This window comes from Siphateles boraxobius, unplaced genomic scaffold, assembly GCF_051911475.1.
Source record: "Siphateles boraxobius isolate OS27281-9 unplaced genomic scaffold, OSU_SipBor_1 7, whole genome shotgun sequence".
NCBI lineage: Eukaryota > Metazoa > Chordata > Actinopteri > Cypriniformes > Leuciscidae > Siphateles > Siphateles boraxobius.
The window spans coordinates 20,488,233-20,560,321 of NW_027509197.1; positions in this window are offsets into that span (position 1 = coordinate 20,488,233).

The window sequence follows — 72,089 nt, forward strand, 5'->3', positions numbered from 1 at the left end:
GCAGATAAATAGAAAGTTTTGGATTTTGACATTTAAAACAAAGCAATGAATGTAAAATCAATAAAAAAAGACTAGACTAGATATGATTTATATAAACAGTACATATCCTTAAGAAGATGCTTCTTAAGCTGTCAAATAAAAGTTCATCTACTGGATTGTTATGTAGATTGAACATATACCTGTGCTGATGTTTTTATTCAGTGCTCTTTTCAGAAATCACAATGATAAAAAGAAAATGTAAAATTTGTGGCGGAGAGGGTACATACATATATGATATATAAATATGACATATAGTCTGCTGTTGTGCTTACAGGGACCTGGGTTTGAACTCAGTCTGGTTCATGTCCCAATCCCACTCCCCCTTTCTCACCCTCCACTTTCCTGTCAGTTCTCAACTGCCATGTAAAAAATACATATATATATATGCTCATCATTCATTACCTGATCGATACTCACAAATATATATATATATATATATATATATATATATATATATATATATATATATATATATATATAAATTAAAATGTAATAAATTTATAATAAAAGACATAAATTTGTTAAAAATAATGCCATAAACCAAATTTAATTAGTCTTAGTTTTGACAGCACTAGAACTAGCACTTTTTTGAAGGAAATTATTACTTTTATGCAAAAAGGATGCATTAAATTAATCAAAAGTGTCAGTAAGGCATTTACAATGTTACACAATATTTCTATTTCAAATAAATGCTGTTCTTTTGAAATTGTAATTCAACAAAGAATCCTGAAAAAAAGTATAACAGTTTCCACAAAAATATTAAGCAGCACATCTGTTTTCAACATTGATAATACAACAAATTACACCACAATATTAGGTTGATTCGAAGAAACATGTGACACTGAAGATTGAAGAATAATCTAAAATGTAAAATATGTTAAAATAGTAAACAGTTACCGGTTTCACATAATTACTGTTTTACTGTATTTTTGATCAAATAAATGCGGCCTTGGTGAGCAAGAGACTTCTTTAAAAAACATAAAAAAACGACCCCAAACTTTTGAATGGCAGTTTCCATTCATTTAATATTTCAGGGTAAAGTTTGACGCAGTGCTAGTACACACACTGTTATCAACCAATTCAAGGTACATAATGGCAGGATTTAAATAATCGGATGTTTTCAGTTTTTGAACATGACTGCATGGCTCATGTGGAAATGTAGTGTGACTGCTCTTCCTGGGACGTATAGTGACCCAGATAAAGTGTATGCAGTATTGATGCACATCGAGGGGCCTTTTTATCCGTGCAATCAATTTAGTGCATTCACTCAGGGTCCGTCTCTACAGTGCTACAGGACACCTGCTGAAGCTTTAATATCTGAGCAGTCAATATCTGTAGCCCTTCACACCACAGAGAGAGGGACAACACCACAGTCAACCTCTGCCAGCTCTCAAACAATGGCCCAGTAACACTGCACACTCTTTGAAAGATGTGGACATAGGGAATGTCATCTCTGTGTTGTTTGTAAGAAAGTAGTTATATTATGCATGCCTTTTTATTATACATACATGATGAATTGCACGTGCACGCTACACTCATCTGCAGATAATGAGGTAAATAAACTGAAACTGAATTCATTGGTTAAAAATACTTTATCGAAAACAGTTTGAGGACAAATACATTTGAATTCATTATGCCAAGAAAAATTGAATTTTTCCTTCCCTTGATGTATCATCATGGCCTAAAAATGGAATCTTCAAAATGCTTGATCACAAATGAAATATCCTTACTTTTTTGATACTAAAATGTTTTTAAATATTTTACTAAAAGATTAAAAAAACACATCTGAAATAGATTAATATAAATGCAGTAATCTTACATTATATTGTATGCATCCGATCAACCACAACCACCCCCCACCCACACAACCCCCCCCCCCCCAAACACACACACACACACACACACACACACACACACACACACACACACACACACACACACACACACACACACACACACACACACACACATTTACTTTTCATGGCACGTGATTTAAAAACAACCTAGCCATATTCTTTAAAAAGGCAGTGACAAAGAACTTTGGCTAAAGGTACTATCAGCTTTCAAGACAGAAATAAAAAAAGCTCCCACGAGCTGTACATTTTCACAAATGTTCTCCCGCGGGACAGGTTAAAGTGAAACGGCAAACTAAACAAACACGGCAGTGCAGGCTTACACATTCTCCTGTCTGAATGAGTCAGCTGACAGGACGTGGAGAAAGGTTGCAGGTCTCAGATGAGTTGCATAATGCGGCCCTCTTTCACTTCTTTCATTGAAGCTCAGGCTTCACAATGTTATTCTTACATATATGAATTCATATATGAATCGCTCTATACTAATGTTCCAATCTAAGATGGGCTTGAAGCCCTTGAACTTTTTCTTGATCAACGTTCTGATAGAACTCCCAGCACTGGATGCTTATAAGAACCGACCAAATTGGTATTGTCATTTAACTATTTTTTATTTGGATCTGATTTTCATTTACAGATCTCTGGCGTCAGTATGTGTTCGAAAATGGCCCCTAGCTATTGCATCCCTGTTTTGCGGTATGTTTGAACAACATTTGTGTATCACCCTCATTGTAACCCTTTCCTAAAACACATTGTGCTATGGAAACGTTACATTTACGATGTCTTTTTGCTATGGAATGGTACTGTGTCTGAGTTGTTAGATTTTCACAAACTGGTTAATAATAACTCCAGTGCACTGAAATTTACCATTGAATTCCATCGAGAGAAAATGAACTTTTTAGATGTGTTCGTTATCAAGTCTGTATCTGGTCTCGAGACAAGCTTCTATTGAAAACCTACTGATCACACATTGCTGCATGGTACATCTTACCATCCTGAGTCATTAAAACGTTCTTTACCTATTTCTCAATTTGGTCGCATACGTTGTATGGAGGATGATTATAGAGGATGTAAAGAGGATGATTTTCAACATCAAGCGTCTATTTTATCAGACTGGTTTAGAGCAAGAGCATATAAGGAGGAATGGATTCAGTCAGCTGGGAATTGCTTTTCAAACATTTCTCAACGTGAGTGCCTTGTAAAAAGACAGAAGACCTATGGATATCGAGTATATTGTTATATTTAATACTCTCCGTTGGCAAGGGACATAGAAGGCCTTTTACTTCAGCATTGGCATATAGTGGATAGTGACCCTAATCACAAAAAATGTTTTGAAAAGCCACCACGTGTAGTATACAACAGACCACCTAACCTTTGTAATATTCTACTCTGAGCTGATGTTACTCCTCCTTCACATTCATTAGACAAGGTGCTCTTTGGTAACTACAGATGTGGTAATTGTCAACAATGTAATTTCACTTACAAAACTAAAACATTCAAACATCCTCACACTGCAAAAATGTTCAACATAAGAGGCACAATTTCGTGCAAAACGGCTAATGTAATTTACATGTTGCGCTGCCCTTGCGGCCTTTGCTATGTGGGCTAAACTGGTAGATCTTTAAACAACCGCATTTCAGAACATCGTTGCGCTATCAGATATCCAGATTTTAAAAGTCCGGTCGCCCAGCATTTTGCTACTTTTAGACATTCTGTTTCTACTTTACAATACTTAGAAATAGAACTGGTGAAGCCTACGTGCTCAAAACATTACCTCCTGTGTGTGAGCCTACCATTGAATTGTTCACATTTTTAGAGCCATTGTGTGCCGACTTTTTTCCCCTTTCTTATACTTATATAAAATAGCCAAATAGCAAGAGGAATGCCTAATAATAATTATCATTCCTTTTATTTGTTGAATGGCAATTAAATATGTACCAAGTCCCCCTCCCCCCTTTTTTCTGTCTGTTCTTACATGGTAATATTGATGTGGCCACTAACTCATTGCTTACTATGAGCATATTGTAATGATGTATTGGTGACATCAAACAGAAGATACACTCTAAGAACTCTATTTATAACCATTAGCAGCGGCAGTGCCTAACCTAGGCGTGACCTTTGTCAATTAACTACTGTGCAGCGATTATAGCTGATTAGCCTGACAGTAAGCGTCTATGAGTCTCCGTAGTCATTAAACAGTGGCGTTTCTCCCAGCAGCATGAGACCCGGCACTCCGGGCTAGAAGTGACGGATGACATGGTTCAGGGCTTCAGGGGGGTTTTGTGCGACCTTCGAAATAGTAAAGGGGGCAGTGTGGACGGTGTCTCTGTGTAAGTTAACAGTGCGAGTGATTCATGCGCTTTCTCCAAAGAGGCATTCTACGAGCGACACAAATCTAAGGGCACTTGTAGATAACAACCTGAGCGTTGTCAGAGAGCGCCATTGTTGGGGATTTTGACTGAAATTACCCAGGAACTTCTGGTCATGTGAACATACCGCAACTGCCAAAAAAAGGTCTGAGTGTTTAGCGCTTGAATGTGTTTAATATGCAACGCTACAGAGTAGACGAGAAGTTTTATCCTGCCATGACAAATTGCAATCGGGTTAATAAAATAGATGATGCAATTAATCTCAAAAAAGCTGCAATTTGAGCCTTTACATTGGAAACAGGTAAATTAAATGTTGCAGAACATGATTTCTTGTGCCATTTCAGATGGATACAAGAAACAAATCGGAATCAAAAGATTCTGAAACGCGAGCAAAAATTCCATCGCATCTTTCAGCCCAACAAAGCGATAAGCGCAGAAGCAAAGTGCACAGCCAAACACTGTCATGAGTAGAGTGAATAGGATTGCTCTTCTTTTGCCTCTCTTTTCCCAAAACTGAGCTGACAACCTCCGGCGACGCTTTCCATTCAAGCTTAGCGGGAACACGTTTTCATTTCAATATCACTGAGTGGGCTGGGACGGCCTTTGATGTCTACCTAGCCGGTACCTTGTGGGTAATCTAGCCCTTGGATTAAACCATTTCTAAAACGTTTTTCCCCTCCTCTCTTCCACAGCCAAGATTGCCATCACTGCCTCCGTAATCTTTTGTAACAGAAGCTAATGCAGAAACACCTGCCACACAAGCCGGGCACATCCAGTCCTGTCGTCGTAAGCAGATTACATTCTGCAATGCCAGGTATTTGAGGAATATTCATGTCGCTAAGTGCTTATGTAATGAGTCATAAAGCGCTATAGCACCCCCCCCCCCCCCCCCCACACACACACACACTCTCCCTTACTTGTTTTTGAGTTGATCTCATCCCCATAAATGAGTGAGCCTTTGGGGCATTGTTTGGGTTGAAATCCCAGGCCCATGCCAAGAAGTGAAATTGCTGCGCCTTGGGGGTCTTGGAGACAAACTAAAGAGCCAATCCTCTGACTTGCTGTTGTTTCACTGGTAGTCTTGTGATATGATGCTTATTAAGAGCATGATGTTTTGATAACAACTCCACATGTTATTAATCATACTAACAGGACACCGAAGACTAAGAAGAGGTTAACAATTCAAGAAAGAAAGTACATGTTTTTAGTCAGTATCTAGAACTAACATTGGTTTGTCTCTTTAAAGAAGAATAATCCTTATTGTTATTAGTAATGTGACTAATAATAATTATGTATATACAGTCCACTACCGATTAAACGTTTTTTTTTAACATTAAACATTAACAGTTTAATGCTTTTGAAAGAAGTCTCGATGTTCACAAAAGCTGTAATTATTTGATCAAAAATAGTAATAGATAAAAAAAAACAGAAATAATAACAGTAATAACAACAGTAAATAAAAACAGTAATAACTGTTTTCTATTGGGATATATTTCAAAATATTACGGAAATCATTGTAAAATGCTGATTTGGTGCTCAAGAACCATTTCTTATTATTATCAATTAATATTTTAGCCTAATATTTTGGGATTTTTTTTCTCAGGATTCTTTGAAAAATAGAAAGTTCAGAATAACAGCATTTATTTTAAATAGCCAACTTTTACCCATTTAATGCATCCTTGCTGAATAAAATTAACTAAAAAATAAAAAAAAATCCTACTGCTCCCACACTTTTGAACAGTGATAAAACATCATATATATTACATGAACATCACACAAGTTATCAGTCATTAGTCAGGGTAAAATACATTTATTAAACTTATTCAGTAAAATTCTTATTTTAATCAAAACTGAGCACAGCAAACATCAACTACTGTGTTTCGGACTGATTTATCTTACTAAAATCTTTATTTTATTTATGGTTAACGAAGAGCGAAGTTCTGGTTATTAAAAAAAATGTTACACCATGTTATAACTCGAGCTCTGAGCTGTAGCCTAAATCTCACGACATATCTCTTCTGCAAATCTGACACAGGAGGAGACAGAAATGAAGCAAAAGCAAAATCTGGAACAAAAGCGAAGCCATCTTTTCAAACAACAGCCTGTGGCTCCTTTCACTTGGCATCTTCAAGACGCATCTGATCCTTTGCTTTGTTTAAAGCCAGAGCGTCTTTAAAAGTGGATTTATTTGTTTGAGGTTGTTTCTCTATTTATTTCTGTATTTACCAAGATCATCCAGTTCTGGGAGCAAAAGGGACGGTGGGTTTTGTCAAATCCTAGAAGGTTTCTTGGCATGGGCACAAACACAACTTGATGACTTACAGAAGACAAAGATGGTTAGTTATCGACTGTCTGCTCAGGGGTTATTGTGATGGATCCACTTCTCCGATAAAACCTACTTCAAAAGTTCACAGTGAATACAGGCCTGTAACTGAGGGAATGGCGCAAATAAATACTTAGCTGCGACAAGAAACAATAACAGGATCTCCTTCATTTTGCTTTCAAGATTTATAAAAACAACAAGGTAGATAAGCTGAAGGATCAAGGGAATAAACAATTGTGCAATGGAGCTGAGAGCCATTAGATCAAATAGCTTTAATTACCTGATTACGGTGAGCTAGTGCTGACTCGCTTTCTCTGGAACGCTGGCTGCATGACTAAATTAGCGGAAGAGATAAGGTACAGCCCTAGATCTGCTCCACCTTACCTAATCTCGATCAGGTTTACCATCAACACTGCCTGTGACTCAGTTACTGTTGAATAAGAGTGGTGGAAATGCTGTTTTTCAGCTATTTCTGGACTGATCAAACCCCATTTAGATAAGGAGGGCTGTTACATGACCTTTTAATGTTCAGGACAGCCTTTGAGAACAAAACGGGTTGTTTAATAGAGATAATTGCTCATTTATACTTTCCCATGATAAAGACTGGCAGATCCCATCAGGTCAACAGTAACTGGCAGTGATAGATCAAGGGTTTTTTGAAAAGTATCATTGTTTCATTTGGACACATTCAGATTAATCCACTTGAAGTAGCTTTCAGATGTGTAATGTTCATGGTAGAAAAGGTAACAACAATAGCAGCAGCATCAAATATTAACCATATAAACAAAAAGGACTAACAGGGTTTCATTACTCAACTAAGCATGAGTTATTTAGTAATTTCATCTATTCTTTTATTTTTTTATTTTAGGACTATCAAACTAATGGCAAGTTTGAGGAAGGTGTGTGCTATCATGTTTTGCATTCTTTGCAAACGACCTTTTGACCTCAAAATTAAGCCACCCAAAGGCCCTGCAACGTACAGACATTAAATATTTTCTTTGTCTTACTTTTGCTCACAATTGTTTTCCAGTGGTTATTGGATGTTCTGTCATCCTGTGTTGTGATCTTTGTTGGATAAAGTCCTCGAGTCCCAACAAAAGCATCTTGGAGATACGTGAGGATTTGGGCGTCCTGTAACTATGTTTGTTTGACTGATGGGTGTTGTCCGAATGATCTAAACTCTTGTGGCTTATAGTCTGTTTTTCATTTTTGCTGAGTCTGATTTAGTCTGTGGTATGTGACATTAGTTCATGACATAACTTTTTTTTAAACCTGCATCACATGTTTTTCTAATCTTGACATACACAAAATCGCAACTAACACTGACAGTGGAGCTGAGGAGACAAACCATAGTCTGTGCTGTGCTGTTCTCTGCCCTCACTCGACACTGTCAATATTCGATCCCCAAATACTGTACATTTCTTTTGAGGGCAGTATTTGCATCAATGATTTTGCCCCATGTCAGTTTCTCACAGCTGACAGCGGTGACTGCTGAGGAGTTTGACATCAGCCCTGTGGATTTACTCCTGACAGAGGTCAGACCCTGGTGTGACAGTCAGATTTACAGTCTGGTGACAGCTTCCCTGTGGACCAGATCACCAGGGATTGATTGTGAGTTCACTTCTGGATGACAGTCATTTCACTGGCTTAACTATTTCTGTGTGCATGTGCATTGTACTTTAGTTACAAGCCAAATATCTATTGAATTTTGGCAATTTGAAAATAGCTTAAATAAATTTACACATTTAGCTAATGGTCAATTTGAAGATGTTCAATGTTAAAAAGGGATTCTTAAGAAAATTTAGAGTAACAGATGCAAATTCTTTCATTATTTACTCGCCCTCAAATTGTTCTAAACCCGAATAAGTTTCTTTGTTTTGTTGAACACAAAAGAAGATATTTTGAAAAATGTTGGAAACCAAACCGCTCCTGGTCCCAATTGCCTTCCATAGTATTTCTTCCCCCTTATATTTTTTAACCATGAAAAGAGTTCTCATTCAGCTGGCCCTGAGGCTTCACAAACAGAATAATCGGACTAACATGACTAACAATAATCAGCCTCAGTGCACTGACGACGTCATCCACACAATCCAGCACAACCAAATAATTAATTCACAAAAAGCAAACTGTCACGGAACAGGTAAGGAAAAAAGTGTGAGGACTCAAGTGCATTAGAAATTATTAGTGCTGTCAAACGATTAAAATATTTAATCGCGATTAATCGCATTAATGCCATAGTTAACTCGCGATTAATCGCACATTTTTATCTATTCTAAATGTCCCTTGATTTCTATTTGTCTCATTATTTTTTCTAATTTTAATTCTCTTATCAACATGGAAAAGTGGATCAGCATTAAGTTTTTTCTTAGCTGTGGTATCCATGTGCTTCTGTCTGAAGTCATCCATTGTAGAGCTTAGATCGGGCCAAAAAAAATCAAGCCCGACCCGAGCCCGTGCGCATTGTGTCCGAGCCCGGCCCGACACATTAACTGTAATTATGAGCCCAAGCCTGATTTAAACCCGTCAATTTTTTTCATACGTGGGTCGTTATAACTGACGTTCTCAACTATTTTCCATGTTACTTTCTCCCGCCCGCAACATTTTTGTCCCGCTCCCGCCCGCAAATACACTCTTTTTTTTGTAGGCTACCTCCAAATACTTTCGCCTACGTGTCGCCACCATACACATCAGCATAAATGCTCCTGATAAATTATTTGTTATTAAAGCATTAACACACAAACCACTGTTATAACATAAAAGCAAGCAGACTACTGAGTGCATGGTTTGGCATGACTGAATGCGCGCAAAGTGCGCTCCCTTAATAATTCCTAAAAAGCTGACATCAGTTCATCGCAATCTCACACATCTGTTATTATCAGTGAAGCTGACTGCACAATGCATCTTTCATAATATATACACTTTGTTTGTTATAATTTGAGGATTTGCCAGCTTACAGAATTCAGCACTGAACAAAAAGTCTGTTTTGAGCGGTGAGGGGAGTCTATTTTAAATGCTTCTGATGCTTCTTCATATGTCTGTGATTGGCTACATCCCTCAACGCTGCAAACATGTTATAAAAAGAAACTCTGGCCTGTAAATCGTTTCTATTTTGTTTTAGTTGTTCTTGTTGCTTTTCTGCAACATATGAATAAAAATGTATTAGTTTTTATGTTTTATTCATAGATATTTCTAGTTTGCGGGAGTCCCGCGAATCGTTTTATTCTCCCGTATCCGCACACAGAGTGAGTGCATTACCGCTCGAGCCCGCCCTCGCACTCGACCATCAAATTTAGTCCCGCGCCGCACTCTATTGCGTTGAGAGTGCACGTCTCTAGATCGGCGTCTCGCGCTCGCGCCATCCACTCAAAGCGTACCGTTAGCCTACTACTATTTGGCCGGCGCGCAAGCCCAAACAAGTACGTGCGCCGTGCCTGTTGTTTTGTTTCCAGTCTAGCTATCCGGTGTGGTGTTGTTTGCTAGGCCAAAAAGAGCGTTAATCTCGCGATAAAAAAATTGACGCCGTTAAAATGTGTTTGCGTTAACGCCGTTAATAACGCGTTTAACGCACAGCACTAGAAATTATATTTATTTACAAAAGAAAACATAAACACAAAACAAAACCCACGAGGGGGAAAACATAACTAATACATATAAAACAAAAACAGAACATGAAACTTACAGGAGGATCACAGGGAACAGGAAACATTAGACAACGATCCGACAAAGACTGCAAACAAGAGGAGACTTAAGAAGGGAACAAATCAAGAGGGGACAGGTGGAAGAACTCAAACAATAATCAGGTAATGAGGGGGAGGGATCAGACAAGGACAAGAGCACATGGCCCACAATAACAAAACACCCATGTGAAACACAAGACAGGACAGGCATGTGACATTACCCCCTCCCTACGGAGCGGCTACCAGACGCTCCATAAGACCCGGGCGGGACGGGAGGGACGGGAGGCACAGACCAGGGCGGGACCGGAGGGACAGACCAGGGCGGGACGGGAGGGACAGACCAGGGCGGCGGGACGGGAGGGACAGAACGCTTAGTCCTGGGAGGCCAGGGCGAAGCAGACAGTCCATCGGGTGGCCAGGGCGAAGCAGACAGTCCATCGGGCGGCCAGGGCGAAGCAGACAGTCCATCGGGCGGCCAGGGCGAAGCAGACAGTCCATCGAGCAGCCAGGGCGAAGCAGACGACCCATCGGGCGGTCCAGGGCGGTGAAGACCCCTCGGGCGGCCACGACGTTGGCTCAGGCTCAGGAACAGCAGACACCGGCTCAGGAACAGCAGACACCGGCTCAGGTACAGCAGACACCGGCTCAGGTACAGCAGACACCGGCTCAGGTACAGCAGACACCGGCTCAGGTACAGCAGACACCGGTTTCAGGTACAGCAGACACCGGCTCAGGTACAGCAGACACCGGCTCAGGTACAGCAGACACCGGCTCAGGTACAACAGACACCGGCTCAGGAACAACAGACACCGGCTCAGGAACAACAGACACCGGCTCAGGAACAGACACAAGAACTGTAACAGTCACAAGAACAAACACAAATACAGAAACAAACACTGGCTCTGGCGCTGGAACCGGCGCTGGCTCTGGAACAGACATTGGCTCCAGCTCTGGAACAGGCCTTGGCTCTGCCTCCGGCTCAGGAACAACAGACACCGGCTCAGGAACAGACACAAGAACTGTAACAGTCACAAGAACAAACACAAACACAGAAACAAACACTGGCTCTGGCGCTGGAACAGGCGCTGGCTCTGGAACAGACATTGGCTCCAGCTCTGGAACAGGCCTTGGCTCTGGAACAGGCACTGGCTCTGCCTCCGGCTCTGGAACAGCAGACACTGGCTCCGGCTCTGGAACAGACACTGGCTCTGCCTCCGTCTCTGGAACGGGCACTGGCTCGGTCTCCGGCTCCAGAACAGGCATTGGCTCTGCCTCTGGCTCCGGAACAGGCATTGGCTCTGCCTCCGGCCCTGGAACGGGCACTGGCTCTGTCTCCGGCTCCAGAACAGGCATTGGCTCTGCCTCCGGCTCTGGAACAGCAGACACTGGCTCCGGCTCTGAAACAGGAGACACTGGCTCCGGCTCTGAAACAGCAGACACGGGCATTTCCAGGATCCGAGCCAGACGCTCCAGATAGTCCGTAAGTGCCTTGGCGGCCACACAAATGGGCATTTCCGGATCTGTCTCTCGCTGGGCAGACGTGACATGAACAGTCTCTCGCTGGGCAGACGTGACGTGAACAGTCTCTCGCTGGGCAGACGTGACATGAACAGTCTCTCGCTGGGCAGACGTGACGTGAACAGTCTCTCGCTGGGCAGACGGGACGTGAACAGTCTCTCACTGGGCAAACGGAGCGTGAACAGTCCCTGGCATGGCCCCTCTTCTCCGCTGAGTCCTCATTAGATCGGATCGTTATGTCACGGAACAGGTAAGGAAAAAAGTGTGAGGACTCAAGTGCAGGAGAAATTATATTTATTTACAAAAGAAAACATAAACACAAAACAAAACCCACGAGGGGGAAAACATAACTAATACATATAAAACAAAAACAGAACATGAAACTTACAGGAGGATCACAGGGAACAGGAAGCATTAGACAACGATCCGACAAAGACTGCAAACAAGAGGAGACTTAAGAAGGGAACAAATCAAGAGGGGACAGGTGGAAGAACTCAAACAATAATCAGGTAATGAGGGGGACGGATCAGACAAGGACAAGAGCACATGGCCCACAATAACAAAACCCCCATGTGCAACACAAGACAGGACAGGCATGTGACAGAAAACTACCTTATCTGAATGAAACAAAGACTCAGTGACCACAGCCTGGCTATAGAGACAGAGCTGGCTATACAGAGAGAGAGCAGGTTATGCTTACACTCTCTAGCTAAGGAGTAATAGAAACAAAACTACACTTCTTAACCACCTGCCCTACCTATAATTAAATTCGAAAACACTTCTTTTCCAAATTTGAATTTATTTGTCCCAACTTCAAAAAGCTGGAGAATGATGCACAAGCTCAATATTTACTAGGTGAAAAAAGAGACCCCATTTCACGATCTGCAAATCAATTCCTGCCAAAAAAGAGGGGAGACTCGACCAAACAGTGATGCGCCCGTACACAAACACACATATGCAAAAACACACACAAAGTAGATACACTGTACTTTTTTTCTACACTTGTTCATCACACAATTCATTCTACTCTGTTATTTTTCCTGTACATACACATGCTTTGGCAATACAATTCATAATATGTCAAGCTAATAAAACCTCATTTGAATAGTGTGTGTGAGAGAGAGAGAGAGAGAGAGAGAGAGAGAGAGAGAGAGAGAGAGAGAGAGAGAGAGAGAAAGAGAGAGAGAGAGAGAGAGAGAGAGAGAGAGAGAGAGAGAGAGTTCAGTCAATTGTTCAGTCCCAGGAGACACAAAATTCATGAGAAGCCATCTATGCAGCTGCTAAAAGGACATGAGAACACACAACACGCTACGGCACACACAACACGCTACGGCACACACACACACACACACACACACACACACACACACACACACACACACACACACACACACACACACACACACACACACACACACACACACACATTTTAGAAAGGTCATTTACCTTGATAGTTCTAGCCTTCAGTCTACATTAAATTACACAATGATAACGAGCAAACTCCCAATCATGTCCTCAGGTTCAAGTTAAAAGGCCTGTGTGTGTGGTGCAATGTAAGCAAAAGACTGAAGTTCTGCCTTGAGATAGGAAAGACCCAGGCAATTAGGCTGTTTCATGTCACTGGACTGTGTCTGTTTCCCCCTCTGGACACTTCTGAGCACTGCTTAAGACACCTAAACGCCGTGGAGTAGGGAGCAGAGCACGGATAATGCCATTTAGATTGAGGAACCGTGACTGGGAGTAGTTTTGGATCAGATAATAGTCTCCGTAAAGGAACATTATTCCACATCAGCATGAGTCAAGCTCTTGTCTGATGTTAGCTGACCTGATATCTCTTTTAAAACATAGGATAGAAATATATTCTACTTTTGTCAAAAGATGTTAAAATGGTTAATTCAAAAATGAAGATGAAAATGTAACTGATTTCAGGTTAAATTGTAGTTCAATTATATTCCACAAATAGTTTCAGCTTAAAACACAAACGCACGCACGCACACACACACGCATGCACACACAGAGTATCTGGAGAATTTCCTGTGCCTACCCACCCACCTTAAACTGTCTCGTGGGACAGAGGAACAGAAGATGAGCGAGGATTTGACACAAATCCTAAAGAATTCTCAGGAAATGCTGTCAAGCTCAAGTTCTCTGTCTGTGTACCTTATTCAACAACTAAGTAAACAGATGATGATAAAAGCTTTGATTGTTCAGTTTGATATTTAGCCATTAAATCTGATATTCAGCTATATTTTTGGGTTCTACACAAAGAAAAGTTTCTTCAACAATGGGCAGTTTTGACCCTATCGAAATTATGGTAATTGGGAATACTTTTTAAAATGGTTTTGGAATGAAATGGCAAATTCATTTGTTTTGAAAAAACAAAACAAAAAAAACATACTTTTTGGATAATTAAAACAAATTGCAGCTTGATTGGAAGTGATGCACAATAAATAAATAAAAATCAGTGCCATTTTATATTATTATTATTGTATTACATTATTATATTATAACTGTGGGATAGCCATATTTATATTTAAATAGTTTACATAAATAAATGCAATGATTTGTTTATTTCATAAAAGTGCCTGAAGTTGAAGAAACACCCTACTATTATTACAATTTCTTATAAATATCATGAATAGTAAATAGTAAATGGTTTCTAAAGGTGGTGTGCTGAACTTGACTATTGTCATATTCAAGTAACAATGTATCATGGCCATATATCATGGTAACCTGGTCATTCTGTTCTTCACCAAAACCGATAAGCTCTTGAATGTTACATTCCCTCTTTGACAAAATAAAGTTTGCTAACAATCACAATTTGGACCTGTAACGATTTCATTAGAAAATCCAATCTCAGGTATTAGAACAAAACCATTATTCATTTGGATATAACAGTCTGTGAACGGTTCTTCTCATTTGACGAAACATGCCCGATAACTGCTTAATTCTGCTGTCCCCTTGTTTTACACTTTACATTAACATTGTTGTTCATGTTGTGCATTGCACATGAATATGACACATAAACACTGTATGTAAAGTTTGACCTTTTTTATGTTTCCAAATCCATGATGTATCACAACTGGCTATATAGATGTAGTTCCTGATGGGGTGAAGAGAGAGTTGTAGGGCCATTCAACACCACTTGCACTTAAAAAGAAATACAAGCCGACAGTAACATTCCCCTCGTAAACATTTATGAAAGTAGAGCGTTTGTCTTGAGAAGGCCAGGTCACAGACATTTTCACAGAAATATAATATCCGTTATCAGAGTTTCCTATTTGTCCCACATTATTTTGGTGGAAGGTTGTGGCACAGGTGATTTTTCTTTCCTGTGTGAGATAAAACAGGACTCGAGAAAAGAGAGTAAGTCTTAAGTGGGACTATGAATCCTTATCTGATGTTACAAGTACTTGAAATATGAGATCATATCCAGACCCAACAAGTATGGAGAAGTGGAACAAAATAGGGAATGCATATCTGCGATTATGGCATTGGTTTGCTTTGTGTCAAGGCTCCTTATATTTACTGATTTAGCTGTACATGACGGTAACTTTAGCCACGTTATTGTAGACTGTTGGTGACCATGTATGTATTGAAATGAATGTGGGGGAAAAAAGGATATTAAAATGAGTGTCCATGACTTCAACCTTGAACAAATATCTCATAAATTGTGAATGTAGCAAAGTGGTTTCATTAAAAGGTGACCTATAGTGTAAAACAAATTTAAGGCAAACGTTGACCGCCTTTCACTCCACAGATAAGTGTCTACGTAACATTCACGTTGTAAGATCAAATGAATGTCAAGAGTCCAAATGGCAAAGCTGGAAGAGTGAAAAAAGCCTATTAGGACAGGGAATATTTTTATCTATCATATTGCATGGAGGACAAACAATGGTAAACATGCAGACACATCTGTCGCCAGCTTATCTGTGTATTATGACGCACTTAACCAACACGCCTAATGCACACTTCACCGGTGCCTGTTAAAGCCTTCTGTAGCTGGACTTAACGATACTTAGCAAAGGTCCTCACCACAAGCATTTACTGTAAGCTTTATGGATTGACAGGTCATGGATTGGTGGTCACTAATGGTTGACAGTGTTTTAGTTGTGTGAATTAAAACATATGGGTTAAATGGTAATTTTACAGATTTTTTGGTTGTTTGTTTTTTTACAATATTATATTGGGATACTCAAAGTAAGTTAGAGATACAGAGCGAATTCCAAACAGGGGTTGTTTAGTTTCGTAGGGTTAGTAAATAGTTTCATAGTTAAGAAATGAGTTTAATATTGTAGATACTGAATGTTAGTTAACCACTTGTAGTGTCCAAACAAGAGATGGCAAGTTTTAAGCAGAGACGTTAAGCAGAGACGTTACACACAATATAAAGAAACTTCATTATTTAGAAACTTCATTATAAAATGTATTTCAGTCATGACAACTTTCAGAGTAGATTATTTCAACCAGCATTTATTGGCCTGGGGCATGGAATATACTGTACATAGCTTGCATTTAAAAGGCTATAAACAATTAATTAAACGCCATCACTGCATGTTTCAAGTAAAGACGCAGTGCTGTTGCACGTTCTATGTGCTAGTGCTTTTAGAGCAGTTTGCTATCACCAAATAGCCCACATTTATGCCAAGTGATTAATTTGATCTATGATGGATAATACATATTTTGAATGATTTATGTTATTTATATCATGGAGCTGTACCTGTAAACTTGCATTTTGGCCAGACAAGTTTTGATGGCATATTCTTTTCATATTACCTCCGTATATAGCAATAAGGTACGAGAGGCTGTGCTGTATCGTGAATAAGTCACGGCTGAAGGGGTTGACTTATTCACAATACAGCACTAGCCTCGAGTACCTTCTTGCTTTTACAAGACGGTTACCACACAATACAAATATTAAAGACGAAAAATATGTATCTATGCTTCTTTCATGAAGAAAAATTAATAAAAGCCTTCCTTCCGCTGGAAAAAATTGTCCACATTAGATGGCGGCAAAAACTGTCTTTATGAGTGAGTCTGTCAGTAGTGAAGATTTTTACATTGAAAGGACTCAAACTTGTGAACACGGAAAAGCAAGACACAACTGACAAATGACTAGGGGACGGGAAAACCCCTTAACTGTTAAAAGGACAAGATATCGCAGCGGACATTCAAACAGATTTTTTTATTATGAATATAGGACTGACCTGAAGGAAAATGCTATGCCTACTGTAAATGCAGGTACACTTACTTACTCGATCTCTCACAATACTCTACTCTAGCTTCAATGAACATTATCAATGAGATCAAACATATGTTTAAGTTGCTAAGAGTGGTTGCTAGGAGTTTTGTGTTGTGATACATAGAACCGTTGGGTGAAGCGGTCATAGCTGTGTTTTTAATTGTGAATAAAACACAGCTATTGACCAATCAGAATCAAGGATAGGAACAAACCATTTTATAAAATGCCAATAATAGTCTAATGCAGTGTTAAAACAATATGTAAAACTAAATGCTACAAATAAGAATATATCATCGCTGATGGGCTGCAATTTTGTGTCAAATATGGACATACTCAAACAATGGGTTAAAACTGTAATTTAAAAATTTGACAAAATGGCTGGGTTTTTCCATATTTGACCCAAAATTGGGTTAAAACAACCCAGCATTTTTCAGAGTGTGACTTAATCCATTGGTTCCTCAAACTGTCAGTCAAACCTCATTACTCCACGCCGCCTCCATTTAGAATGAAGTGCCACGCACAGTTTGGAGATCTCTGCTTGCTTGTAATGCAATCATGATTTATCAAAACTGTGCTGTGAAAAAAAAAAAAAAAAAGTTTGGGCTAATCCTGAAGCCCAGGGGCCTTTGGTTATCTTAAGGCACCCCTGCCTGTAGCAGATCTCTACAGGTGGCGTTGGGGAGGAGGAGGGATAACAGAAGCTTTCATAATCACGCAACGTGCCGAAAGCAGGCTATGCTACGATATGGTTACTTGGATTTGGAAGCTCTTCTGATTGGCTGGTGCCACGGCGTTGGAAGAACCAATCAGCGTTCAGTTAATTTCATTCCTGAACTATGTATATTTTTCATTCCTGAAGTATGTACTGTATATTTATTTGCAAGAATTATATTAACATCAATAATAAGACATTTCTCTTCTAGGAACAGGAAATGGACTGATGGACAACCCACCTCATTTTATTAGGGCTGCACAATATTAAAGAAAAATGTGATATGCGATAACTCAGTAAATAATGTGATATTCAATATGCGATATACGCTAATGCTTTAAGTGTGTAAAATAAATTTAAACTATATTTTAATATATTTGAATACTGAAAATGATATAAACAACATACATGTTTCACATTGTTTTTGTGAGAAGAAAGCATTTTTTACAACTTCTGAAAGTGAACAGCAATGTATCACTGTAGCATTACATAAAAAGTGTCATTTTAACATCAGTATAAACCAGGGGGTTTAGGGTTTCAGGTAGGCCTACATTAGGTTTATTTAACAACAGAAATGTAATAATCAAATGTAAAAATAAAACACTGCTTAGTCTTAGTGCATGAATTAAATATATACTGATTGTTATTAAATCTACAAAAGTTATTCAGTCAAGAACAGTGAGTAATTTTTTCTTTGCCTTTTGTTGTTTGATTAACATTAAGCACACAGATGGAAGCATGCTTATTAGGATGCTGTCACTTTAAGAGCTCCACAGATCCAATATATTATTTACACTTTCTTTCTCTACCGTTTAGTCCACTTAAGACATAACTGACTGTATTTACGTGAATACTCACTAAGACAGGCATTTTGACATCAATTTGTGTATTTGGCCATATAAGCTGCGGAAGGGAATTGAATTTGGGATCACCTGCGGCTTTCTGTCCACATGGGTACTTCGCCTATTTCATTTAATAACATTAAGCATGTGACACGTATGTAACAGTTATGTGTCCAGTCTACTCTCTGCTGTCTGCGTCGACCTAAAACGTGGACTTTTTATAATCTTTTTGAGTATTAAAATCATGCAGTTATCGCAAGCTGTTGTGATATGCATCTCGATATGTACAATTGCAATATTTTGATCATTTTGATACATTATGCAGCCCTAGTTATGGTTACATTCCAGGTGAGGATAATGAAGAAATTAAGTTGTCTATCATAGCTATCTTCACCAAATCCATTCCAAATGGCTGCATTATGGCATGTAAGTGCTCTGCTCCCTCCAAAGTCCCCACTTTAAAGGCCTCTGCCTGTCGGAGTGAGTAGGGCATAGGAATGCTCACTTCCAATAGGAATTTTTTTAAATCTATAGCCTGTTAGATAGAACAATAGATAGAACTGTGCAACGATAGAAAGACAGATATATATATGAATAGAATAATAGGCAGTCAAACTTCAAGACTTAGTAATGTTTTCCAGACCTTTAAAAAAAAATCAAACATTCAAAGTCTGTCTCAACAAACTTTGCGTTTCTGTTAAAATTACAGAAAATATATTTGAATTTCAATTTTTTTTTAAATATACTTCCTTATATTCAAATTTGAAAACTGCAGTTCTATATGCTGCCTCAATTCATGTTTAATTTAAATTCAATTATTTAACTGGAACTTAAAATGCATTGTCAATTCAATTCTAAATGACCAATAACTTTGTCTTGTAGAGTTGATAAATTGCCTATAGCAGCATATAGGGCTGGTTTATAGATGCCCATCTAATATATTACATTTTCCATCCTCAAAATAACTATAATAAAAGACTTGCATTTTTTAATGACAGGATAAATATGTTATTGATGAAGGGTTCACATTATTGACTGCTCACTCAAAGGTCAAAGGTCAAAGTGAGAAACAGATTAGGGAGGATGCAGTGATGTTGTCGAACAGCTTTTATGATTATGCCAATCCAATTTTGCAAGCGAACAAGCAAATTCCTGCAGGAGTTTTCCAAATTAAGAAAACAACCTGAAACGGAAAGATTAGTCTCTGTCTGATCTCCTCTCATTTGAACTGTTATTTCAACCATCTTCATTTTCCTGTGCCAATGGTGAAACAAATGTTCCTGTTAAACATTCCAGGATTCATCCATATTTAATTACTCGCACCTTCATTAACATACGCCTCTCTTTAATGAAGAAAGTGTTACATTTATTCACACCAAATGGCAATTCTGCCTTTGATGATCTCAACAATTAGAGAACATCAAAGCCTAGGTTGTGCAAACTTGGATTCTCATTTGCCTAATTAAACCAACCTGTAGACAGACAAAAAGACGAATATTTGAAATGGAAAGTTAAATCATATTTATGCTGCTTGTGAAATAATTATGTACCTTGTACTCAATTAAGAACGTGTTAATTAACTTGTAGTTTAAACATAACTAAGAAATGTGTTTAGTTGCTCTGTATTGAAATAACGACGTTCGTTTTGGCATGTCTCATTCCTTTCCATCCTGAGGAATCTTTCATCTTTTCAGCCATTTTAATGGCAGCTGAAATAGTTAATGTTATGACACAGACAGATTGAGATTTATGCTTTACAAAATGACCTCGTTTGCTTCTGCCAATTTCATACCAATCTCTCATCAGAGGTGTTCTCAAGATGTCCATTCACACACACTGATTCTTTCTCTTGTTCTCACCCATACACATGCTCAAGTGCACACAATAAATCACTTGATTAAGAAATGCTGAGTGTACTCAACAGGCTTGACAGCTTCACCAGTTTGATGTTATGTGTGGATCATTCTTTTCTGTCCACATTATATTTCACTAAAATTGCCATTTGTTTTCATTGTAATGGAGTGAACTATACATTCGTTTTAGGAAATAAATAACAGGCATAAAACTCACTAATGCCAAACTTTTGATCCTTGATTCTCATCAAACAATTATTATTGATGGACAAGTGCAAGGTTTCTGACATTAATCCATCATAATTTAATTAATAATTGAGTCAATCAAATATCTGCATTGTATCAGACAACATAAAAAAAAATACCAGGTTGAATATCACCATGTTACTGTATTTGCTTACCCATATAGGCTAATAACTAACACTTAATAGCATATTGTCAAAACACGTTACAAGCAACATTAATGTGATTAACATGTAAAGTAACACCATAATCCAGAGCACTTAACCATTCAGTGCAAAGTAAAATAAAGCTTTATTTTTCACTCATACACCTTACATTACCGTTCAAAAGGTTTAAAAAAAAAAATAATACTTTTATTTAGCATGGATACTTTGACTTAATCAAAAGTGACACTAAAGACCTTGATGATGTTATTTTTCAAATAAAAATGTCAAAGTTTCTATTATTTTGAACTATTCATCAAATAATCTCACAGTTTCACAAAAATATTAAGCAGCACAACCATGTTGCTTTAAACTGTGATGAGTTTATTGAACACTAAATCAGCATATTAGAATGATTTCGAAAGGATCATGTGACACTGAAGACTGGAGTAATGATGCTGAAAATGGCATCACAGGAATAAATTACATTTTAAAATATTTTTTACTTGTAATAAGAACACAATATTACTGTTTTTACTGAATTTCTGATCATAGAAATGCAGTCTGTGTAAGCATAAGAAACATCTTTCAAAAACATAAAAACCCTTTAACAATCACAAACATCTTTCAAAAACATAAAACCCCCTTACCAATCAGAAACTTTTAAATGGTTTTGCATTGTATATGTTAGCATAAAACCAGACTTCCTTAGACACTTAAAAATATGTGTTGTGCTACTTCAATTCATCATAATTTGGTCGTCACACAATTTCCATTATCCTATCATAAATTGACATGCAAGTTTATTTATTTATTTATTTATTTTTAGGGGGAGAAAGTGCCTCCTCCCCAAATGAAACCTATGCCACTGGCAATACATCTTAGAGATTTCAAAACACTACACAGCGTTTCATGCCTCTCAAGTAACTAGCATATTCAAGAAGGAAAGTTCAGGAACTTGTTGTGTTTGGCCTTTGCACTCCATCCATCCCCTGTTCAAAATCAAACCGGGGTTCTCGTTGTGACCTGTTCTCTACTCTCCACTGTCGACTCTGTTAACATTAGCCAAACTAATGAGGCAGCGCTCCTTATCTGCCTCCCTCCTCTCTTGACATGAGCGTCCTGCACACAGTTCTCTTGCAGTCATCGCTCCTCTGTGCGTCAGCTCCCGCAAGTCGGGGAGTCGAACCCCTCCGGCCCTCGCTCTTCGTGGGAACAACATGCTCCCCCCTCCTCCCCAATGGACGTTAGGCCTTGTCATCTTTAAACCTTCAAACAACACCCGAGTCGCCCTCCCCCTTCCCACGGTTAAAATAAATTGTCCTGAGTGTAGAGCCGGCTGTCTGAAGCTCGCAAGTTAGGCCATCCTGTCTTCAGGATTTTGGAAGCCCTCCCCCAGAGAGTAACAGAGACTTTGTGAGAAAGATGGGAGAAAAGAGAGCAAATGAGAAGGTGTTGTGATTCCTGCCCACTCTTGAATGAGGACAGCGCCCACACACTTTTTCTCAAGCCCCCATGATCACCGATAGCTGCAGTGATAATATGGGGCTGGGTGTGTGTGTGTGTGTGTGTCGTAATGACGGTGAGGTGGCGTTTAATGCCTGGCCAAAGTATCCTCGTGGGCGACTGCCGTTCCCATGCCCCGCTGCATTCCTCCCTTAGATCCCAGACGCGTTCTTTTGCTACTATTTATTTTTCCTTCCCCCTACGTGGAGGCCAGGATGTACAACGAGTGCATTACCAGTGACCTGAGTGGGAGGGGAAACAGTGGAGCCCTCCTGAACACAAATGGACATACACACATATACACTTAAATGTTGCCATTAGTCCGGCCCCCAAGGGCTTGTGCTCTCCTTTTAACACAGCAGTGACACCGTGTGTAGTGCACTCTGGGTATTCGTGGAGCAACTTGACCCATGGTGAGGTCTGTGTGATTATCTCACAATTACCCAAGTTTTCTCTAGTTCTGATAAAAATGTTAATAAACTAAAGGTTTGTTGATTTTGTCAATGATAATAATGAGCCAAAAAATGCACAACATGATGATTCAACGCCATTTCACGACCAATTCGTACGATTTGTACGAGTGATTAAAAAGTGGCTAATTCGTATGAATTCGTACGACCTCACTCGTACGAATTTGTACGATTTGTCTAAACCCACGTGATGGGTAGGTTTAGGGGCGAGGTCATGGGTAGGTCATTCGTACAAATTCATACGAATTGGGCAACTCGTAAAATATGTACGATTTAGCAAAAATCTTACTAATTTGTACGAGTGAGGTCGTATGAATTCGTACGAATTAGCCACCTCGTAAAATTCGTACGAATTGCCGTGAGATCGGGCTCGATGATCATAGTTCACCCAAAAGTGAAAATTCTGTCATCATGTACTCACCCACAAGTTACTCCAAACCTGATTGAATTTCTTTATTCAGTTAAACACAAAAGAAGATATTTTGAAGAATGTCGGTAACCAAATGGTTGACTTTCACTTTTTTTCAATACTATGGAAGTGAATGGGGTCCATCAACTGTTTGGTTACCCATATTCTTCAAAATATCTTCTTTTGTGTTCAGCATGCACAGCAATGTTGTTTAATTGTTCAAGAAATTTGGGGTCTGAAAGATTTTGGGGTCGGTAAGAAGTCTCTTATGCTCACCAAGGCACCATTTATTTGATCAAAAAAACAGTAAAAAAAAACAGTAATATTGTGAAATATTACAATTTAAAATAACTGTAACCTAACCTAACTGAATTTTTTTTCTCAATTTTAATATACTTTAAAATGTAATTTGTCAAAGCTGAATTTTCAGCTGATGATCCTTCACATGATGGACACATGATCCTTCAGAAATCCTTCTAATATGCTGAATTGGTGCTCAAGAAACGTCTCAGGTTACGTATGTAACCCTGGTTCCCTGATAGGGAACAAGACGCTGCGTTTGAGACGCGATGGGAACGCTCTGCGTGATTACGTCGTGAAGCACGTGTAAAATCAGTCCAATGGAAGCCCACTACGACATAGGTGACGTGATAGACCAGGAAACTATATAGCAGCCCTGAAATCAGACCGCGACAGCTTCTGAAAAACCTGAAGCAAGTCGATCAGGGCATGCAGGAAGTATGGCAGGCAAACGCAGCGTCTCGTTCCCTATCAGGGAACCAGGGTTACATACGTAACCTGAGACGTTCCCTTTCAAGGGAACTCGAGCTGCGTTTGAGAGGCGATGGGAACCCCATACCCACTACGCCATAGTGACAAATGCCCGTTCTGTGTGAAGTCCTGCGCACACTAAGAAGCAAGCAACCTCGCCCCAGGAGTGGAGAGGTCAAGGTCATAAAACCTGACAAATGAATGCGGAGAGGACCATCCTGCCGCATTACACACGTCAAGAAGGGAAACTCCCGAAATTAAGGCCATAGAGGCCGCCATACTCCGAGTAGAATGGGCCCGCACAGCCATAGGTGAAGGCTGTCCCGCCGCTTCATAAGCCAATGAATAGCCTCGACTATCCATTTACTCATCACCTGTTTAGATGCAGGGCATCCTCTCTTGAGTGACCCAAAACAAACAAATAATTGCTCAGATTTACGCCACAGAGAAGCTCTGTGAATGTAGGCATCTAAAGCCCGGACTGAACATAACAGGTTAAGCTGTTCCTGATCTGGGGTATTAAAGGGAGGAGGATAAAAGGCCTGCCGCACTATTGGGCCCCCAACATTTAGTGGGACCTTAGGAATATAACCCGGTCTAGGGTAGAGGAATGCTTTCACCATACTAGGTGCAAATTCCAGACATGAAGGAGCAACCGACAGAGCATGTAAATCACCAATTCTCTTGATAGACGAAATAGCAAGGAGAAATATAATCTTTAGAGTGAGGAATTTTTCTGAAACCTCCTCGATGGGCTCGAAGGGAGCCAAGGCCAGACCCTCAAGTACAATGGCCAAATCCCAAGCCGGTGCTCTAGATTGCAGTGCAGGCCTGAGCCTCAATGTACCACGGAGAAAACAAATAATAAGAGGATATCTCCCAATAGAAGAAGCCCCGAGAGGGGTGATAAGCAGATATAGCCACTACGAACACCTTTAAGGTGGAGGGAGATAATCCAGCAGAGAAACGGTCTTGAGGAAATCGAGAACTGTACCAACCGGGCAGTTAACAAGATTTAAAAAGCGTTCTCCACGCCATGTAGAGAACAGTTTCCATTTCAATGTACATAGTTTTCTCGTGGAAGGAGCTCTGGATTGAAGGACGGTCTCAACGACCTCAGTCGAGAGACCGGATTCTATGAGCTGGGCCCCCTCAGAGGCCAAGCCCACCATTTCCACAACTCCGTTTAACCCTTTTCTATTATGTGCAGGACCCATAGAGAAATATTTGGCAGAAGTTTCCACGCTGCCAGAAATTACAATAAGGGAACCAGTCTCTCGAGACTGGCCTCTGGATTTGATTGAACAATCATTTCGGCGCCCTGAAGCGGCGAACCGGCAGGGAACAACCGAACTGACCGTTCTACAACCCTCCTCAGAGGATTGCATGGGGACGCTGATACCTCGGCGCCCTGAAGCGGCGAACCGGCAGGGAACAACCGAAGTGGCAGCGCTGCGACCCTCCTCAGAGAGTCGCACCCCAGCAGAACCCCCGGGAGCATTGATAACGGGGGGAATGTGTACAGGTGCAGCCTCGGCCACACCTGCACCATAGCGTCCAGTCCGAGAGGAGCTGGATATGTGAGGGAAAACCATAGCGAAAAGATCGACCTGAGCTTGACCAAAGATTTCCCATAGGAGCTCCACCACCACGGGGTGAAGTCTCGATTCCCCGGGCCTCAGCCCCTGCCTCAACAGGATATCTGCTCTGATTTACGAGATCGTCAGTGTGTTGTCCGGACCCTCCGCCGAGCGACCACTCATGATCACTTCCGACTTGTGAGGGAAGTATCTGTCGATAGCATAATGCGTCGACAAGAAACCCCCAACACTGGGCCTGGGCGAGGAACCAAGGTTCTTCCACATGACCGAGGCACGTAGGCATAGCCGCGTGACCTTGATCATGTGAAAACGGATTTCCCCTCGGAGAAAACCCCTTGGTCCTGAGCCACCACTGCAGGGGTCTCATGTACAGAAGGCCAAAAGTAATTACGTTGAACGCAGCTGACATGAGACCCACAGTCTGAAACTGTTTCAAAGTGAGTGACTGGCCTAGATAAACCCATATTACACCTAGAAAAGTGGTCATCTGAGCTGGGAGGATCACACTCTTCTGGCGTTGAGTGGCAACCCCAACATCTTTAAATGAGACAGAACGACATCTCGATGCCGAACTGCCATATGCTCAAATTGAGCTAGGATCAACCAATCGTCGATATAATACAATACGCGAATGCCCTGGAATCTCAAAGGAGCCAGAGCTGCATCCACGCATTTTGTAAAGGTGCGGGGTGATAAACCTAGGCCAAATGGAAGAACCCGATACTGGTATGCTTCGCCCCATTTTTAAAGCGAACCTCAGGAACTTCCTGTGATGAATAGATACTTGGAAGTACGCGTCCTTCAAGTCTATTGTGACAAACCAGTCCTCGGACTGAATCTGTGATACTATCTGTTTGAGTGTAAGCACTTCCTGCTCCATAACCAGAGCCTGCTGTGAGTCCACAACCGTAGGCAGGACCCCCTGAAATCTGGGCGGACAAGAACCGCTGTAACCCTTTTCTATTATGTGCAGGACCCATAGAGAAATATTTGGCAGAAGTTTCCACGCTGCCAGAAATTCAGATAAGGGGAACCAGTCTCTCGAGACTGGCCTCTGGATTTGCTTGAACAATCATTTCGGTGCCCTGAAGCGGCGAACCTGCAGGGAACAACCGAACCGACCGTTCTACAACCCTCCTCGGAGGATTGCATGGGGACGCTGACACCTCGGCGCCCTGAAACGGCGAACCGGCAGGGAACACCCGAACTGGCAGCGCTGCGACCCTCCTCAGAGAGTCGCACCCCAGTGGGAGCCGAGGAGAAATGATTTCTCAAAACCGTCCCTCCTTTTATTTTTTCGACAGGACTTCTTGTCTAAGCTTTATTAGAGATGACGACAGTCCTCTTTTTATTTAGATCTTGCCTACCTCTAACAGCTTAGTTCCTACGACCCTCCTCGGAGGATCGTAGGAAAAAGCAGGCACCTCGGCACCCTGAAACGGCGAACCAGCAGGGAGACCGAACTGACTGCTCTACGACCCTCCTCAGAGGATCGTATGGGGACGCTGACACCTCTGTGCCCTGAACGGCGAACCGGCAGAGAACAACCGAACTGGCAGCGCTGCGACCCTCCTCAGAGAGTCGCACCCCAGAGGGCGCCGAGGAGAAACGATTTCTCAAAACCGTCCCTACCCCGGAGGGGACCACCCTTAGAAGCCTGATAGCCTCAGCATCAGGTCTTCTTCTTTGCACTCTATGCCAGTTTAAGGAACATAAATTGGTGAGGAAGAAACCTCCGGAACGCCGCTGAAAGGTTTAGTTTTCTTGAAAGCGGAGCGTCCAGAAGAACAGACATTTTTATCTTTCTTTTTCTTTATTTTTATATCAGAAAAACGTATACATATAAATCCAATGCACTGTCATACCATGATACTTAATACCCATAACATTACTCTAGTTAAGACGTTTGGGTATTAAACACATAAAATAGAAACCGGTTTATTCCACGATCTCGACACCTCAGTGTGGAGATAGGGAAAAACCAGTAGTCCCCGACGAGGAGGCTGAGATACAAAGTTTTCCTGTTTTTTTTTAGATACATTTCATCTAATAAACTCTTTTTATTTTCACTCTCATAATGTTCAGCTGTCCAGTAAATATTTAACTAGCAACAGCATTAGAAAAACCTCCTTTAAAAAGCTCATCTTTACTCAACAGAGTTATGAGCTGCCCATTTATTGAAAAATCAAACATCTGCCTTTTTCTTAATACTTTTATTTGTTTTGTTCACTTTTTCTTAACAAAACACTAACGATACCAATTCCTCGGAACTGGAAATCGCAGCACACTGGATCTGCAGGTGAAAGCTAAGATAGGGCGGAGCCCGTCCCAACCCACGCTGTCAGATCCGTTTGCAAACCCCAAAATGCGAGTCGCCGCCGTGTCTAGGCAACAGTGGGACCCGCGCGGGTAGCGCGAACCGAACCATTCTCCTCAAAGAACGATCGGCGAGAGCGGAGCGTCTTCATAGATAGACTCATACAATGCACACAATCAGCCCCCTCGAGGACTGACTGGGCATGCTCCACTCCCAAACAAGCAACACACAGCTGATGTGTGTCCCCACCCGTAATATAACGAGGGCAGGGAATAACACACCATCTATAATCTTGCTTGCTCGCCATAATAATGATAGATTGGGCTTGACAGACAACAATAAATAGACAAGGACAGATATACAGAGAGCGCTTGCTGAAGGTACAGAAGCTGTCGCGGTCTGATTTCAGGGCTGCTATATAGTTTCCTGGTCTATGACGTCACCTATGTCGTAGTGGGCTTCCATTGGACTGATTTTACACGTGCTTCACGACGTAATCACGCAGAGCGTTCCCATCGCGTCTCAAATGCAGCTTGAGTTCCCTTGAAAGGGAACATATCTTCTTATTATCAATGTTGAAAACAGTTGTGGTGCTTAATATACAGTTGTGTTGCTTAATATTTTTTGTGGAAACTGTTCATTTTTTCCCCAGGATTCTTTGATGAATAGAATGCTCAAAAGAACAGCATTCATTAGAAATAGACAACTACTGTAAAATTAATGTCTTTACTGTCACTTTTAATCAATGTAGTACATCCTTGCTGAATAAAAGTATTAATTACTTTCAAATACAATTCTTACTGACCCCAAGCTTTTGAACATTAATGTATTATTACAACTTACATCTACACAAAATGATGCAAATCCAAGTGAATTTGAACTAAGTAACAAGTCTGTAAGAATGTGTAAGTTACATTGTAAATGCAATATTTCTGTAAATTGGAAATAAAAAAAAACAGACAATGAATATCTAAAGCATAACAAATTTGCAATATTGTATTAGAGTATGTCTGGCCCCTAACAGGAAGTATAACTCACTTTTCAGTTTTTCTTACTTGAGTCTTTAAGTCTCCACTAAGCTGCCTTGACGGCATCCTGAATTGTTCATGTATGCAGCAATGAGGTCTGTAGCTTGTGGGCCGAACCCAGGGTGGCACTGGGAGGGCAGTGCTGATACATGTCTGCACACCAATATCACAATGCCCATGGGCTCAGCCACATCACAGTGAGGGAGATTATCTCCCATGATGAAGGTGAGAGAGAGCTTCAGGCCTTTGGCTTAAGGACAGTAAGATCCTAATTTCATTTCCTTTCAGTTTCAGTGCTGATAATGGAACATTTTGTATTAGTATAGGCTCTGACTACATAGCTGCTTTTGGACAGGGCTGTATTTGAGATGAATAAGCAAAATAAATATAGGGGGAAAAAAGAAGAACAGATGTGGCATATTTGTGTTATTCGTTCAATATGCATTTATTTTCTTAAAAAAACGTATTTTGTCTATAAACAAAATGTATATTATTTCATATCTATGTATATGACTCCAAGTTTATGAATAAATAGGCTTCAACAATGATTTTCATCATCCTATAAATGTACATACTGTACATTCTTCCTAGTAACTAATAGAGATTATGAGATATTAAGTCAAACTGTGACATAAAGTTGCAATTTTTAAGACATAGTCACAAAAGTCACAAAGTTGTGACTGCACATTATAAAGTCATATGGCGAGATATAAAGTAAAATTGTGATATATAAAGTCAGACTGTGATACATTAAGTCCAACAACAATTTTTAAAAAATAGACAAGATTATGAGTCATAATTATGATAAATAAACTTGCAACAGCGCAATAGTCATATTGCAAGATATAAAGTCACATTTTGAAATCTAAAGTTGCAATTTTAAGAAATAAAGTAGCAACTGCAAAATATAGTCTTATTGTGAAATATATAGTCAGACTGTCAGATATAAAGTCATATTGCTTAAAATAAAGTCAAATATAAGTATGGCAGTAAAAAGGGATAACAAAGCATTACTAAAGACAAGTTCTGTTCAGAACACATTTCAGGAGACAAAACAATAACAAGAACACAGTGACAGTCCTGTTACAGGGCACAGATTCATCCAATCAGTAAGGAAAAGATACTCTAAAACATGAGGAACATCTAAAAAGGAAACAGGCCTAAATCCCCATCTCATGAGTTCTTCCTGAGGCTCTTCTCCCTGGGAAAGCACAGGGCAAGCCAAACACCCCAAACTTTCTCAAAGCCCTCACAATCTGCAGATCTGACAGGCCCACTTCCTGTCAGGGGAACTTCCCACCTCTCCCTGCTGGAGAAGAACAGGATGCAAGGACCCCCTAGGTGATCCAAAACGTGGAGAGGACATCGCTCTGGGGGCCCTGTACAGAGCTATCATAACACACTATAGATTCACACGTTCCTACCCCTTCAACCCAGCCCGTACTTTCTCACAGAGTTTGCGATGCGCTGGTTTGTGTACAGCGGCCTCTCAAACAGGAGTACCACCGCCTTTTCACCCTTTTGAAATTATTGTTCTTGCCTTGTCTATTATTACAGCAAAAGACGCTGATGGACCAGGCCTCCGTTAGGGTCTTCTTTCTCCCACACTTACTGTCTCCCTGTTTTTAAATGACCAATTATCTTGATTTACTAAAACCTGACACACGGTGAACTGCATTCTCATGTCAGCCCCAGGAAGAGCGACGCCACTCTCCCGGACGTATTCCCATTTAAAAATGCATAAATATTTGTTCTCTTAAGGACCGCATTGACAAATGCTCTAAAAACAAGTCATTTAGTGACTCTCAATAAATCTATATTTAGCTACCACTACAGCTGAAACTCAAGTCATTGACCCCCGAGTCAGAAGGGAGGGGAAAAAAAAGAGGTTTTAAAGAGAGTGAAAATGTATTTTGTGCTGGAGCACATCTGGGATTGGTTACCCTCATGGAGGTAGGTATTAAAATGGGAAACACGCTGGATTTTCCCTGAGCGTATGCCTTAGTGACTCTAAACAAAGCAGAACATTTACACTTCCGTTTTACACGCGGATTAGAGAAAAGCAACATGCCCCCGTGAGTCCACCTGGTCGGATTCCACTATCACAACAATGTTGAACCGACTAACCAACTATCGGCCTAATCCTTGTGAGAAACAACCAACGTGCTCTTCTGTGGACTGGGGGACATCAACGAATTAGAAGTTCTCCAGTACATTACTGGACTCTTTGCTGTTAGCGACTTGAAATTATCCCATGCTTCACTTGGAGACCATGTCATTTCACTTCATCCCAGATAAGTGCTCTAAGCACTGTGTTCCTTTTCCAGTTGCCTGACATCTCAAGCTGACTGAGCTAACATCAGTGATACACAAATGAGGAAGCGTTAAAGGGCCGGCTACTTCGTTACAGGAAGCTTTTCTGCAGGGTAAAATAAAAAACAGCCAATTTGGACAAGACAGTGAACACATCATGAGAAAACATGCCACTCGTGACACCCATGTCATTACTAATCAAACAAATGTTGATAAATTGAATATAATTAGCATGTGTCAGATGCTTTTAGTGTAATCAGAAATGATGGGCCAGCCAGTTAAGCACACACATCAAAAACTCTCAGAGTGCTTCTTTAAGTAGAAATATTGGTAATTTCTCTCTGGCAACGTGTCCTTCAACTTTTCGGCATGTTATCTTGGATGACGGATTACGGCGGATTTGTCAGTTTTAGAAGAGAAGTAATACAGGCTAATCACGCTGACCATCTTAGCACATCTATTCACTATTTGCAATTTTTTCCCAAACATCATATTGGGAAGTTATAAAAAGTAATGTTGTCAGGAGCATAAAGGGAAAATTGATGAACCCAGACCACATTTTTTTGTTATATTTGTTTAAGATTCAACAGTCATGCTACAACATAGCATAGAATATTTAATTTATACTGACAATCTGAGATGTTTTAAATAGGGTTGTCAATGATTAAAAAAAACATCTATAAATGTCTGGACTACAATTGAAAAGTTTGGGCTCAGTAAGAATTTATGTTTTTGAAAGAAGACTCCTATGTTATTTATTGATCAAAAATACAGGAATAACCATAATATTATGAAATATTAATACAATTTAAAATAACTGCTTTCAATTTGAATGCAATTTAAAATGTAATTTATTCCTGTGATGGCAAAGGTGAATTTTCAGCATCCATTACTCCAGTCTTCAGTGTCACATGATCCTTCTGAAATCATCCTAATATGCGGATTTGCTGCTTAAGAAACATTTATTATTATTATAGATGTTGAAAACAGTTGTGCTGCTTAATATTTCTGTGGAAACTGTGATACATTTTCTCAGGATTTACTGATGAATAGAAAGTTCAAAAGAAGAAAAAAAATCATCTTTTGTAACATTGTAAAGTCTTTAGGATTTTCATCAGTCAATTTAAATATGTATGCACTGCTTTGTAGCATGAGTTCTGTTCTGAGTTTGCTGTGAAACTCATGTGTGAAGAATGCAGTTCCCAGTAAGTGCATGAGCAAACTGTGATTATTCTCATGCCTGATATGGCCTTTGTATCAACACCTCCAACGAGTGAGGGGCTCTCAGCAGCCATTAGTGACCACATACAAAGAGCTCTCAGCTGGAATCAAAACTGTATGCACTGCACAATGAACTCTACTTCCTCTAATTCATTTCCCACCTGTGGAGGCCATGGTCCAGCATGTTCTCTTAAGGAGGACTCAGAACATTAAAATAACTCTCCAAAGAATCAATGATGAATAAACCAGAAACAACCTGATGGCCTTCTTGTACAGAGGACCTGAGAGAGAACAGCTGGCTTATACAGTTAGAAAAAACCCTAACCATGATTAATTAAACTTTTTTTTAAGTAGCAGCCATTTAAAAACTGCAAACATACTTACAAAATAAAATAATCACAATTATGTTGAATCTTCAGAAATTTTGAATACCAACCTTTTTTCTTCTTCTTCTTCTTTCAAAATGTAGTGCATTCAGTTTTACTGCATTCAGGAGCATTTCAATGATAATTAAATTCCACAATGCAAAAATTGAAAATAACTTTTTTAATGTCATATTTTTTCTTTGTTTAATACCGGTTCAGGTAAGTGTTAAATAAATGTAATTATGTTCAACATTCTTTCATATGTGCGTGAGAGACCTTTGTTTAAGCGCGTCGATCATCAACAATGCATAATACCAAACACAGTGGGCCATGTTTCTGCAAATAAAGTCTAATTGGTTATGTTCTCAATGAAAAACAATGGTATCAGATCTCTGGAGCAAAGACAATAGCAACAACACATCAAAATTGAAAACACTGAAAAAGCACCAATATACAGCATTTACATGACCTCTAATACCTTATAACAGCAGACAGCCACACATTAAGCCAACAGGCCGAGGATTTAGCCCAGGCTTACAAGACCTCTTCACTCCTGACTTTTTTTTATCTCACCACATGGACATTCAACTTGGAAATACTACTCAGACAAGGTAGAGGATTTGGTGGAGCAGCTTTATTTTCATTAATCAGTCTTAAAAAAGCAATCTCCGGACAGATGTTTTTGCCTCCTCTTTTTTTATTTCTGACAGGCAGCTGTAAAGCCGTTTTAGGACGGGATTGAGAGCAGGACGCCACCTGTGTCGGCAGTTCCAGAGAACGAGGCTCTTGTCCCTGTGAACATCTGAACTAATCCGATCAGATACAAGAAGTATTAAGTATGCTGATACAGATGTACTGGGCATATTGCTGTCGATGAGCTGGGGCCAGACGAGTCTTGCTGAAATTGAACAGGCGGTCAAGACAACCATGGGTAAAAATGCTTTTTTCCCCTTAATCTCGTGTAGAGTTCAGTGTGACCACCTCATCTGTGACCCGAGTGCAGTGCGACCCGATCTTCAGGGTTATCTAAGCAAGGAGGTATTCGTATTAAAGATCTTCATGAGGATGTGTGCCAATATATTTTTCAGATTAGGAATGAATCATCCCATAGTAAGAGGAATTCAATTCATTCAAAAATATGGTTCCTACTAAATTAATAAAATAAATTGGCCCTGTGCGCTTACAGTAACTCTAAAACATTCTTCACGCTTTCTATATTTTATTTGTCAACCATGAATGGATTTACAGTACATGCATCACAGACATTTTTTCCCCAAAACTAACAGAAAATTCCACCACATCTCAAATGATGCTTTGTGTTAGATAACTTTCAATGCTGGAAATGCCACTCTTTTTATTTTTTTTAATGTTTTTTTTTTTGGGTATACTATATATAAATATAGCGTATAAATATTATACTATATTTACTATATACTTTATATTAATGTACGTGTTTGTGTGTTTGAGTAGGAGAGAGCGGGAGAAAGAGAGTATGTGCTTTCTGTACATAATAAAATGTAATTTTGTTGCAAAAAAAAATGTAAATAATTAGTCATTTTTTACTATGTTTATTTGCTTGGTCAGTGCCGTTGTGGAGTTTGGTTGTTTTGCTGTTGTGGGCTGCAAGGACCTTTAAAATAACTTTCAAAAAGGTTATATGGAACTGTAATGTGGGCAAGACCTGCCTGGAACTACTTTAGCTGTGAGTTTCCCTGAAAATAATTGCACACCTTTGAATGTTCGTCAACCAATCAGATTTAAGCATTCAACAGCATAATAAAAGAAGGCAGGATAAAAAAGTTTACCAGTTTTAAAAAGTTTTAAATGTAACAAAAAAAGAAGAAGAAGAAAAAAAAATCTGCTAGTTTAAATACATTTCAACGCCTGGAACATTAAAGAGGCCATGTGTTTTCCAATGCCCTTTCTGTCTCAGAAGGCATCCTGTCATCACTCACTGCTTTGATATCATAGTCAGCACTCTGAAGGGATGATGATTCTAATCCTGAGGCAAGGATTTTGGTTTTGTCATTCAAAACTTCAGGACAGCCACAACCAATCAGATTCCATTCGATTAAAAGTTCAGTTGAGATGAAGTCCACCGCAAGACTTATACAGCTCAAGAGACAAGGTTAATGCTGCCAATTGCAAGCAGTTAGAGAGATCTGTGAATTTTAAAGGGGAGAAAAGCATGCTGGACGATCTGTAAAGAGTGAAGATGATGATACACGGGGCAACTTTTTGAGCAATGTTGCGGTCAGCGGGCAGACAGGTGAGACACAGTGCCCATGACCAATCTAAAGTATCCAGATGGAAATTTGTTGCCCATTCTAAATAGGAAAGTGCCCAAGCAACATCGCTCGGCAAAATTGCTCAAAAAAGTTGCCCTGTGTATCGTCACCTTGAAAGTTTACACTGGGTTAAAAAAAACTTAAATTGGGTAGCTAAAGGGCTAATTTTACCCAGCAAATTGGGTTATTTAACCCAGCAGAATGGGTTGATTTAATTAATTCATTTTTATATATAATATATATATTTTTTTTTACTTCATCAATTAATTAGTGCTTACAGATTAACTTAAAACTTTTAAACTTTTGTAAAATACTCCACAAAATCAGACTGCCGGCCTGCATCTCACTCATAGCCGAAATATGCAGTGACTGACTCTATAACCTGCCCATTAAAAAGTAGTGTACAGATCATAGGACACATTTAACAACATAACTTAGATTTAGTAGGCCTATATTTATGAATAAAATAATTTATTTTAAGCAAGGCACCAGCCGTTTCCATCACTCAAAAAGGCCGGTGCGACACTTGTTTAGGTGACTCGCGTCTTGTCCCTGTTTGTTGCTTTGCATAAAATTAAGTGATTTACAGCGCAGTATGATTTTATACACATATGCTGGGTTGTTTCAAGTTTCAACCCATTTTTGGGTCAAATATGGACAAACCCAACCCGCTGTTTTAAATTTTTTTATTAAATTTTTAAACCCAACGGTTGGATTTGTCCATATTTGGACAAATCCCCCACCCCCTACAAATCACAACAAGGTAAAATTCACTATGGACATGAGCTAAGTGGACCGAGCTCCCAAAATCCCATTTATACTGAGGGCTAGTTTAATCTGGGCTTTGGGGGCATAATTCAGCATTTAAACCTCAGTATTTATGCAGCTCTTAGATAATGGATGCCCACTTACAGTCCCCCACCTTTCTGTGCCTAGTTTAACCTCTGATCCCTGTCCTGGCTTCCAGCAGTGAATTTAACATTTATTTAGACCGAAGCAGATCAGAATTTCCATTTCAGAGACAAAACGCTCAACTTCTGACAACCTCACCCATTCACCCTCATCCAGAATCATTTGTCTAGTGCAGTTGATGTGCATTCCCTGCTGTTGTAATTTTCCATTATGAAATGTGACAAAATGTGTCAGTTAAAAGCAGTTAGGTGAAGTTAATCATTTTATAAAAGCACTTACATAATTCTTGTGTAAAAAAAAAAAAAAGAAGTTCATTATTTCAGCTGAGAAACCTTTCTTGTCATTTTTATGGTCCTTTTAGGGCTTAGCCATGGTGACAAAGTTGTTAAATTCAATAAAACTGAACACATTTTCCCACTAAAATGATGTTGAAACACATTTGGTTAATGGCTATACTATTAAACATCCATACATACATCCATACATCCATACATCCAATTTCCAAACCACCTGTCATATCCAGGGTCTCAGGATTATTGGAAAAGTTAATATTTTAGCATTAATGGATTGGTCTCATTCACATTGTAATTGCCTCACTGTAAACATTGTTTTTAAGACAATGGTAGACAAATGGAAAATTATTTTTTTGTGTTAATCAACATTAAACTACAAATATGGTGTATTTGAGCTTAACTTGTACTGAACCTGGAATATTACACAGCTACATTATAGTATAGTGCACTACTTCACCACATATTGCAGATTTTTCATTTGTGGTTTACATTTTGTCACCATCTGAAATCAAAGGAGAGAGGATGATGAATCCTAGAAACTCCTTGAACCACAAATGAACCTCAAAATGATCAGCTGAACAGCTTTCTGGAAAATGCTTCACAATTCCTGTTTAGGTGAAATTACTCTTTAATGAATCCACCAATGAACTGGAAGAGTATTGAATTACTTCAGGCTGAAGTAAGTATACCCTCTACATTGGCAGCGTCTCACCACAAATTTGATATGATTATTGTTCCATTATTTAGCTTTTTGAAGAGTTTTCGAGGCTCCTCTCTTCAAATGTAACTCAAAACAACCTGAATGAATGTGGTAAAAACTCTAGAAAATGAGCTGGACTGATTAATTGAGGTGAGAGGCGCATGTCTGTTTAAAAACATCAGTGACATTTTACTGGGATTGAATAATTGCAGCCTGTCATATGCAAAAAACATTCAAAAGAAAACCGCACTCTTTGGCAGCAGAGACATCTCCTTGGTGAATTTTAAATTATATGTTGTCGATGGAAGTATTTGAGCTATAATTTGGTGTCTCTCTTTCATAAAAGTTTAAACTCATTTAATTTAACAGTGCTGAGGGAGCTTTCCAGTTCATGGATCACTTTCGACTCTTTTCACTCAATGGTGATGATCGTTGTCTTTGTTACAGAAATGTCTGAGATGCAATGCTATTATTCTTCCAGAGCAACAAGGTCATTAACAGATGACTAAAATGCTGCATTTCTCTTAGGGCTGATGTTCTTATCAAGATATCACCAGTGTTTTAAATGGACATGGTTTTCTTTGTTGTTAATATATGAAAGGTTTTTAATTCACAGAAATATATAATCATGTGCAGACTTCACTCTTTTAAATACCATGTGTTGTTTTTTCACTTTAACATATCACTACAGAGCAACTCTCCATCTAAAGCTACCAAATGAAAGAAATGTGCTTTCCCACATTTTCCCTATGCTTTTTTCTGTATCACTTTGTTCCAACATCTGCCAAATAGATGTGCTATTCCAGATTTGTGGCATTTGGAGGCATTACATGGAATTATGGCTTGTTTTAACCTTTTTGCGCCTCAGAAATAGTGACAACAAAATTTTTTTCCCTCGGTACCGAGCCCGGAAGAAAGGCATCTGTTCAGGGATACACAATGGTCTCAACATGCCTGATCTCATATGCAATAGCACTGCCACAGATCAGTGGAGCCTATGAGGACAGACCCAGAGGTTGGGATTTACCAGGGTCCTCTCCGCTCTCAGATACAACTGGATGTCTTTTTCCAATGTACAGTAATGTACCTGCATTATGTTTGAAGGCTGATTGGCAGAAAGCAATGCATGGTCCTGAAAAACCGCTCAGATGCTGAAGTATAAACAGATTACTGTAAGCGTCCTGGAGATAATAAAGAGAAATAATTAAATATATAACTTAGCTTTTTAAAAGCATTTATCCATGGAATTGCAAGCTCATCCGGGGACATGTGTGCCTGTGCATTGGTTTATGTTGTGACATCAAAATCAGTTCCACAGATGCTGTAACATTTAGCTCTAATCCACTTAATAGCCTAGTTTGAATAAATATTGTAGATCATGTTTACAATATTTATTGTATACATAATATCCATCCATCCAATGTTTTAAAAATAACGTACGATGTTCGCAGTTAGCACACATACCAAGCAAAAGTGACACAAATATAAATGTGTGACTCTTCTTAAAACAGCATGACCCTGGGTATACATCTTAACCGCCTTGAAACCGCTTGCCTGATATTCACCACTCAAATGATCAGGTTGATAGAACACTTGAAAACTTACTTAAAAACAGCGGTCAAAGGATGCTAACCATCATGGTCACCAATCGCATTTAAGATCCTCAGACTGCCTGCCAAGTGAAATAAGCATGGAGAGTAAAATTAACTGAGCATCCATGTGCCAGACCTCCGCCTCAATCCTGGAACGCAGAGACCTCTCACAGGGAATGCGATAGCAAGCCTCTGATACCTCCTACCAGTCACACCCATTCACGCAGGCCCTGTGACCTCGTATTCCTGCTTCACTCACCCTGTTGCGAAAAGCTTCCTGGCGTCAGAAGACAAAAGGAGAAACCCTTTCCAAGAAAAAGATATTAAGGTCTTTATTTGCTCAAGGGCTGTGGAGAATGTGCTTGATATAGAATCCAGTAGTTAATACTAATTTTGATCATTTCATGGCCTCCTGAGACATGAGTATACAGTCAAGCAGTGTGTTGATACAGTAGTGAACAGGGTGGTGGATGGGGTCATGCCACACTAAAGGCTGTTGAGAATGTGAAAGAACTGAAGTTTGAACTTTCTCCATGACAGCTCAGTCCTCAGACCAACCAATCTTTTGGTTGGCTGCTCTGGACATCCATTTGTTTTCTCAACCCACTGTATATGTGACTGAGGATTTAGTCCATGAACACAGTATGGCCACTAATTTGTACTCCTCCGGCTGTTTTTGCAACATGTCAAACTACCACTGCACTGCTTGTAATATTTTTGTTCTAATACATTTTCTGATCCTCATTGCACATTAATTGATCAATGTCATGCTCAGTGTTTTTGAATTTTGTTTCCAAATGTCACTTCACTGTAAAATACTGTCACATAACATGATATAATAGGAGTGGACTATGTACACTTGTCACTTTGAAAAATTAGACACACGGATATGTTTCAAGAGAAAAATGATGAAAAGTAGTTAAGTTGTCATTTCCACTAAATAGTTTATGCACAGCTGCGGTCTTGAAATCGGTACCTCATGACATACAGCACAATCAATTGTCTAAAATTCAGTCCGCTGAGCAGTCGAGGTTTAGTAGAAAGTCCCTCATCTCCAGCCTCCACAGGTATTTGAGGGAGGCTTCGCAAAACAGGACTGAAAAATAAAACAGTCCGAACCAAATCAGCATCTTCTCCTCATTTTGTTTCGTCAACAGTTTTAAGACTTCTCATCTGACATATAATTTTAGCTGTGGTCCCTTTGAAAACGGCACCGTGGCTTGGCTGACATTTGACAAACCTGTGTGGTGTTGACAGCACTGGTCTGTGGTCTACCTTATATGAAGCGAGGCTGCTTACAGCACAAAAAAAGGTTTGAGTTACTGTTTTGAGAAACGCCGCCACGTTAACTGCAGGGCTCAGGGAACGCGAGCTGAACTAGAGATGGGGGTATTATCTCTACATAAACTGCCTTCAAATTAAACTTGCCATGGTCACTTGTTAGCAAAACAACAAAAAAAAGAGGAAAAACAAGTCCATTATTAAGGTTCAGTTACTGATCTCATTAGTATTCACAGGTATTCCTATGTAAATTGGTTCTAGCACATGTATATTTAATGACAACACACAGTATAAGTATAAATGCATTGAAGGCATATACAATGTTAAACCTTTCATGTATGAACAACTTTAGAGACACACATTTACAAATCATTTCAGCTTTGTAGAATATGAAGTATATTATATTTCGAATGAATGCGATATTTTACTGCGATTGCATTTAAGTTAGCATTTACCTATTTAAACATAATTGTTAAAAACTCATTTAAAAATATCAAAAATAGTAAAAAGTTAGTTTCCGTTGTATTTTTGATCATTAAATTCACCCAGCGGTATGTGTGTATGTATCTCAAAACATCTAATAAATATACCAAAGGGCATGTTTGTATGTGTTTGCATTGGTCAACATTAAACAAATACTATATTTATTTGTATAAAGGAAATTGTATTTTGCAAGACTCCTTCACAACAAAAAATTATTAAAGGCTGTATGTGTGCACATGCATTTCAAACACTGATAATTAAAGAGGTAAAATAAAAACGCAACACACTCATTCTCTGTTAATTTGCAGACACCAACAAAAATGGAAAACAGACAGAAAATGGACCTTCCAACCCCCATACACACAGGAGCCAGTGAAGTGTGTCAAATCTAATTGGAATATATGAATGTTTCCTTTGTCTGTTGCCCCTATCCCACTTGGCAGCAAGGGGAAATCATAGATACTGCTTTTTAGATAACCGAATGAACCATAAACCTGTGCAAAAACATTTTTTTAACATTTTTAGAATGTTTCTATCTATCTATCTATCTATCTATCTATCTATCTATCTATCTATCTATCTATCTATCTATCTATCTATCTATCTATCTGTCTGTCTGTCTGTCTGTCTGTCTGTCTGTCTGTCTGTCTATCTATCTATCTATCTATCTATCTATCTATCTATCTATCTATCTATCTATCTATCTATCTATCTATCTATGACCTGCCTAGAGTGACTTATGTGCTTCTATAGAAATGTAAATAACAGATGTCATTAGAAGTGTCATTGTTATATTTTAGAAACAAAGATTTTGCAGATTAAATTAGTCAACCACAACAAACTCAGTCAAACATTCAAGTGGGCAAATCATAAAAATGAGCAACCACAAATTTTAATGACATCAAACCTTCCACAGAATCACTGTTGGCAAGAAAAGCAGTTTTCACCACATTTAGCAGCATTCATTAAAATGTCTAGTACAATACCTTCACTCCAAGTATCCCCTTTTACAAAACAAAACAATTTTGTGACAAAAGTGAATTCAATCTTTCTAATGAAAGCCAACATAATCCTCTCCTGTGTGCAGATAGGTTAGCCATTAGCCATCAATCACCCCAAGGTCTAGTGAGTGCCCCCTGGGACCCTGTCATCCCCTAACACACAGGCAAGAGGAACACCGTGGATTCCTGGACTTGGGAACGGCTGGAGTCTCGGAGAATAAACTATCAGAGGCTCTCAGCAGCTCCACCAACAATAATAAAAATGCCCTGACTTTAAGGTGACATTCCCAATTTACGAGTATTTGTGTCTATAAAGTGTATTCCTTGGCTCCTGACTCCTTCAGCCTGTCTCGTAGAAAGAACAATACATTTGGCCTGCCTGAGACATTTGGAAATCCTTGTCCTCCTTTATTCAAGCTCCTCTCACCATCCTGCTGTTTGGCTTACTTTGCAGATCTCTTTGAACATACAATACATTACTTGTAATAAATAATTACATTTTAAATATGAGTGTTATTATATAATGTATTGTTATTAAATGAAACTAAGTATTCCAACAAAGGAACAGTACATATCAAAAGCCCAGTCTACCATTGCACAATTCACTGTACAATAACTGCACAAATTGACCACAATATATTTTGATGTAGGCTATGCTGTGCTGGGGGAAGACCCCAATTCCCAGCATGCACTGCAACATAATAAATCATGGAAATTGCTGCTTTACTGTTTCACAATTTGCTGCACTATTTGCAATAGTGTTATCACACCTTTGAGTGAAGTATTATGCAAGAGAGAAAAGAGCAACAAAACCATGCAACATGGACCAATTATCTGCACAGAGCAACAACCATAAACATATAGCATAAATATAGTGCATGCACACTACTGTTCTAGGGTTTGGAGTCGGTAAGATTTTTTTTTCTTATATGGTCACCGATTTGATCATTTATTTGATCAAAAATGCAGTAAAAACAGTAATATCGTGAGTGATTATTACAATTTAAAATTACTGTTTTCTATTTTAATATATTTTTAAATACATTTCCTGTGATGGCAAAGTTGAATTTTCATCAGCCATTACTCCAGTCTTCAATGTCACATGATCCTTCAGAAATCAGTCTAATGTGTTTTGGTGTTCAAGGTTTTTTTGTTTTGTTTTTTATCAATGTTGTGCTGCTTAATGTTGTTGTGGAAACCATGATAACATTTTTAAGGATTCATTGATGAATAGAAAGTTAAAAAGAACAGTATTCATTTGAAATAGAAATCTTAGGTATTATTACTGACCTTTTGAATGGTAGTGTATCTATGTAACTATGCTTATTTTGTATAGGACAAAACTGCAGTTTCATACTAATAGGAGATTCTACCTGGAAATTAAATTTTCTGAGATTATAAAAGTCAATTTTTGAGGTCTATGCAAATGTGCCTAATCTATCATTGCTCAATTGGGTAGGCAGGAAGAAAATGGACATGCTTGAAATGTGCAAAATAGGCTAAAACCAGCGGGACTCCAAAGCAACACTTTATATTTTATTTGCTAAAAATGTTTGATTCTTTGTCTCATGCCCTGCTAGAAACTTCCTGTTTTGCTGGCCTTTCTTCCTCTTTTCAAAAAAACAAGACAAAAAAGTTATACTCTGTTCATAAAAGACATGATTAATGTAGAGAGCAAATAAACGGAAATTTGACGTCTACTGAAAAGGGGCCTCTTTGTAAAATGAAGCCATTGAGAACAATGAGCCATGCGGAGCCATTTTGGACCTGCCAAATAAAGTTTGACTTCTGTGGCGGCCACAGATGCTATGGCAACACGCTCTGACAGGGAGTTTATTTTCTCTAAGCTCTGGTGGAATATTAATAACTGAGGCACACATCCTGCCAAGTGGATCTGGATGGGGCATAATACCAAACTGCGCGGGAAACACAAGTCGAATATCAAATCGGTGGAGCTCCTGGTATTCCATCACCTATATGCGAAGCGTTTGCACTCGACTAATGCTGTTTTGGCTCTGGAAAAATAAGATGTTATATTAGCGTTGCAATAGAGTAGGTTATTTTCGACTTTAATAGCACTGCTGTTTTGTTAATGTAACAAAAGACTAAATTAATCTCCACAGTTCAGAAAGTATTGAGAAAGACAATATTGTTTTCTTCTCCATTCGAGGAGGAATATGTCGTCAATTTACTTTGCCTAGTAATTACATATTGCCTAATATATCTCAATTACACTACATTCGTATTGTAAAACACTGAGGCACATCCAACGTATTGTTATTACTAAATCAACAGCACAGTTTTGATTCCTCCAATCCCTTGTTTGTGTAGAATCCCCCGATGCTTGGACTATGGCTGCTTTCTCAGGGTGGGAGTCAGGTACCGCAGCCAGAGCGCCATGGATCTGGTCTCTTAAGTGTAAGGGACTGCTATCTCACATGTGTTTGACACAGTGTCAGGCCACAAAACTCCCACCAAAGCACTCAGGCACTGGGGATGTTATGTTTTCCCCAGCCCCTAATCATTTTTGGCCCTGGACCCACTTCCTGTTCTGCAATGAAATGGCTCAGGAATGCCATTCCTCTGATACAAGCGAGGCAGAGAGAGGGCCAAGGAGGAAGTCTTCCTGCGCTCTACGTGTGTGAGATAGTGACACTGACCTGTTTGAACAGTGATGGCTTGACTCTCACGTTTCTAAATCCCTTATGTCAACATACTACACATTAATACACATTTTTAGACCACACTCCCTTACACTCTTCGACTTGTTGAGCTGGAATGCATCAGGCGACAGGGGAGTGTAGAGGACAAACTTTTCCCACATCGAAGTCGCGTCAGACTTTCAAACCTTGGCCCTAAAATAGCCCAGTTCAGTTCAACCATATTTGTAGGATTGGAGGTCAGCCGGAGACGAAGCTGGCGTCACATTTCGTTAACACAAACAAACACGGTGTCACAAACTTTCAGAGTCTTTATTCACCACTAACGGTCTCAGTTTTCGTTCTGGACAAGGTTGTGCTCGCTTATAATTCATTACAATCTGTTCTGATGTTATATATGCCACAACAGTATTGTAGAGGCTCAAATCTAGAGCGCGATTCAGTATTTTATGGGTTTGATTTACATAACCCTCATCCAGACCACATCAAAGACTCACGCGAAGAGTAAAGAGCACGTCAAAAGGCTCCCCGAAGCGACATGATGTCTTGAGAGGATTCAAAGCAAACACACGCTGCCCACAGAAGTCCTCCGTATGGAGCCTCTCTCTCTCTTTTTCCGCTCCCCCCTCTTTTCCGTGCTCTTACAGGGGTGTTGAAGTGACTGCGGTGTATTTTTATACAGTTCCATCCCCTCTGAAAAGAAGGCGCCTCAATTGGCTTGAACAATGTTTAAATAATCAAGGAGCTGTGTGTCTTTGAACTAATTTCACAAGGAGAGAGATCCAGATGTGGCGTCCCTCGCTTTGGATCGCATTCTGGTTTCGAATTCACCGTGAGTGCGAAAGGCCTTTACCTCATCTAGTGGGACCATTCGGTTGAAGTCAGTTTAATTCTGTAGTCATAATAAACACTGCAAAAGTGGTAAAGATAAAACAGCAAGTCAGTCAATGAGCTGCCAAATGCATGTGACACTTTTAAAAACATGCATTCAGAGAAATCCTTCATATCTAGCATATCTGCAGGTACGGAGTCTCCTGAAATGCTTTCTGTGCTTTCAGCCAATACACTCAAATTACAATTTATTCCTCCCTTTGGTGCCATGTGTTTGTAATTGCCCCAAATGATCCTGCCTAGAAATGTGTGCTCAACATTTTCTTGACTTCTCTTGGGTGTCGAGAGAGATAAACGTGCGCATGAAAATTCTGAGTGAGAAGGGCCGCATTTCATCAAACGTTTCATTTGTATACATTCATCGGAGGGATATCTCTAATCAGATTTGAAAGGCTTGATTTAAGGATGATGAAAAAGAGAGGCTGCAGAGGGACTGCATTGCCCTTGGCAGGATGAAATTACTGAAATTTGGAAGGCAGTCCTTTTATTTGAGTGCCTGTAACAAAGATAATTTTACAAGGTTTCCGTTCATTAAGTGCTGCTCAGGTGCAGCGCAGACGGGAGTGTTTGTATACGTGCACACAAACAGCACAGCGCACACACATGCATGGCCATGTACATCTGCACACTGACTACAAAAAAGCAACAAAAACAAAAAAAAACCTATAGAAGTCAATAATAGTCTTGGAGCACAGCTGAATATATTGGAATAGAATAGAACAGAATAGAATAGAATAGAATAAAATAGAATAGAATAGAATAGAATAGAATAGAATAGAATAGAAGTTCTCAACTAGTGGGCCCTGACCCAAAATGGTTGTTCCTATTCAGTATGTGCTGTAATAATTAATAATTACAATACTAATTTTGGTAACAATTTAGTTTAGGGTCCGATTCTCACTATTAACTCACTATTAGTTTCTTATTAGCATGCAAATTACTGGGATATTGGCTGTGTATTAGTACTTATAAACCACATATTAATTACTTAATATGCATGACCATATTCTACACCCCTTAATTCTACCCAATACCTAAACTTAACTGACTTACTAATAGGGCTGCTAAATATATACTGATTGTTATTAAAGCTACAAAAGTTATTTAGCCAAGAGCAGTGAGTGATTAACTATTAATAAGCAGTAATTAGGAGTTTATTGAGGTTATTGTAGTTAATATTTAGTATTGGACCCTAATCTAAAGTGTGACCATAATCAATAATTTTAAATTAATTTTTGGAACTGTGTAAGGTCACCACTAATGTAAATGTCTGGGTCCCAAAATAAAATTAGTTGAGAATGCCCAGATTAGAATAGACTAGAACAGAAAATACAAGAGTAGACTATCAAAGGTGTTGTACAGGAAACATGCCACTAATTTGTTCTAAAAACAACTAACATGTTTGAAATGCACATGTGCACACATGCATAGAGAGAGACACACACATACACTCTTTTCTCTGAACTGTGACACAGAGAATGTTGAACCTTAAAGGAAAATAAACTGGCCACTTCTCAGCTGCTTGGGCTCTTTCCCAAACTTTCACATGAGAAACAGAGGCAGGAATGTTAAGGACCAAATCTTTCTCTTACACAAGTACATCCTTCTCATGTGTCCCTGCCATAACATACCTTTAATCGAGTCTATTTTTAGACGTTTCCTGCTTCTCTGTAGGGCAAGACGGGGGGGGGACGTCTGATGTGTGTGTGTGTGTGTATGTGACTTACAGTCAGTCACTCAGTTCCACAGGGAACAGGCTGTTGTTCTAGCCTGGGAAAAAATGCACCTATCTCGTAAAGATTTTTGTGAAGGAGTAAAAAACGTTTCCGAGTCTCTCAGTAAAAATCCCCCATTTATACAATAGCGAGAACACAGATTTTAGTCAAAGTTTCCCATGATGCATATTGAGACATAATAGTTCTATTTTACAACACCTTTGCTCACATTACGAATCTATGAGAGTTAACTTCAGAACACATCAGAGATAACTGCATTGTTTAACTATATTGGGCCCTTTTAGGGTAAGCTTTGCCAATTACCTTTTTGCAATAGTTTGTTGTGACAATATGAATACAATAGAATAGAATAGGATAGAACATAAATTCAAATTAAGTGTTTTTCCACCACCAAATAATCTATAGATGTATATATATCTGTAGATAGATCTACTGCACACGTCACTTTCATAGTCCTGTTTACACCTAGTATTAAGATGCGTATGGAAGGGGCTCATGTGGCTGAACGCGTCGAGCAGCCACAACACATCTCCATCTACTGATCTAACACATACACATAATGGGAAGCGCGCTAGCCACTAGCCAGAGAGGATTTAAACTTTGTCGGCCGAAGACCCAAGTTTGGTTTGAAGACAAAAAAACTAGGGATGCAGCGAAATGAAAAATTCTTGGGCGAAGCCAAATAATAATGAAACGCTTGGCCGAAGGCCAAAGGCCGAATACCGAACGCTGTGTTTCCCATTTTTTCCATTTATTTTGCCAATTTTTTCACCATTGCATTTAATTAAATAGTAAAAATATGCTTTTTTTAACTATTTTGTCTTACTTTTCAGAGAAAAAAATCAAATTGCAAAAATCAAATTTATTTAACACTGAATTTTTTTTAACATTCCAGCAGATATTATTTAAACAAAGCACAATATAACTTAAAATAAATAAATTAGTAAAATAAAAAATATATTTTTATTTGGCCATCTTTGAAGCCCCCCTTCTTGAACACAGCCTATGTTAGGCCTATAACTGACTGCTGAAAGAATGTAACCAAAAAAGTGGATTGAAAAGTACAAAAAATTTGGATGAACCCACAACAAATGAATAACTGTCCTAGAGATATACGCCTTCTTTTGCAGTTTACATACACTTTATCATGGGCGTTGACAGGTTTGCATGGATTCCCTTAGATCATTTGGGTTTCAATATAGCGCGCGCTCTCCGTGGCGATTAGCAGATAAGGAGTTGCCATGAGAACGACTGACATCTCTCTCTTTTCATACAGATTACATAAACAGAGAATATTTGTTTTCGTTTTGAATTAGATCATTTAAAAGTAGACAATTAAATGATTATAAAGATAGATTGCCTTTGCCTGTGTGACTAGTATTGGCTGAGTTTTGTTTAAGTTTAGAGACGTGCTCCAGAAAAAAGTTAACGGAGACAGAGGCAGAAAGCACACCCTGTTTATTTTCTTTATTTTACAAAAGCACAGTTCTCTTACGAGAGGTCTCTCGTATTGCGTAAGTTTAGCTTACACTACGGGAAAGATTCATCTTCACGAGATATTGAAGCCAAAAAATTATCCTTCATTTTGTATTCATTGTCAACGCAGTGCAGCAGCTAGCAGACCTAGAGCAGGCCATCTCGCGTGCTCATTGGCTGCCCTGCGGGCAACTGCTGCAGCCTACCAGTGAGCCCGGCGTGACGTCACGCCCAATGAAGGGTGCCTGCGCCTTCATAGCATCACAGCCTGCCGGAATAGGCGTGGCTTAGCGTATAAAAGTAGGGGCTGTAGGCTGACTTCTCTGATTTTTCGTCTCTTCAGCGAGCTCTTCGCATTGCTGGATCTGAGAGAAGCCACCGCCTCCGTCGAACAGCGAACAGCCAGCTTAGGACAGCGCTGAGGAAGCCGGCCGTCTTCGCCACCTTCAGCCATCCGTGCGAGCTACGCTATCCGGCGAAGTATCCTTAACCTTGCTATATTCTAAAAGAGCAGCGAGTGTCTTTTTAAAGATGCCTCGCGCTTCCTGCGGCTCGTGTAGAGCCCCGCTCAGCGCCGGAGACCGGCACTTGATCTGCGCTCTCTGCCTGGGCCTGGAACATGCAGAGCTCGCCCTCGCGTCCGGGGGCTGCGAGCTCGGTGAAGCGCTTCCGCTGTCGACCCTGCGGGCTCGACTCGAAGCATTCAACACCGCAGCAGTCACTCTGCCCTCTGTGGGACCGCGCAGGAAGAAGCGCCGTTCCCTGAGACAGCCGGAACCTGTGGCCACAGCGACGCGCTCGCCGGAGAACCTCCCTCGAGCCTCGCTTTCGCCTTCCCCGCCCCCCGCCCCGACGCGCAGCTGCCGCTCACGAGCCTCACTGCCGTCGCATCTGAGGATGAGGCCGAGGGACACGCCACGAGAGACTGCTGCTCCATCCTGGTATCAGACAGCGAGGAATGGTCGCTTCACCCGTACCCGCGCTGGAGCTGATGCAGAACTGATGCGCCTGCTGACACAAGCTGTTGACCGTCTCGGGCTCGAGTGGTTGCTGCGGAACCCGCGCCGAAAAGGCTCAACGGCTGTTTCCTTCAAAGTCGCCGCCGTGCAGCTTCAGCAAGCAGGCCCGCTCCATTCCTGGCGGAACTTCACTTGGAGCTGACGAAGTCATGGAACACACCATTCTCCTCGAGACTTCAGTCCCAGGCCTTCGCGTCGCTCTCCCAAGTGGACGGCGCCGCCGAAAAAGGGTACACGGCTATTCCCCCTGTGGAAGAGGCGGTCGCAGCGCACCTTGGCCCGCCCTCCGCGAGATGGCGGTCACGGTCAGCCCTCCCGTCAAAAGCCTTCAGAGCCACTTCCGCCTTGGTCGGCCGCGCATATGCCGCCTCCGGCCAGGCCGCGTCTGCTCACCACTCCATGGCTGTGCTACAGATCCTGCAAGCCGACCTCCTCCGTGAATGGGATGAGAAGGGCCGGGATCCAGCTGCGATCTCTCTATCCGCACCACTAAAACCGCAGCTCAAGCCATTGGACGAGCCATGGCCGCGTTGACTGTAACAGAGAGGCACCTCTGGTTGACGCTCGCGGATATGAGGGAAACTGAGCGAGCCACCTTCCTGAACGCGCCGCTCTCCCCCACTGGTCTCTTCGGCCCAGCAGTGAACGGGATCGTTGACCGTTTTTCTGAGGTACAGAAGACCACGCAGGCCATGAACGTCTTCCTGCCGCGACGCTCGAGCTCCGCTACAGGCCGCTCTCGCGAGAGACAAAGAAAAGAACAGCCTCCTGTGCGAGCCAGTGCCCAGCGTCCAGCACAGCTTTCGCAGCGACGTCAGGGCGGCCGCCCTAGGTCGCGCTCAGACAGCCGTCACGACCGCCGCCCCCCAGAGGGCCTCGGCAGAAGATCACGATGAAGTCTGAGCACGCGAAGACCTCCTAACAAAGAGAGAGAAAAGACGCGCGTGTCCCGCTGCGGCCGGACCGCCGTTAAAGGTTATTTCCCTGTCAGTCCCCTTCAAACAGGCTACTGCTGTGGTTCATCTAGCAGCCAATGAGCCGGTTTGTTTACCTTCTCGCCTGCACACAAACGCCGTTTTCACGGCGACCCAGAGAAATCTCAGGTTTCTGAGTGTTTTAAGTGTCGGTGTTTTAAGTGTAGTGAAAGTACACACAAGCACTTCGAATCTCGTGTCACTCACAGAGCACACTCTAATAAAGCGCAGAAAAGCCGCTAGAGTGTTGAATGTAAGAAATGTGTCCACAGGTCTGTGCCAACTATCTGCCCGCTCTGGTGTACGATTAAAAAAGCAGGTTATGAATGTAAGTCTCGTGCCCGCCAGAGAGCGTTCACACTTACTAACACAAACCTCCCCCCGGGCTCCGCCCGCGAGTTTAAGTGTTATCACAAAACGCAGGGCATTAATAAGACGCTCCCCATCCATTATGATCGGGGCGTCAAATACACTTGTAAGTCTCGTGCCCGCGCTCAGGCTTACAGGAAGCTTTTCCGCCCGGAGCGCTGCTCGCGCGTCAAAAAGTGAAAAAAGGATGTTCCCCATCCCTTATGATTGGGACCTCTCACATTAATCACCCGGTTTCGGTTTTCAGCGAGCAGCCATTACCCCGAACCGAGAGCGCGCGCGCGCCACACTTTCGGCTCCGGTTCAGTTTCACAAGCCCGCAAATGGCGGCGATCTGAACCCGGAGGCCATTCGCCCCCTAGCGGCTCACATAGCTGCGTAGGAAACTATCCCAGGGATTTCAGAATGGGTGCTGAGCACAATAAAGCAGGGCTAAACACTTCAATTCATTCGCCGTCCCCCGCGCTTTCAAGCCCGGACCGCGACGATAGTGAATGCGGAAGTAGCACAACTACTTCACGCAGAAAGAGCAAAGCTGCTGTGCAAAGGGGCTATAGAAAAGGTACGCCTTCTCTGAGCGAGTCAGGTTTTTACAGCCGATATTTTCTCGTACCCAAGAAGGATGGAGCCTTCAGACCTATCCTAGATCTGAGACATTTGAACAAAGTGCTTGCGAAAAGATCAAAGTTCAAAATGCTTACGACCAGGAAAATCCTTGCGCACGTCCGCCCGAGGGACTGGTTTATTTCTCTAGATCTGAAGGATGCCTATTTTCAGATTCAGATAATACCCCGTCACAGGCAATTTTTGAGATTCGCCTTCGGCGGTCAGGTATATCAATACACCGTCCTGCCGTTCGGCCTGTCCCTAGCACCCCGTACATTTAAGTGCATGGACGCGGCGCTCGCCCCCCTGAGAAGTCAGGGGCTGCGAATAATGAACTATCTGGACAATTGGCTGATATTGGCACAGTCAGAGACAGAACTGCTATTTCACAGAACAGTCCTTCTCAGTCACCTGGAAAGCTTGGGCCTCATGGTCAACTGGACCAAGAGCTCATTACTGCCCAGCCAGTCAATTTCCTTTTTAGGAATAGAACTGGACTCGGTGGCCATGACGGCTCGTTTATCGATGCAGCGCGCCGTGTTCGCACCTAGCCGCTTCTTTCCAGAAGGGCAGCTTTCTCCCTTTGAAAACATTTCAAAGGATGTTGGGCTGTATGGCATCAGCTGCAGCGGTGCTTCAGCTGGGCCTACTGCGCATGTGCCCGCTCCAACGCTGGTTGAATGCTCGCGCGCCCAGCCGAGCCTGGGTTTCTGGTGGCCAGAAAATCAGAGTAACTCAGACCTGCATAGCGGCTCTGCAGCCCTGGTTAGTAGCCGACTGGTACCAGCAGGGAGTGATGATGGGAACCATCTCTTATCGGAAAGTCATTTCGACAGACGCGTCCAACTAGGGTTGGGGCGCGCTGTTCGAGGGCAGACCGGTCTTCGGCCAGTGGTCAGACCAAGAGAAGTGTTTTCACATAAACTGTCTGGAAATGATAACGGTCGAGAACGCGCTGGAGCGCTTCCTCCCGTTGATACAGGACCAACATGTTCTTGTCCGCTCGGACAACATGTCTGTGGTATCCTATGTAAACCGTCAGGGCGGTGTCAGATCCAGAAATCTCTGCAATCTGACGGAACGCCTCCTTGTTTGGTCTCAGATGCACCTGAGAACACATTCAGAACAGCATTTTGTTTCGTTTGGTGGGCGCACCAAGGGTCTCGCCTCCTCGAAACAGAGCCTGTCCAGATGGATAGTGGACGCTATAGCAGCTGCTTACGCGTCAAAAGGTCTGCAATGCCCTCTGGGCATCAGGGCTCATTCCACGAGAGGCGTGGCCTCGTCGTGGGCGTGGTGCAGTGGGATTTCTATCCATGACATATGTGTAGCGGCGGGCTGGAGCTCTCCGTCTACCTTTGTCAGGTTTTATTACCTAGAAGTTCCTGCCTTGCAGGCTAAACTTTTGTCAGTTTGAAAAAGTATTCTGCCCAGATCTTCCTGCTCAGATCACTCTCACGTGACTCAGCTCTCCTGGTTGAGCTGCACTAGTAGGGTATGTGCCATGTGCCTATACAGAGCAGCGCGTGTTCCCTATGTGTGCTTATGTACAAGTAATGGCCCGCGTGGCTGGCCACCTTATTTTTTCCACTTATGGGGTTCCCCTGAAAGTTCGGGGTCTCATGGTGGATGCTTGCCGCACACGGCGTTGACAAAGTGTTCCCGTAGCGTAAGCTAAACTTACTCAGTACGAGAGAACCTCTCGTAAGAGAACGATACTCGGTTACTAACGTAACCTCGGTTCTCTCTAGAGAGGGAACGAGTATTGCGTAACTGGCCGTGCTCGTGCCACGAGCGACTTCGCTTCAGTCGACGAAAAACCAGAGAAGTCAGCCTACAGCCCCTACTTTTATAAGCTAAGCCACGCCCATTCCGGTGGGCTATGACGCTATGAAGGCGCAGGCGCCTTTCATTGGGCGTGACGTCACGCCGGGCTCACTGGTAGGCTGCAGCAGTTGCCCGCAGGGCAGCCAATGAGCACGCGATATGGCCTGCTCTAGGTCTGCTAGCTGCTGCACTGCGTTGACAATGAATACAAAATTAAGGATAATTTTTTGCCTTCAATATCTCGAGAAGATGAATCTTTCCCGTAGCGTAAGCTAAACTTACGCAATACTCGTTCCCTCTCTAGAGAGAACCGAGGTTACGTTAGTAACCGAGTATCGTTTTTTTTCGATTGTAAGTGGACACAAGTAGACATTTAACAGTTTATTTTTTCCTATTTCTTAAGACTGCATTTAAGTGACCGTAAATGACGGAGTATTTAAATCTATTTTTCTGCTATGTGAAAAAAATCCAGCAAAACGCGGCGGCGCTTTTGTCAACTACAGAGGGTTAAAAGACGCTTTAGTGCTGCAAGTAAGGGTACAACGTCTGCCACAGATGCATCAGATGAGCTTCTCTTTTGTTATCTGCTCAAAGGGGGCATGTTGGCTGCATTTTTAAAGCGCACGCCTCTGACTCTACGCTGGTTACTATTTGATCGCGTCATCAAAAACTTCATTGTTTTATTTCAGTCCTCTTCAGTGCGTTCAATTGCATGAGGTTACTTCATCCATTAGATCAAAAGATTTGAAAAAGCCCATACAATCACCCTCCCCTCAAGGAAATCAGGAAAGAAGTGGTTGAAAGTGGAATGTTTCTCTGGGAATGCGTCTCCCTCGTCTACTTGTGATAATTTCGACCAAAATGCATCTTAATACCAGGTGTAAACAGGGCCTAAATCTACCTTGTGTTCATATACAATACCAAGAAGACAAATGCAGAGGCTGCAGAACAGCTGTGCTGCAATTGTTGAGCAAAATTGAATGTAGAGCAATATGCATACCGTTTTAGTGCATACTGTCCTACATGTTTGCTCCCAGAATTCTGAATGGCAAAATCTCTTGATGGAGTTAGAGATGTGGTCAAGAGGATCGGCCATTTAAAGGGGCCTTGTGTGTGTGTGTGTGTGTGTGTGTGTGTGTGTGTGTGTGTGTGTGTGTGTGTGTGTGTGTGTGTGTGTGTGTGTGTGTGTGTGTGTGTGAGAGAGGGAGAGAGCCGGACAGCAGCATGAGGGTTTCCTACCAAACACACGTGGCCTCTTTAAGCGCTGGTGTGCTAACTAGCCTCCCAGATGTCAGGCTCTCTGACTGACATCATAGAATCTTGGACGAAGCCAGGGCCAGTGAAGAGAAAAACCAGCAGGGTCGCCTATCCAGAGAGGCTGGCACATGCTGGCATTCCCGAGGCCAGCATTCCCCATTTCGATCGAGAGAGAGAGAGAGAGAGAGAGAGAGAGAGAGAGAGAGAGAGAGAGAGAGAGAGAGAGAGGCTCAAACTTCAGTAACGTCCCATGAACATTATTTAAACAGAGTAGAAATAAAGAGTGAGAAAGAAACAGAGATGGCCAAAGACAAGAACAGGGCGAGAGAAGGAGAGGGTGTGTTATGGAGACAGACTGCTAGAAAGAAACCAAAAGAAAGAATAAACCAGGAGAGAGAGACACAGAGAGAGAGAGGTGTGTCTTGAGAGACGTAAGAGTTGAACTATGCTGCTCTTGGCAGCGCCGGGCCGGAGCGATGGAGCCGGAGGCGTCACGGCGCCACCTCAAAAAACGTTCCGGCGCAGCCACTCACTCGGGCGTTCACTCCCAGCACATGGCATTCATTTAGAGGGGGGGCTGCCGGCGAGCACGGGCCGCTGTCTCCCCTCACAAAGCCCAGCGGTGCCTGGGCAATTAGGAGGCCGCAATTACCCGGGGTGGATCTCCTCCAGAACGTGGCCAGAAGTTACTGCGAGCCCCTGCCAAAGGGCTCTGAGGGAAGTGACAGGGAGGAGAACTGCAGGGCGCACGGCGCACTTGATTTACGTGAGGAAAACTTTTTGGGTTTTTGTTTGTGGAAATGAGTTTCACTTGAGCCATTTGATTCAAAGACACAAACACATTTGAGGCCCGGCCTTAGGGTGACAAGGATAATTAAAAATGTGCGTAAGCCACATCCTCTGAGTGTTATAGCAAATACGCGGCATGACATCCTCCCCTTTGCAACACTTTAGAGGTCTCCGATGGGCGCATTTCCTCACCGTAATTTTTAACGCAGCCCAGTATGGCTGGAGTTTATTCAGATGATCTGATTCGGCATGAGTCATATATGCTATGAGGTCAGGAAGGAATGAACATGTCAAGTGCAGCTTTAGCAGGTTTGCGCTCATTTTAAAGCTAATTATATGGAGTTATACTATTCAACACAGCTAACATCATTGCATTAGAAAACAGTACAATCAGAAAAAGTGACAGTTCCTTGTTATTTTTTTGCATACTTAAAAATGCATACAGTAGATCCCACAGTGTCAAGACAAATTATTATTTGCAGTGTATGCACTAGTCACATTACCAGTGTGGGGCTATAACTAACTAAACGTAATAATGCTACTAACATTATTAATCTATTTATTTATCTATTAATCTACACTACCATGAGGTCCGGAAGATTTTTTTTATGTTTTTGAAAGAAACCTGAAGTCTATATTTTTTTTTCTCAAAAATACAGTGGAAACAGTAACATTCTGAATTATTATTATAATTTAAAATAAGTTAAAAAAAATCAAGTAGCTTGTTGCTTAGGACGCTAAGGTTTGTAAGATGCTTTTCTACCATTGTTGCTTTCAAATAGCATTGAAGAGCTCTATTTAGCGCTGTGTACATCAATGTCAAAGGAGCATTGTAGACGAACACAGTTAAATGAGACGTTATTATAAACCGATGTCTACAAAGTGGTTTGTAATCACTTTGGCAGACTATCTGTCAAGTTACAAGCTCTCAAATGGTTAAAATGTGAAGTGTTAAAAAAACACACATGTGAGTTGGTAATCCGTCTGTTTTAATCCAGATTTTTGCAATAATAATCGTTAAGAGCTGCAGAGAGAGATGAGGAGAAACACGTCTCAGGGGAGTGTTCAACATGAGAATTTCAAATAGGCTAAATAGCAGAGTCCCCTCCAAAGAACCAGTAACTGGTCTTTACGTACAATCAACATTGCTTAAGCCAAATCTAAACAATGTAGTTAAACAAAATATCATGCAATAGTATTTTGATAATCATATAGGAACACACTTTAATGTATTTCTGAGACATCCTTTTGCTTGCTGCACGAAATCGTTTCAAACAAATTACCTCTTAATTTAATATTCAGCAAACCGACGAGTCTCTATTGACTCTCTGAGGTCAAAGCAGCAAGTCAGCAGGAGCTCAGTTCTGCATAACTAATCTAACATTTATATAAAAATTCTGCTACATTTTTAGGAAAGGGCAAGAACAAGCAAAGTCCTGGTTTTCGTAAAGCCACCCAATGTTTGTCAATAATCATAAAATATCTAAATCAAAGAGACTTGATACCAGACAGTTTTCTAATCTTAACCTTGCTCTGCTCTTCTCAAAACCCTCACTATACTGCAGAGAAACCTATAAGTGAGAATATCATTAATTTTCATTATAATATGATAATATTGTATTGCTTTTGATCCACTGTGGTATTCCGTGCCCACTTGAATTGTGGCCGTTCCTGTAACTCTCGCCTAATGCTGCACATCTGTTATGTTTTACTCTTCTTTTGTTAGATTAAAAATCATTCTTTATTTACGATCAGATTCACTGAGCAACAGTTAGTAAATAAAAGCTACGTATATTTCAAAGGAAGATGAAGTAGAAAAATGGATATGTTTCGGCCATTAATCACTGGTAGAGCACTGAAACTTCACTTCTGAAGAGTAATTGATGACAGTGGCTAGCAGAGATTTGTCCGCTCTATAAAAATTGATGAAATAAAAGATAAATACATTGCAAATCTATATGGAACAAATCCAATGGTCATAATTCTACTTCAGGAGGAAGAAATTATTAAAAAGCACACAGAGATGCATAGATACTGCACATAAATGCGATTTAAAGTACCTGTCAACCTGACTGAGTCCAGACGAACAGTACTGGTTAGGGAATGTGGGAATTTGGTTTCATCTTTACATGGACAAGTACCTTAGCTTTACAACAGTAAACACTGGTTGTGTGGTAAACTCAGCTTGCTAGGTCTTGCATCTATGACCATTTTAATGAGATAACGACATTATAATCAGGAAGTGAGAGAGTCTGAAATTGAGCTGCAGAGAATGAGAGGAGGAGAGCGAGGGACACAGATAAAGGAAGAGATGGAGGAGAGGGAGGAAATGTAACATGACGAAAGAGTCTTCACGCAGACTGCGAGACGCCACGCTGCCTGCTCAGACAAATAGCCTGTCCGCGCGGTGTTTGTTTGTCATGCGCTTGTCGCACACGACCACTGACGTGACGGTATGCGATGGGCGGGGCTGGGATGATGTCATTCATGAGGGAAACAGGTGGAGGCTGCAATGCCTCTTGTAACCTGAGGTGAGGAATGAGGAGTGGACAGCATGTAACGTCAAACAACCGAAGGAAAAATAGAAATCGGTCTATTTAAAATAATTTTAAAAATTCTCTTAATACTGACTTTTTAGTAGCCATTACTGTCAGTCCTATCAGTCTTCATGATCCTTCAGAATTCAGTCTAATATGTTGATTTGGTGCTCAAAAAACATTTCTTATTATCAGGGTTGAAAACAGTTGTGCTGCTTTATATTTTTGTGGAAACTGCTTTTTTCGGGTTTCTTTGATGAACAGAAAGTTCAAAAAACATTTTTTTTTTATTTAAAATTGAACAATTAAAATTGAACATATAGTTCACCTGAACAACACTAACCAGACAAACCTTCTTTTTTTAACCTTGTTAAATGGATTGGACACTTAAAATTAAGCTGAAAATGTAGATTCAGCTTGTCGAAGTGTCAGTCAGTATGCAGACGTGCAAATGACTGCTTTCAGATCATACAGTAAAATACACAGCATATTGAAACTGTGGAACTTTCTACTCTCAGTTGAAACTCAGATACTAGCACAAACTAATATGAAACCCACTACAAGGAAATTGGTGGCCTGCTTAAACACAGAAGTCATTTGCTGACACCTAATTTAGCCAAAGTGGCGTCATTTCCTCATTTCCATTCTAGTTTCAGGATGAAATTAGTTTATCAAAGTAGTCATTTCATTTGTATTTTCGGTATTTATTTTTTCCCTAAAAGGGCGCTAAATCACATTCTCAAACATGTATTATTGCTTTTGCATATAATGGAGTGTAAATGTAGTCTTGACATCAGATCCACTGAGACACGGCACATAAGCATTTGCATGGAGAGCTCCTGTCATTACATCAGAACTACTCAAACTTTCACAAAAGCTTTTTTTGTCTCTCACTGGAGAGACATTGAGTTGTATCTATAGTTGAAATCCAGAAGTTACAGACTTGTAGTTATGAATACAAAGAAGATCCCAAAACTATTGGATGGATAGGTGAAACCTGCCCTATTTCGTTTGAATAGCATATTGATGAGCTCAAACTGACTTGCTTCCGTTTTATAATAGATTTATTTATTTTGTACTGTTTTGCTAATTATGTGAAAAAATAGTTGTGAAAATCAGTTGTGAAATTTCAATATCCTTTGTTGAATCCTCTTATCGTGCTTTTACTTTTGGCCTTTAACATCTGACATCATTGCCAATAGGTTTGTCTAGGTGGACATGACTATTTTCTCTGAACTAAAAAAGTCTGTTTTTGTTTCTTGTTACAAATGAGCCCGATAAAGAGATCGGTGAGATCAAAACAAACATCAGCTGCTGCGGTAGAGCTCCTTCATCAAACGTCTTGGGAGACCACCAACACTTCCCTCTTGGCTGGAATCCCCACTTATCCAATGTTTGTGTGTGTCCACTGGACCGGTTGTTTTTTTACACAACAAACTTGAGAGCAAAAAAGGTAGTGCATGTTTTCATTAATTAAGAGAGCCAGCAATCTTTCACCTGTTAAAAACATTTTTTTTGCCCCCCTTTTCAGGCACCTCAAGTGAACTAGAGCAACTTTTAGCAAATCGGTTTCTTTGAGGCCTCACCGAGCTCAGCCAGCTGTACTGACAAGTCCTTTTGCCTATAAAAGTGACTGTTGACCTGGCCAGTGTCTTCTCTCAATGCGTCCTCCTCCCCCTTTGGCATTGGGAAAGCTTTGGATATTGCTTGCCATGCTGAAGCAAATAATCTGGAATTAAAAAATGGATTCCTTACTCCTTATCCCTAGCAACAAGGCTTGTGCCATCTGCTATGCCGAAAGGGGCCACAGTCAGTGGGAATTTAGACTGTTGTGAGGCCTCTGTCACCTGTTCTTGTGTGCTCTTTTGTCCATGAGATAATGATCCCCTTCAAATGTGAAGCAGTGAAAGCAGTGAAGCAGTTTTTTTTTAATGCACCCCGTTAGTTTAAAGAATTTAGTCATATTTAAACAATGTAATTTAGTTGATATAATCTTATGTACATGTATCAAAGCAACCATTTGAATGTTAACTAAAAAAAGTTTGGTCTCTGTAGAGAAATTCGAGAAAAAGTTGGTTACAGGTGTGAGACACAGTGCAGCAAACGTGTATGCAGTATATTATACCCACAATATACAGAAACAACAACAAAAATATATATATACACTTACATCCATTCCAGTTTAGATACACACACAGTAATAGCAATACAGGCACTGTTTTTTTTTTACAGAAAAAAATATATTTGTCTCACTACAGTGGGGGGTATTACAGTATTTATCATTTATAGAAATTGCATTACTATTTTGCATTAAATGTTTTTATTTTACTTTTTTGTCTAAATGTCAAAAATTGTGGTTACACTTTAAAATAAGGTTAAAACATTAGCTAGTGCATTAATTATTTTATCTATTTTAAAGCACTTATTAGTCTTTGTTAATTTCTACATATACAACATTTTAAGTAGTTTTAACATTTTAATTTTATTCGTCAATGTATCATCGACAAACAAGAATTAACTATAAACAAAAACAGTATAATAAATTAATATTAACTTAAATAAATGCTGAAAAAAAGGTTGTTCATGACACTTAATGTATTTAAAACGTATTTAATAAAAACGTATTATGAATTTGAATACAGTGAATTGAATATTATTGTAAAGTGTTTCCATTGGTCTATCAGTAACAGCTGCGAAACTCTTTCATACGATTCTTGAGGATCAAACAATTGTAGAAAGTGCTATCATAGTCTCATCTTACTAATAAAACAAAACACCAAAAAATTATCCATTAGATTCCAAAAGGAAATATGAGTGAATGTTTACCCAGAGATCTCTAGTACACTTTGAAGGATTAATCATTAAACTCTTACTGGTAGGATGTAAAGACAGTGGGAGATGAAGGGTTGAGACAGTGCCATTATCTCAGACAGCCTTAAGCCATCAGGGCGTCCCGCTCACCTGGGGGGCACCAACAGCTGCTGAGTTTCCCTTCTGCTCACTTTAGTACCACTAATCCAATCTTAAACTACATCTGAAACCTTACTCTGGAAAACCACAGATGACCATGATCCAGAGACAAATATTGTTTATATGTTTTTGCACACTGTGATTTTGCACTACTGTGAATTTGCATTGCTGCATTACACAAGACACATTCTTGAAAAAAAATTTTTTTTTTTACTAATTTACTCGCCCTCGTGTCATTTCAAACCGTTATGACTTTATTTCTTGTAAGTAACACAAAAGGAGAAGTTTAGCAGAATGTCCAAGCTGGTTTGTCCATTTAATTATCGTGAATGATTATCACTGCTGTTCACTTTAACTGAGTGGGAAAAAGCAACTTTCTAGCTTTCTTTTAAACATTTTTGAACTTTTTTTTGTTGTTGTTACAGGAAATAAACTCATACAGGTTCATTTTTGGATGAAATTTCCCTTTAAATGAGTATTCACTGCAATACAATTAATCCTGCAGTTTGAGAACAATCTCAGTGGCACATTAGAAAACAGAAAAATACTTGCAGTCTAATAGGCAACTAGCTTTAGATTGTCAAAAAAAATAAAAAAGAAGAATAAAAAAAGTTCACGTTATCTTATACTATCCAATGATAAACAATCACCTGCTTCTTGATTAATTCTATTCACTTCTTTCCTAAAGAAGATGATAAGATTTCATAAATTCATAGATTTCTTAAAACAAAGTTGCTCAGTTCCAGACACAGGTAGAATCTTTTGGCTTTAGGATAAAAATACGAAATTACACTGCAGCCTATGATTACCCAAATCAAAGGATTTGTTTAGGCACAGATGAAATAGTGACAAGGGGCATATTGAACCCAGATGGGCCAGTGCCGCGAGTCAAGATGTGCTCATCACTGGAATCAGAGCACTACCTCCCACCAGGAGGAAACGGAGGAATGCAGTGAGATTATCTTTGTTCAGCTCAGGGGTTCTCCAGGGGGAAAAGGGGAAGATGATCAACAACATGGTGAAAAGATATGTGCTCAAATGAGAATGTGGAAAAAATCTGGATGAAGAAAGAGAGACAATATCATTTGGGAGGTCAGTGGTTAAATTAGTGCTGCCACAACAGTCAGAATCCTCCAAGGAACCACCGTCTGGGTGGCTGTAATTCAGGGAGAAGATCAAATTAAGGACATGCAGGACTTACTTAAGAACTCACTGCGGTAAAGTACATAAAAAATATAGTCAGGGTCTCCGGTAATTATGTATTTGGCTGGCATGAGACTGGAGTCCATGCTTATAAACAGGTAAGAAATGTTAGTTATTGGATCATAGAGTGATAAATCATGCACAGCCTCAATAAAGTCGCTTCAGTTCTGTGCCAGAATTCAAGTGAGTTGATTAAATCTTTACTGCATGTACTTCTAAGAGTAGTAATCTGTTTGCTAAGCCCAGCGTGGCTTTTGTGTTCTTGGTTTCTATGAGTTTAAATACTGATGGGTTGATGGTAATTAGCGAAGCCTTGTAAATAGCTGGCAACTGTGCCACAGCCCTGTAAAATAAGATTAGAAACTTCTAAAACATATGAGAGTCACTGCTTCTGCTTCTTTTTTTTTTTGTATGACATATATTTGGAACAATGCATGTCTAGCAAATGACATTGCCTGGAAGGAGGAGGAAACTGGTCTAGTTTAGATATGCTGTAGATTCAATCAATAAATAGAGTTGCATTGATTGAATCATCATAATCGCTAGTGTTCAAATTTTGTGTGACTACTCATTAATATTAAAGAGGATATTTCCTTGAAGTCCATACCTGCACCTGCTAGCATACTACATGGAAGTCCTTAGCAAGAATCAAAGTAAGTGAATGAATAAATCAATCAATACATAGATAAAGTGGATTGTACCTTTGTGGATATGCCATAGGCATCACATTGGAAAAAGGCTATAAATTATTAGACCTCTAAATATGACCTGAGCTACAGTCATCAAACTTTAAACTTTAAAAGTTCTTTGCTTGCAAACTGTTGAAAATAAAAACATTGATGCAAAAAGAAATCCAAAGCTGAGAGAGATAAAGCATACTGTTTTCTCTATTTCACAGAAAAAAAAGTATCAGATTGATTATTTTTATTGCAATGCGATTAAGTGTTATATGCAGAAAGCATAGCAAGTTTAGTTGCTACTAAAAATCGTCACCCTTCAAAGTCATATTTCAGAACCATCCAAGACCTATTTTTCAAGGTTTAGTAAAATGATGTCTTTATATATAGACTTCCAAATCTATTCCTTACTTCAATAAAGGCCAGACACAGAATAATAACTACACCCGGAGGCAAAAATATGAACAAACCATGAACAAAGAGTGTGTTTATTTGAACTTGCCATGTTGACAAAGGAATTTTTAAATGTACTTTCTCCTGAAAACATTTCAAATAAAATCAAATTTAACGTTCAGAACAAGCATGAGAGCTACCCCATGTATGTTTTGTATTAGTATTTCATTTTTATTTTGTCAGTTGAAACCCCAAATGCAATCGTGCGCTACAGTTATAATGCTACCTCTGTTCCTAGAACAGGGGGCAATGTGTAATTGTGCAAAGGAATGTATGACCAACTGCCATCCACAAAGACCTCCTTAATGGTGAACAGATCATCTCATATTTTTAGAATACCGTCCCAACAATGAGATTTCATCTACCCGCGAGTTGCCAAGCTTGAAATGTAAAGTCCTCTGTGTTCAATAAATGCAAAAGCTGGCATTCCACATGCAGGCTGTATGCATGCATTACCAGACTGGTAAAGATCACTACCTAAAGCATACAATGACATTGTTGTCAGTCAAACCTTTGTGATTTTCTTTTACAAAAAGCTTCTTATTTACTGCATGCTTGATTTTGCTTTCAAGCCAAATAGTAAGCACATCACAAGGTCTGTTATGGTGCCATGGAAATCTCCAGCTCTTTCCCAACCTCAGGTGCTGGTCTCATCAGTTTCTCTGCAACTTTGAAAAACAATTTAATCTTGAGTGCTGAACAGAAGTCAGCATTTGAATGTGTATAACTCACTCTAATTTACTTGCAAATCAAATTTAATGGCACAAGTACCGCATAAAATTTAACTAGAGCTATTTTAGAATATTTATTAATATCAAGTTACGGAGTAGGCTCTTAAAGCCAACCTTGACATCACAGCTGGCTCCTACATTATGACAGCAATAAAGCAAACTTGCTACCCTGGCTGTCAGAATACAACTGATACTCATTGTTTGTAAATTAACTGAGTACACTGACATTCATACAGTAATTTGCATGAGAAAATGTGACTTTACAAGCTTGTTAGATAATAAAATTTGTCCAAAATAAAAACTGGCTTCATCGAGTTTGCCATTGATACAGGTATCAAATAAGCATGTGCGTCAGATGACCATATGGGCCAAACCCCCTTTGCCTTGTAATCAGTTAATCATTCCTTTTTGGCCAGCATCCCACCATGTCTGGGGCAGGGGGGAGGATAACAGCACCCCTGCAGGCCAGTGAACCAGCCTTCAAGACAGGACTTTCCACCCCAAGCAGTACAGAGAGGATGAAGAAGCACATTGTATGATTCCCACAATGGCCACTCTGTCACCACAATCCCCACTAATTTCATTTGCCTGCGAGGTAGAGCAGAAATTCCCCAAGAATTCCTGTGATGAAGAGTTGCCCCCAGTCTTGTGGACAAAAATGTGTGTGTGGGTCCGCGCATACGTGCATGTCCCTTCCTGTGTACAGATCAAGAACTGCTTGTCGTGATGACCTTCTTCTGAAAGGGGCATTTAATGTCATACACACTCCCAAAATGGAATCAGATCATCACTAGAATGAGAGGCCTGAACTGTAAAATGTGATGGTGAATGTTTTCTGTGCCATTTTTATAAACATTTTTGATGATAAAAGATTAAAGAGATAGTTTCAGAACATTTTGGAGTGACACGTAAATGAAAGAATTATACACATTAAACAAAGTTGCATAAAAGTAAAAAAATAACACCCAAACTTGGAAGTCAAAGTACTTTTTTTTAATTAGTGCCGTCAATTAACACTTTATTTGGTGTGATTAATTATAAAAATCCAATAATTTTTTTTACAATACAATGGTTTCGTAACTTTCAATGGATCAACCTTGTTAGAGGTTATGAAAATTATTGTTAATGCTAAAGTCTACTGGATGATTCGTTTTTAATAAACTGTAAGATAAATTACGTTCATTCACTTTATTATTTCATTGAATGACAGTCGATGATTCCTCACAATTTTCTAATACAGAACAGCGTTCACAGCTAAGAGCACTTCATCTGTGTTCTTAATCTTTGGCATCAGACACGAGCAAGCAGGGTCTTTGAAGCTCTGCCATTACTTCAAAACCATAATCATATTCCCTACAGATCTAACTTAGTTTGAGATATTATTTATAACCATTATCCAGTGTATATTGGAGGTGAATAATCAGATTTAATGTTCTTGGAATTTTTCTCAAAATCTTGCAAATCCCTTGTGAAATGAGAGGCACTAGCTTCTTTCTTCATTCGATCTGGCTCATTAACCTATTGTGCAATTTACATTTAAACCATTTGACTTTTTAATATCTGTTCCTGATTTTTATTAATTAATGATTCTTATTGTGTTTGATGAGACACATAATTTAAAATGTATCTGCATTTTATTAAAATCACAATTGTAATTTTATAAAACTCATGCAACATACATTTTAAACACAATCTTGGCTCCATCAATGAACTTTGCGAGTCCCAGGCCCCTTCACAAACTCACAACAAAAAAGAGTCCAAACCTCATAGCTCAGCTTGCATTTTAAACAGATATTCTTGTTTGTAAATTCTGTGACATATTCAGCATGCAGGACTAAAATCAAAGGCTTTCAAGTGTTTGATGCTACTTAAGTACCCACAGGCGTCATCTGTAAATTGGTCTTTTTGAGTCACGCTCAAATCGAAGATGAAATGAAGACTGGCTTTCACAAAACTGAACTTTGTTTTCAAGAAAGATTGCAGTATATGTGGATTTTAGGCCTCTATCTCACATGTGAAGGAGCTACAGCTTTCCTCAAGAGAGAATATTGTGCAAAAATGGGCAAGAAAACATCACCTACATTTCTAAACTGATGTAACCATAGAAACAGTGAAATATTAACCACACGTGTTTTAATTTATGGCTTCTGTTTTGGAGATTTTAAAAGTTGGAACACTGAAAGACAGTTATTTAAAAGGGAATTTTATTTTCATGAAATGTATTTATTTTATGAAATAAGCACCAAGGTTCAAGCAGTCAACGCCTTCACAAAATGGAACCTTATCACATATTCACACACCACACATAGATGTTGCTAAGTTTACTGGTAAAAAGTTTCAGTTAGCTTGTTGCAATATTTTCTAGGAATTATTTTTAGAATTTTTTGTTTTAATAATATTTCACAATATTACAGTTTTACTGTATTTTTGATCAAATAATCAAATGCTACCTGGGTGAGAAGCCTTGGGGGACTTCTTTCAAAAACATAAATCTTAATGATTCCAAACTTTTGAGTGGTAGTGTACCATGTTTTTAGGATTATGCATTTAATGACAAACAGTAACGAATCGCTCTTTCCTTCAGACGACGGCAATAGCTACTCGTTTAATCAGCGTTACATAGAATTAGGGCAAAGTGACAAATATGCCCCCCCCCCCCCCCTCCAAAATTCCAAACTCTCCCTTAAGAAATTCATCCTGGCGCCGACTCTACTCTGAACTAGTATCATTTTAACTGTAGCACATCAGCCTTTTCACATTAGTTCAGCTAAAGCTATTGACAGAGTCAGCATTTGTCGGTGTTTTTAAAACTAGGTTACACAGAACCAATGCTCCCTTAATGAATCTTAATAATGGAGGTCATCAGATGTCATTTAATTTCTCTGGCCATTCCACCTCATCATTAAACCCCTTACTGTCATTCCTCAACCGCTAACAGTGAGAAATGTATTTTTCTTCTGGAAGATGCTGGTCATAATTGTACAGTCTAGCCTTCTCCCAGGTTTCCATGAGCTGAAGGTGGAACTACTTACAGTTGTGGTCAGCCGTGTTACCTCACACCACATGGCTGAGAGGACGATCGGGAGGATGAAGCAGGCGAGGGGTGCGGTTACACCGTAACCCGTTTGCGCTGCTGCCAGGGTCAAACCCACAGGCTGAGTGAGTGCAAATACATGGTGAATGACAGAGAAAACAAACTGAGAGAAAGAGGGTGACGCAGTATTTAGGCAGTCAGAGTGCAGAGGCTGCTTAATGAGATGTGGCGGTCAAGTGTAAACACAGCATTTACACTCTGCTTGAAAAAAGTGACTATACCGTCCCAGATGTTTAAACAAGCTTGTTTTGGAAGTGCGACAGAAGCATGATTGTATTTAGCAGACGTTCAGGAAACGTAAGCTTTAAAGATTTGCTTTAAAAGTGCTGTGAGTGTTGAGAGCAATGTTATGAATCAAACACTTCATGGGAATTCACATAAAGCGATTTGCACTGAGAAAGCAACTAGAAGTTATGTGATTTCCAGTGACATAGAGACATTCACGAACACTGGCGGTGGGACAAACTCAGAAAAGTTTAGCTGTAATGAGTGTTATTTCAGAGGTTTTCAAACTGTTTGGTGGAAATGACCCCCAAATATGATCCCCTTGTGAGGTAACTCCATTTTTAAAATATTGCTATATATTTCAATGTATAAATAATAATAATAATTCATTACGTTTACATAGCACTTTTTCTGGCTACTCAAAGCGAGTTACATATAAGGGGGGAATCTCCTCAACCATCCCCAATGTGCAGCGTCCACCTGGATGATGCGGCTCAGCCATAGTGCGCCAGAAAGCCCACCACAGAGACAGAGTCAGAGTGTTGAAGCCAATCACTATATATTGGTCATGATGATGGATGGAGGCTAATGGGCAAATTTTTGGCCAGGATGCCAGGGTTAAACCCCTACTCTCTTTCCGAAGGACATCTTGTGATTTTTAATGACCACAGAGAGTCAAGACCTTGCTTTAACGTCTCATCCGAAGGATGGATAAAGACCCATTAATATATAAAAGACCTTTTCAAATATTATTACTATAAACATGTAAAGTAGTATCTGAAAAATATTTCCTTTCAATTATATTTACTTTTCCATGACCCCATTTGTACAGTAAAAAAAATTGCAAACAGTCCTTAGAAAGCAGAATGAAACACTAATAATAATAACTTATTGTATATTCTATTTATTATTTATTGATATACATATTTACATATTTACTTTTTTTAACAGTTTTCCTTGGAACTTTTCCATGGACCTCCTTACACCCCTTGAGGCCCCCTGGGGGCCCCTAGATGAAAATTTGAAAACACTTTAATCTATTAAATCAAAATGATGCGTGGAAAGTGGTGTCAGAAATTGCAAAAGTATTACTAGTTTGATTCTTACGTTTATAACCATTCATCTTGACGATATTATGCTGCAATCTCTAAATACATGCATACATTTTTGCCTTCAGAATGGTCATTTTTAGCAGCAATATATAAAAATATTTTCAAATAATAATTCCATCTTGTTTTTTTTACCATACTGTTTGTGATTAAATTCTCTAGTTGTGCAGCCCACCAATTCGGTCATCTAGCTGTAGGAACACCCACTACAATCAGCCTCTCTGCAACCTCTAGTACTGTGAATGTGAACGCTCCTCAAAGTGCCTCTTAGTATAACACACAACACTTATCATAAAGCTTGTAGCATGTGCACAACTTACTCTAATGTATTTGTATTTCCACAGAATCAAGTTGCTGTTGGCTGGAAAATGAATTCAAAATGAACGACATCCTCAACAAAGCTATGCTAATTTAGTGAAGGCGTAATTACTGCTGACTGTACTGCTGTATGTTCCTAAATATTTTAAAAGCCATGGAACAAGTGTCTCAAACCCAATACTTCCCTTATTTCATCAATTTTCTGGCTAAGTCACAACGGTAAATGGAGGTCAAGTATGCACAGAATTGCTGTCGCTCATCAGCTGCTGTGAGGTGCACTGGTATAACGCCAGCTTGTTTTGGTTAGTACCTGTATAAAATCTGGGACCTCCGCCAGAGCCTCATGTTCCAGCGTTTTCCTCCCAGGCCAGCAGCTCATAAAGCTGTCAGTGCACTTGTAGTCCTGGTCACCTTTGCCACAGTTTAAGTCAGCAAATTTCCTCCATCTTGCCTCACTCGCACTCTCATCACTCTTGTACACACATGACCTCACATGATGTGCAACGTGCAGCTTATGACAGGCAGGTTGCTTTACTGCAGTAGAGGGAAAGAGATGGTGTTAAAAATAGCAAATTACTTAAAAATATGTGTATCCTCATAAAAATGAGTAATGAATGTGTCATTTAAATCATAAAAAACATGGCATCCAACAACTCTTGCCTGAATCCCCCTAGCTTCTAAGGATGTCAAACTAATTCTTCCCAAACAATGCAACAATATTTTTTTCTTTTGTTTGAATGACTCAACTGAATGTATCTGCCACGGTAATCAGAACAATTTCACTTTTAGATTTGTACCATCGACATGCTCGTCTCAGCCACGAATTATTCAACTTTTCTTTTTTAAATGTTTCCTTCAGTATGACTTCAGTGCAGATGACTGCTTGTGCCATCTGTGTTTTGAGTAATAATTGTTGTGAAATTATTTCCCAGGGGTCAACATTGTCACTAGGAGGAAAGGCGGGTTTTCCATAAACAATAATCATAGCTAAAAGAACAAAATCAGGTATCACATTCACCCAACAAAGAATAAAGGTTATAAAGCTAGTACACTGCAAAACTATACTTGGATCCAATATATAAAGCCGAAAAATAGTCAATGACTTTTATTTCTGAAAGTTGTATGTTGTGAGAAATATAAGTATTGTTGATGCAGCTTTACTTTCTATCACTTTTTTTAAACCAACAAACATTGCAGGTGAGTTACTGTACATTCATGCATTTCAGTTCAAATAGGCCTTGCCCACTGCATACTGGGAAGGTCAATGGGACTTCACTCTAACAAGATTGCATTTGAATGTGCATACTATACCTACTATGTTTATCCCTACTGTATTCATAAAACAGTTGCCAAAAATTACCAGGATGACCTACTACTTCCTGCAAGATTCTGAAGTGCACATCCGACGGATGTTCTTACTATTCCATGAGGAGTTGTGATTAGGTGTGTTCCGCTTGAATCGGCGCTGCACAGACCAATCGGCGTATGACATCAAAGTACCGCGAGAGCAGACGGCTCCGTATACTTTCGAATCGCTCTTGCGGTACTTTGATGTCACACAGCGATCGGTCTGTGCAGCGCCACTTCAAGTCGAACACACTTAATGGCAGTGAAGTGAGGGAATTGACACTATAGATCACATGACAATGACATTATAACACTTTGTGTAATTTGTAAGTTGTAATCTCATAATTACGGCATGGCGTGAACGCACCAATAAACCACATTTATACTAATATAGAAAATAAGTTTTCAATGGTCGCAAAGTTTAAATTTAAAAGTACCACCTATTTCAGGTACAAATTAGATAACTATTTACTGGTAGGTCAAATAGGTTCCCATTTACAACCAGAAACTAGTGTTTCAGTGAAATACCCATGAATCTTAATATTAGTGGGGCTTTTTTGACTCTTTATTTACACTGTTGTTGACTTTGATGTCTTGTTTAAAGTAACACTATTTAGTTTTTCAACCTTCATAATATATTTCCAAGACCCTTGTGATGGTACAATAACTTACAATAGGTTAAATGACACGTCTGCCATAGCCTGTATCGCTTTTACTGGCACTATGTAACTTCGGGTTTCGGGTAGTAACCGGAGCACAAAAAGAACTACAAAATTCGACTGATTTACGGCATACATCGTTTTTCTTCGTTTGTGATGTCTTTCATAAAATCATGCATCATACTCTACCTTGTCTGTGGCCATTGTTGATTCCAAAGCCGGGGCTGGATAAACAGCGAGCGTGCGCGTGCGACAGTCGGCTGCGGTAGGCAAAATTATTTACGACAGGGGTAATGGACAATTCCGCTTCCAACCTGTAGGGCGACCGCAGAGGAAAAGTTCCTTGGTGTTGCTTTAATAACTAACTGTCTTGTGATATTATAAAGAGCTTGTTCCTTGGCTTAAAATAATTGTGCATAGGGTTGAGAATTATATGTACAGTTGTAGGAATTTAATAGATTTTTTTTTCTCATGAGTCTTTATGTAATGTTGTCCATAGTTACAGACAAGCGCTCTCCATTTACAAGCATTACCCATAGAAAACAAAACCTCAACTCATTTTTGAAATTCTACATTATACAGTGTACAAATAACAAAGCACACAAAGGTCACGGTGTTGGCAATTTAGATCCCATGGCACTTCAGCTACTATCTACTTCATTAGTATGGTAATTGTTTTGACCTCGAGATTGCCCACTGGAAAGATGATCAGGCCATTAGCAGATGTCAATAGTGCTTTATGTCTTTTAATTGTCATTACTGGTTGGCCTGCAATGTGCAAATTCTGATTTTACCAGTGGGATCATTCAAACAGTACTGTGGCTACAAGTATTTTCTTAGAGTGCTTAAATTACATCCCTACATTATTATGCATTTATCACAAAATAAGTGATATAAATCTTTAACCTAAACATTTATAGTGATGCTTTAGACATGGTTTTGAACTAGATATAAGCTAAAACATTCATAGAGATGTTAGTTATAAAGTGCAGCAAAATGCTTTTTACAACTCACAAAAAAAGCTGTTTTCCCAGGAAATGCAGCGTATGAAGCAAGGGTTTTAGAGTCACTGTGACGGAAGGAGAGACAGCCCTTGTCAGGGTTCCAGATTCTGATAGCACACAAGCATCTCTATTCACAGAACATTTCAGTGGAGTCATCTGTTTTACTGGAGATTGACTTTCTGTGTGTGTGTGTCAGAAGAAAAAAAGGACGTTTCAGTGTGATCCTAGCTGTAATGGGCTACCAAAACACATGTGTCTTTGTGTTAGCTGCCCAAATCACTTGATGAGACTGGAGGCTATTTTTTTGAGTGCACCAAAAATGTCAGATGCATTTTTACATGCTTCTGACAGTCTGAAACGCAAGAAAAAGTGCCTTTCACATGATTCTATCATCATTTAAAGTGAAATAAAGCACATATGACATTGTATAAAATTGTCACATTCATGTGTTAAGCTACTCAAAGGTTTAGTTTATCTTGAGATACTGAATGCATTCAAATGAGGCACTTTTGAATCCAGCCTGTAAATTAGTTTCAAACTGACTTGTGACATTAAAACTTTCTTCTGATTTCTGATATGTCTAGTTCTTCACACCTGACAATAAAACAAAATTAATTAATAAATTACAGAAAAAAATGTGTGTGTGTACACTTTATATATAAATGGGGCGGCAGTGGCACAGTGGTTCATGTAGGTTGTCTACAAACCGAAAGGTTGGTGGTTCAATCCCCGGTTCCATCTGACCAAGTGTCGAGGTGTCAATGAGCAAGAAAACTACAGAAGAATACTGTATTTT